The following is a 71,872-nucleotide window of genomic DNA, read 5'->3' on the forward strand; positions in this document are numbered from 1 at the left end:
TACTGGATGTCCACTTTTTTCATCAGTTTTTAGTGGCAGTCAGATAATTGATTATACTTAGGGGAAGTTTGGAGGGTACTGTGTTTGGCTGTTGGGTTTCCAGGCAGCTAGCGTCAGTCACTTTCAGTCACTTTCAGTCACTACAGTCACTAAACACGCATTTCATAAAAAGGTTTTCAGTTCCACTTTTTATGTGAAATGCTGCTAGACTGTGTCTCTTTCCACCCTGATAGGATTACCTCCTCAGCTCTGTGAAATTTCTGAACACTTGACTTGATTTTTGACTGAATTCAATGGATGCGAGGCTCATGATGCAATCCAAGGTAGAGAGATGTCAGTTCAGCTTTTTTGTCTCAGTTATTGCACCAACAGTGCACCTTTCTGGAACAGTTGTCCTGATGTTGAGAGTAATCTGGACTCACACCCATTACTTGTATCTAAAGATTTTGATTGGATAAAAAGAATCAGTCACATTTCCATAAGAAATGCGAAGAGGAAATGCTTGTAATTCAGGACGTTTTGTTTCCAAGAATGATATTTTTTCAGAATCAAGGGAAATTCTGGATGAGTGGCACCCCCACGTCTTCATGAGTTCACTAACATGTTCCTGTAAATGAGCACAGAAAGTACTGAGCTAATCTCATCAACCACATCACGCTTCTCACACGATTTCACGTTGGCACCTTGCTAGAACATAATAGAGAGAGTATAGATTTTCATAATTATTTTTCCATCAACAAATTTAACACTGTGAGAAATTCTGTGAAGTTCGCTTGCAAAAAAGTGAAAGCCAACACTTAAGTGTGACCCACGTCTAATTTAGCCCAACTCAGCGCTCGGCGGTTTGCTACTAATTGACTTCTTTTGATGAGGCAGAATCATCTGCAATCAGGAGATGGAGAAGACACGGAGAATTACTCAGCTTTTTCAGCATTTGAAGACTTCAGGACGTAGGAGCCCAAACCAATCAGAGTGCTGTGAAGTGGAGCGGGGGATGGCTGGAAGGAGGGAAGGGTGAGCAGTGAAGAGGCTTATGGCATGAGAGAGAAATGTCCCTGCTTCTCTGGCCAAACCTTATAATGGATACAGAGGCGTTCACGAGTCTTGAGTGTGCGTAGGCATGCAGGACACCAGATTCTGTAAGCAGCACATCATACACTAGTTTCTGTCCTGTGAAGCTGGAGATCAGTGACATTAAACTGTAAATCTTTTGCATGGCATGGACATGTACCTGATATTAAAGGGCCATTATGTCCGAAAACTAGCATTTAATCTAATGTGTCATTTCATGTTATATTCTTATATTCTGTAACCTCAGTAGTTTGACAGAATTCACAATTTTGTATCCTTTTTGTATTTTCATCCATTAATGTTCTCTCACTACAACACCCAGCATGCATCAGGCAAATACAACCAAAGGCAGTAGTAAGGCAGCCTGGTCGCTTCCTATTTCTCTCATTATACCAAAAGAGGCCACCCACGAACGAGTCCTCAGTGAATGATGGTAAATGAAGCTAAACTACTAAAAATAAAAAGTAAACATGTTTCTAGCCATTTATGCAGGGATCTCCTTAGATTTTGGATCGTAGAAAAATGTATTCCTTTCAAAATCTGAGAACATTTTACAGTATCTTTCTGTTTTTTTTACAGCAAACAGGCTTTGTGAAGTAGGATGCCAGCATTATGGCTACTGAGTGCTAATTGTTTAGCGAGTAAAGCAGTTTACACTCACTGACATCATAAGCGTTAATAAGACACAGTTAGAAAGTCCAAAAACTGATGTGCAGAAGCACTCGAAAATATCGCAGCAGTGATGAAATCTTTTATGCTGTTCTGTGAAAATGAGTGCATTTTTCTATATGAAAATAATTAAGCATTAAGTTTTTGCACAAAAGCTCCATAGGAACCCATTCATTTTGGACTCACTTGTGAGCGCCCTCTAGCGTCTGATATTATTGAGTGGCAATTCTCTTCACCGCACATTTTCTAATACGATCACCTTCACGTACCCTCCTCAAAGTGATTGTAGCTTTCCAAAAGTTCCTGCAATCTTCAAGATACATCATCCGAAGGGGGGTTTTCTAGTCTTAAAACCAAACAATCTTGGTCTGGAAACACCTGCGGCGCCGCTGTAGAAGGCAAGTAGACATGTTTACAACAGATATAGAGTTACATTTTTTTTCATTTTGGCTGGAGCCCCCCTTTAACAGTCAAATGTACATATGTACAATCTGTTTTTGGACGGCAAGAAATGGTAAGTTAATACTGTGAATGCAGCATGGCTTTATTAATGTTTGGCTTCAGCAAAAATGTCCACTTGATGTGACAGCGCAGAGCAGATTTATGTCATGACACACATGAGCATGTCATAAATCAAACTCTCTGAACAGTATCGCCACAATAACACTACTCTGCTATTACTTTTTTTCTTACGTTACGCCCCACCACCATCCCCGACACATACGCATGAAGAGCCGCTGTGATAAATAGAACTGTACTTTACCATTGATTTTAGACTGATTTTGATAAATAGGCCTCTGTGCACACTCCACTGCCCAAGCATGGCCATAATAACTCACTCTAATGCTTCCTCTTTATTTTGGCATAATGCAGCACAGAGGTAGAGTATGGACTTCTGAGGGCTGGTCTGCTTTGAAGTAATGCAAATGTGGGGACACTTTTTAATGGTCATGAGGTTGTTGTTGGAACAAAACTTTATTTCTCTAAAATGGTCACTTTACAGGAGAAGAGAGACAAATCTTAAAGCCAGTGTAATTCAGAAATCATAACACATTTTTCATCTGCATCATGATGTACAGTATTTAGAGTGAGCAGAGACATTAACTTCAGTTAAAAAGCTATTTTGATGCAAGTAAGTGTAACAAGGTTTAAATCAAAGAAATGCTGAATTTTATTGGTACATTCATTATAAAATTTTCACATAATGGAAAGAGCAGCTGGCATTTCCTTTGTCCAATAAGAGAAAAAAACGGACAAAAATGAAGATCCAAAGTTTAGTTTTAGCTCTGATGATATGTAGTTTACTGTAGGTTATTCTTTGTTAAATGAAGTTTGACTGAAAATAATCTATTTCTAAATCTGTTTTTAATTTATTTTAAAAGTTAGTATTTCTGAGACGTTTTTATTTTTTCAAATCTATGTTTTTTGTTAAGTGGATTGATATTTGATCACTACTTTTGAAATGAAAGCATTCTGGATATAAAAACATGCTTTACTTACATGGTTTTTAAATCAGTGGAACCAGACTTTTTTCCAAGTCATTTTAAATCAATCATCATGAAATTTACACATAATGTAAAGTGCAAGAGACATTTTCAATGTTATATATATATATATATATATACATTATATATATATATATTTATATATATGTGGGGAGATAAGAGCTTTTAACAATATTTATATATGTCATTATGTCAAAATATATGTAATATGTGTGTGTGTTAAATAAATATAGTATAAATAAAGGAAAATATGTCATTCCTAATGTCCCTTTTTAATATTTACCTATATATCAGTCATCTATGGAAGTATATTACAAACTTGGCACATATTTCTTTGCAAGTGCTTCACAGTTTTCTCATTTCTGTTATTAATGATCTACATCTCTGCATTTTACAATTTATTTTAATTATTTGAAAGCTGTTACGTTGCTACTGCACTAGCATAGTATAATAACTTTAAATTGTATCACTACCAAACTTTTGTACGTTGATGAACATTTGAACCTGAGGGTCTTAATCAGGTGCTGTGGGTGATGATCCTTTTTTGGATTCTTTCAGTCTCTGTTCACTGGAGGCCATGTGGCAGTAGATTTCTCTAACTGGCATGGAGGGAATGAATAGGCACTGGCAGCCCTATCGCTCCTTCAGGGAGGTGAGAGCTGCGTGATGTTGATAAGAATGTGACTCCAGGCTCAAATAAGCAGTGATGCCATCTGGGCAGAGAGAGAGTCAGACTGCTGTTAAGGAACCCACGTGTGGAAGCTCTGAAATGGCTCTGATCTGATAATTATCACATTCTAGGAGGTGAGCATTTGGATCTAAAACTGAATTCAGAGCTTTGAATGACTCTTGCTGACACTCTCTTTTTTGCTGTCTCGCACCCAGTTTATTAGCTACATCTACCATGTATTTACACTGACTGACCACTGATCAGGTACACTTACCATATAGGTGTACATTGTAACATACATCCAATTAGAGATGGTGTATTGGTATCAATGGGGGTTGGTGTCGGGCCAAGATCAGCAGAAAAAAGCAGAATGAATGTGATCCCAGTCCTGTAACAAATCAATCCTGAAATAGCATTCAGTTGTGTTGTTAGCTGTGTAGTTCTTTCTGTTGGGTAGTAAAGTGATTGAGTAGTTTATAAATGACAACTTTGAGATGCTCAGCTTAAATGAAAGCTTTGCAGTTTTCAAAGCGGTAACTGTAAAGCTTTCAGTTAATCTTGGCCAAAACTCAAGGTTTCAAAGTTGATATCGGTATCAGAAAAGATTAAGTGGTATCAAGCTAGGCTTGATGGTTTCCATCTATTGCGATGGTCAATCAAATTCGACAACATATATGTCCAAAAAGATGCTGTCTGCACCTTTACGATGCACAAAAGTACTTATATTTGTTTTCTTTTAACAAGTTTTCTCTTAATGTGTAACAAGTCCTGAATCAACCCTGATATACTGTCTGGCTTCAGAACATTCCATAGCAGCCCAAGGTAGATCTATTTTCCTTTGCTGAGCTGAACAGCTTACCATCCTGTGTGGTCTGATGCTGTTGCTTCATCTGCCCTGATAGGGTGCTCACTGCTCATCAGCCTTCTGGACCTGTTTGACCACCATGGAGCTTCCTGCTGTAGAACGCTGTGCAAACCTCAGCTGCACAACACTGACCCTCCTAATGATACTGCTACGTTTTAATCATAGACATTGCTTCTCCTGCTCTTCCCCTTTTCCGTATCTTATACTCATACAGATGGTCAAATCTTAGTCTCTGCTGTTATTGTTTGCCATCCGGTGTTGACCAGAGGAGGTTTTTGAGTCTTGGTTCCTCTCAAGGTTTCTTCCTCTTGTTCTTAGGGAGTTTTTTCTTGCCACTGTCGCCTTTGGCGATGCTCATGGGGGCTTGGACTCTGATTTTTTCTGTAAAGCTGCTTTGTTACAAAGCTTGTTGTAAAAAGCGCTATATAAATAAACTTTGGCTTGACTTCACTTCACTTATCCATTGTTGTGATAAAGCTGTGCTGCAACCCTCCACACAAGGAATGAGTTCTCTCACCAAACATGAATGAGGGTTTTACAGATTTTTATGTTGTGGTTACTCAGCTATGTAGTTATTTAAAAAAAAACAACATGATGTAAGTGCAGCATTAGTCTCTCAGGGTAAGGAGCAGCCTGCAGTCTGGATTCACAGCTCCTTTTTTCTGTGAGCACTGAAAATGTGAAATGCACTCAGAAGGTATGCTGTGGCATGGAAAAGCAGTATGTTTACCAGCCCTCCTCGCCCAGTCAATCAATAGAATACAACCACCAAATATTATTTGTGACTAGCATAATAGTGGCATATTATTGTGTGTTGTGGCAGTACATATGTACATCAGGAATAGTAGCGTTGTTGTTTTTCAACATGATGCAACTTGAATTTCTTCTAATGAATAAAACCTAAAGACTCTTTTTATACCGTAAAAGTAACTGTTTTCATCATAAAAGTTTTTTGATTATTAAATTATAAGTCCTAGAACCCACACCTACATTATTTGTCTTCCTGATGGATGTAATATAGCACCATTCTGAAGCATGGAAACAGCTCACAGTGAGAGCTAGCCAGGCTAAAGTAAAGGGCTAGTTGTAACATAGTGTTTAACAATACGGGAACTCATATCCCCCCATTTAAATTCAATGCAGTTATTATTGTTTATTTTTTGATGTGTTATGCAAAGATTCATCAAAGTCATTCTACAGATTCCATTTAAATCAAATTTACAGTGCTGATATTCGCTCTTTTACTTTGTGGTCGAAAATAAACATGTCAGTGTTTGACAGCCTCTTTTCACTAATCATCTTTATTTTTATTAAATATATTTTTAATGTATTTAGGTTGGACAGCTTGTCTAAAATTATATTGAATTAACTGTGTTTTCCAACTTTATCGATACAACTCTTTTTTCCTTTAGGCTGAATTGTTAATAAATGTGTGTGGAAGTTTATGTTTTTATTTGTAGCAGAGATATACAGGTTGATTGTATTAAAATATTATTAATCTTATTTAAATTATTATTAAGCAAAAACCAAAATGTGTCAGAGTGAACCCTGCTCTCTCCTACATCATTGGTCTTCTTGCCATCAGTGTCAGTGTCCACTGGAGAGTCTCGCCCAGGATTCTGCTGCCTATTCTGTACCGTCCAGGTGCAATCTAGAAGTTTCTTATCAGTCTGATTGTGTCTGGAGGATTAAATAAACCACACTGGTACACTGTGTCCTATCTGCCAGATCATTAGCTAATACACGCGGGTGCCAGGTACCTTTGTGTGTGTGGGCGTGTACATGTGTGGGTGTGTGTGCTTGGCCTCGCATGTGTGCATGCTGAATTCATACATGCATGAAGAGGGAAAAGGGTGATCAGGGAGTCATAAAAAAATCAAAAACAGCAGAGAGGGAAAGAGAGACTGGGGACAGAGGGAGAGTGTGTGTCCATCTGTCAGTGTTATCGTTGGTTATGAGTCAGATTGCTCTCTGGTAAACAGTCAGTATGCCAGTCTGTCTGCCTCCACCGCTCCTGAATGGGGAGATAAGAGCTGTTGGCCCAGCAGCTCAGGCATCCTGTTTACACTGTAATTATGTCATACGGCTCATTCTCTTCACATTATGGAGCTCTATGGAAGGTTATGATATTAGAGTTAAAGTGATGGCAGTACAGAATTGTATAGAATTTATTTGACCCTCATTGGCTTAATGATATTAGGGGTGTAATGATACACAAATGTAAAAAATTTAAGCCAAAATTGAATTAAGTTCAATTTAATCTTGTTGCTCCATTACTTTAAACTCAGATCTAAACTATATATGAAGGAGGAAGTTTTCAATTTCTAATTTGAGTTTAAAGTAATGGAGCAACAAGATTAAATATAACAATTTAATTTAGGTGTCTGGCACACGTACTCACTGACAGTGAGGAGGCTTAAGATTCTCCACAGAGTGTGGGAGGGGCTATTACCACTCAAACTGCAGCTTTTGTATGCATCACTGAAAGAGAGGAAAACCACAGCAGCAGGATCTCAGTAATGCATGTATGCCTGCAGTTACAAATTATGTGTATAGTAAGTTATTGGCCAAAGACATACTGAATGTACCCTAGGTAAGAACGCAGTTTTGTCAAGCTTTAGGTTTCATTATTTATGAACTTCAATAGAACTGTCACATATATGATATTCTTGAAAAATCTTATTAAAAAGAACATGATGTGCATTTTTTATGTCTGCACACATACACACACATATATATATATATATATATATATATATATATATATATATATAGTGTATATATATACACATATATACACATACATACATATATACACATACATACTTAGACACCTGTAGAAACCTTTGTCCTTGAACTTGAGTTTATACTTTTGAATAAGTAAACATTATTATAATAATTACACATGTCATGTTTTTTCTGACATGGTAAACCAAACTATTCTAATCATGGTTCAAGAATGATATTTATTCCAAAATTTGACAAAAGGGCTGCTGACCTTGGCATTACACCATGAAGGTCACTTGGGTTCTTCTTTATGATACAATACTCCGGCTCCTCTTTTGTAACAGCATTTCAAAATAAATGTTTTTAGTTTTTAGTTGTGCCTGACATTTGAGGAAGTAAGCACCCTCGGACAAAAGTTTTCAGTGAGTTGAACACTCACTGTAAAAAGTGTCTCGTCAGATCTACTGAAAAAAATTACTCCATGTGGTAACAAGTAAATTAAATACTTTGAATGAATGATTCTTTCAATCAAAGTAATTTTTTTGAGTTGAATAAAACTAGTTCAATTGCTTGCTACCATATGAAGTACTCTTTAAGTAGATCTCATGAGACACTTTTTACAGTGCTTTTAAAGTTGCCTTATTTTGCAACATAGTTTTTATTTACATACATACATCATCTAAACCGCTTATCCTTCTGGGTCATGGTGGGGTGCTGGAGCCTATCCCAGCTGTCATTGGGCGGAAGGCAGGATACACCCTGGACAGGTCGCCAGTCCATCGCAGGGCTAGTTTTTATTTAAAAAAAAAAATCATACCAAACCCTTTTCTTTAGAATTTTCTATAACTAAAGGACCTTTTTTTGATAGTTTACTTAATCCACATATTTGTTTGGATGGCTGTGCAACTTGACATTTTAAAACTTTTGGAGGCCCTAAATATTGTTTCACATAATTGAAGTATTATTCAACAATTTGATATATGTCATGCATTTATTAAATTATCTTTTGGGAAAATTAATGGACTTGGATGCATAAAATGCACATCATGTCAGCAACCCACGTAGTAAAGGAGTATAACTTAAATGTCGTACAAGCTTCAAATGTCTATGTTTAAATAAGTAGCATAAAATCCAGTATCGGAAAGTAAATAGAAACCACAGGCAGCTTAGCACTAACAGCACTGGAAATCCCATAGCAGTTTAGCATTTAGGCTACTTCTAAAGTAAAGTAATGAATTTCTGCATGACACATGACTGTTGCATGTTAGAATATTAACATGCTTATAGTGATACCCTCATTCAGAACTGTTACAACCCTATGTTTTGTCTAGGGTGCCATGGGATCAGTAACATGTGGCATTCAAACACTGAATGATGAGAATGGATTGGAAGCATGAGGAACAGACCAATATAGAGCTTTTGAAGCCATTTTTATTAAAACAAACCTCAATAAAATCAGTGCTGTGATACCTAATACCACACTTGAAGAATCAAACTGGACGGCACCAAAGAAAAGAACAAAACAAAACCTAACCACGCTTACTCAAACAAAAAGTATTTAGCTAACCTAAAAAAAGGAACAAAAGCCAACTACTTTAAACTTCTCTGGCCAGTAATTTAAAGTACATGTGGCGGTGCCCGCCCTCTGACCTAGGGAGCTAGACAGAGTAGACATCTACGTGGTGCAAATGTAAAGGCGCCCCTCTTACCTGTTTGAAACCCCGGGTGGTACAAACAATCTCTTGTAACACAAAGTTAAAAGTGTGCAGGTAAAACACCACCACTAAAGTACTTCCCCTAACATAAAAGACAAAGTCTTGCAAACTAAGCTAAAAGAAGCTCTGGTAAAATATCTAAAACAAAGCACACTCCCAACACAAGAGACTAAAAACACAAACTAAAACAGCACACATGATCAGTCCTCTCTCTTCAGCCATCTTAAAGGCCTCTTTTAAAACATAAGCCCCTCCCCCCAACTGCACCAGCCAGGCCTCTGATTGGTTCTCCTCACATGACTCTTTGCAGAGCAGGTACCGCTGAAGGAAGAGACCAAGAGAGAAAGAGACACAAACACAAAAAAATGTGTTTACACATAACAAGAACAAAAAACTTAAACTGAACATAACCTATACCCTCTTTCAGGAACATCTATCAAAGCTAGTTCCCCAGCCTTCTGATAACAGGCCTCTTTCTTCATACATACCTGAACTCACTGACTCTTTGTGACTGTTTTCCCAGTGTTGATTCTGTGCCTTTGCTTTTAATTTCAATTTTATGAACCTTCCCTGAGTAAAAGACTCTGAATTGTCTTTTTAGCTTTAATTTTGCATCCACTTTCCTCAGTCTGGTGTTATAATACGTGTTTGCCTGGGCGACAGCACCAGTTTAGAGTTGCTTTTGAGATGCCTTTTCTGAATGTAGCCTTCCCTCACCAATCCATCTCTTTCTGTAGACGTTTATAGGTAATTGAGCTTAATGGGTCATTTGCAGCACCATCCCAAGTGTGGCCATGCATCAGTGTGTGTTTTAACATTTAGGACCATTAGGAGCTACTCTGTTCTTTTCTTCATCAATCTCAATAAACAGTGATTACACAAACTCTCTCCGCTTCTACAGGGTAGACCACATAAATACTGGGGGAAGGACTGGAATACTGCAAACACTGGAAGAAAGAGTAGAGAGGGAGAGAGATAGAAGACTAGTGTAGCTATGCCCTCACACAAAGGTGTTTCATTTTAAAAGGAGAAATCAATATTGTGTAGCTTATTGCACACATTGCTGTCTCTCCAATAGCATTCCCTGTTGCATCATCTAACACAGTATGTCCTATTCCCATCAGATCGATGGCGCTTTTTCAAAATGGACACTTTCAATTACTCCCACGCTGCTATTTACCTAAGAGAGCTCAACACACGCAACACCAAATGAGTCGCTCTCTAACGGATAGATTGCTTCTTCACTTTCAATTTGCCGCAAAGGTTTCAGGCCTGCCAGTTTTCACTTTGTATTTGTAGGAGAGCAAGTTGAAGGCCGAGTTGGATACACACTGTTTGCTGACTCGCTCTCTCTCGCCCTGGAGACTCTACTTTGTTTCAACTGAACTCTCCAGAGTGTCTGCCTAATGTAAGTCCACACTTAGCAAGCGGCATATTATTTGGCGTAAACATAAGTGATACCAAGCGATTTAATATTGGCAATATACAATCTCCCCTTCCTCCACAAATGTCTTAAAATATACTTTGATATTCTGACAAAGAATGGTAAGAAGTATTAATTGTTTTGGGGACGAATTGAGCAGGGATGGGAGTAATCAACTAACGCTGTGTGATTTGAAGTAAATCTCTTGAATTATTTTTTAGGCAGGATGCTGCAAAATTCACAAACAAATGAAATGCCCAACAATAAAAACTGACTTTATTGAATGGGCTTTTTCTTTTTATGAAACAGTGCAGTCATCCTACCTATTCCAATGCTTCTGCTCTATGATGATACAAAGTAATAAGCAAGACTGTGTACGCATCATTGAGAAAGCTGGATTCACATAAACAGAGCCAACACTGCAACATACTTCACTACAAAGCATGCATCTACTCACCAAAGGTACAACTCCTGCTCAATAAACACAACATAATGGAGGGTATGAACATGTTTATGGATCATTTATGTCTTACCTTTGATGACTATAGAGTTTTTTTTGTCACTTTTGCTCAGCCCATTTTAACATTTGCAGATTAAGGGCATTGTAAATACCAAATTCAAACTCACTGACCACCAGTGACAACATTTTTAAATTTGTTTTTGGCTTTGGATGGGTAGAAAATGACATACTCCACTCTACCATGGACTGGATCTCACTTTACATGTCCCCTACATCTTTTGACTGAGGCTGGAGGTTCAAATATAAAAAACTGGCATGCTAATACGTAACTGAAGGCTTGAGGCAATGGAAGATAGCAAATGTTGCTAGGCAGTAAATAGAAGGCTGAGAAAATAAGACTGAACTTGGAATTGTTCAGTTGGACTGCTAAATAATCACTGCCAGTTGAGCTTTTAAATCGAATAATTGAGTTTAATTGAGAAATCGCAACAGCCCTAATACTAAGTTATACATATAACCAAAACCAAATGTTGTTTATCATAAATCTCCATACTTAAAACATGACCCATTCTTATGGATGCATGTTAAAGTTTAGTTTAGCCATGTTTTTGTGTTCCCTCAGGCTGTGGTGAGGTCCTATAAATAATATAAAAGAAACATTCAGATGAATAAACTTACCCAGGTGCCCTGCATCGTGTCTGCCAAGGCCACCCAGCACACTGACAGATGTTAAAACACTGTCACCACTGATGGCCTGATTCCTTGCAAGGCTGGAGAGCTGTCATTTTCGTGCAGGTATACTGTAATTGAAAATTTTATGCAGTGTTCTTTACCATAATTTGGTGCTTTGATTTAAAAAGGAAACAAACTAAACTTGAAAAAGAAAGTTTGATTACATAAAAAACAGTGCAGAATTTCAAAGCATCTGATTTCAGACAAACCAAATTGCTTTACAGATTAATGGTGCTCTTTGTGTGCTCCATCCATCTGTTTGCCTCTTTCTATCTCATTTTCTCAGCTGCATATTCTCACTTAGAGGCCACATTTCCATGTGCTTGTCGGGGAGGACGAAAATAATAAGTGGCCCCACAGACCAAAACCCACACAGTGCACACAGTGAGTCATTTTACTTCTCTACTTATTTAGACCTATGAGCCACGCTATTTCAAATCAATTTAGTCTCATTTCCACAAACATTTCCCTTTCTCTATTGCTCTCTTAAGCTCAAGCATTTGCATTTGTTTTCTATCTCAAGCTAATTTCAGGGTGCTTCATATAAAACCAAAATAATTTGCATCAGTACCAGTGTTTTGAGTAAAAAGCTCCATTGCCAGAAAATCTTGATATACTGTCACTCTGAATCTGATATTTCTTTGCATGCTGCCACATTGGTGTACTGCGTTCAAAGGCTGCTCTGTACAGTGCTCATTGGTCCCCAGCTGTGTGAGAAAATGGACAGCCATTTATGTATAATGTCATGCTTCAGAATGTATCTCCAAAAGTCTGCCGCTGTACTCACATAGACCTCATTACCGCAAATGTGCTACCCATCTTGTTTATACCCTCAGTGTCCCCAACACCCATAAGCAGATGATACTTCCCATGTGGAGCTACAAGAATGACGGAGTTAGCTGTACTGTAGAGGAGAGTGGGGCAAGATGACCTAGTGGGTAAGCTGAGCCACTTCCTGTAAATAGGGATCTGTGCACTGTTTGGCATGTGACCATATATTCAGGAAACACCCATTATTTCTGTCAGACTGTGGTAGATGAAAAGCACATGGTAAAAAAAAAAAGAAAAAAAAAACATTAAAAGGTTATAGCATGTATGTTGGTGATTTGCTATTGTATTAAAAAATGTAATTTAGCAAAAGATTTGCCACAAATTATTAACAAAATTGGAAACAATGCAGTTGTACAAAATGTCTTGGTCTGCTGAAACAGAGAGATTTCCCTTCACTGGAACTAAGGGTTCTAGGCCAACCCCTGAAAAACAACCCCATATCATTATCCCTCCTCCACCAAACTTTACAGCTGGCACAATGCAGTCAGGCAGGTAACGTTCTCCTGGCATTCACCAAACACAGACTCGTCCATCAGACTGACAGATAGAGAAGTGTGATTCATCACTCCACAGAATACGTTGCCACTGCTCCAGAGTCCAGTGGTGGCATACTGTAGACCACTCCACGCTTGGCCTTATGCTTGGTGATGTAAGACTTGCATGCAGCTGTTTAGCCATGCAAACTCATGTGATGAAGCTCCCGAGCACACAGTGTTTGTGCTGGTGTTAATGCCAGAGGAGGTTTGGAACTCTGCAGTTATTGATCAGCAGAACATTGGCGACTTATATGCACTATGCGCACTCGGTGACCTGCTCTGTAACTTTATGTGGTCTGACACTTTGTGGATGAGTTGCTGTGGCTCCTAAACACTTCCACTTTTCAATAATACCACTCGCAGTTGATTGTGGAATATCGAAGAAGGGAAGAAATTTCATGAACTGACTTGTTGCAACAATGGCATCCTATTACAGCACCACACTCAAATTCAGATCAGTTCAGTTCTTTGGAACGACCCATTTTTTCACAAATGTTAGTAAAGGCAGACTTCATGGCTAGGTGCTTGATTTTATACACTTGTTGCAATGGGCTGAATAAAACACCTGACTCAATAATTAAGAGGTGTGTCCCATTACTTTTGTCCATATAGTGTGGATTAGAATACAAAATACTTTGTCAACAAAGTAAAAAAAGTAAAAAAAAAAAAAAGAGAGAGATTATAAAGTAAGCATTAGTTCCCTCATTTTTTTCTATACTGATTTTCTTAACAAAACAATTATCGAACTTTAAGACAAATAAATAATAATAATTTAAATAATTAGGTCTCTCTGAGTCACATGATATTACCAGTGCTAGGAGGGTGAACATGAAAATGTGCTTCCTCTGAGTCATACTTTTCAAACTGCCACTAGTACAACGTCACTGGACAGCTCAACAAGTGGATAAGAACACTAACTGCCTATTATGTTAAGTTAACCAACAGACACCCACACTGGCTAGCATCGCACTGATGGGAGGAGAGGGAGCACCATCCTACCCACCCAGAGAGAGAGAGGCCAGTCGTCAATGAGTGAGGCTAAAGGATGGCTGTGGCATCACAGGGGGTCAAATTTATCTACCGATGACAGGGGCAACGCTTAGACATTTGCAGCACTCAGGAGCCCCAAAACTTAAGCTAATCTTTAAAAATGAATGTTTACTTTTCTAAGAATAGATATTTTTGTTATAAAATATGTTATTCCACTGAAAATCAGCAGAGGAGTATGATTGTGAGGTTTTACACTATTGGAAAGCTGTTTTTATGTTTCAAATTTAGTAGTTTTTAATTAATTTATTAATTTATTTTAATTGCTATTCAGGCTTTTACTGGAAAACGTCAGTGGATACAGTTACCCATAAACTAAGATAAACTTGTTTTATTTTTTTAAGAAAACATATTTTCACAGTCCTTTGCTCTGTCACTCCAGTTGATGGGATGTCTTAAAATAGGGATGAATGTAGTAATTTAAAGCATTTAGTAGCTAATTAATTAATCATTTGCTGACGGTCATCTGCCCTTTGAATATTGTGCATCTGTGATTGGTTGTTTTTCATGTCAGTTAAACCACCCCTTCCTGCCAAATTATGAAACCTACCAGACTCTCCCTGACGGCAGTCAGAAGTAAGGCTTGCAAGACTAAATGAAATATGATGCCAGACACCTGTGAAAGCTGTAGGCTGCAGTGCGTTTGACATGTCCAGACAGGTTTGAACTCTTTCACTTGCACCAACCCCATCAGCCTGGGGCTGTGCATGACATTAGCAGAAAAAGAGTCTGGTACCAGCTCTGAGTGTCTGACAGCAGTCTCAGTCTAACAAAATAACAAAATAGGAGCATAATTTTTGGCCCCCTTGCCCTCCCCACTGCTCCACTTAGAGGAGAGAGTACACGGTGGGACAGACTGAGGTGACCTTGTGGATTTTCCATTTTTGGATTCCATTGTAGGTCATTAAAAAGCACTTAGAGATTATAAGTCATACTTGTTTACAGCTCCTCTCTGCCTCTTTCTCACCTCATTGTAAACAGTTAAGATTTTACATGTGTCACCTAGATGTCCTCTATCAGTCAATCATGACCATTTTAGCTACCTGTGCAGACAATTCTACACGGCTCCCTCTCCCAGACTTGTCTGGGTGTGTGTTTAGCATTATGGCAGCAGATGTGTTTAGCGTTGTCCTTCCAGCTGTAACCTTGATTCAAGGATAGGTCCATCACTTTGCTCATTGGTCCAAGTAAGAACACTGATCTAAAACCAGGTTTCAGCAGTTCATGTAATTCTATTCAGTGTTATATAACAGATCTAAGCTGACCCCAGACCTGATTTCCTACTGTGAGAAGTTTGATAAATATCGTCCATTGTTTCCGCTCCCACAGATTGCTGGAGGACGAGATGATTCCTGTGCTCAAGGCCATTATCTGGGCTTCACAATGCTGTTCTTGTCAGGAGCCATCAGTGAGATTTCTCTCCCCGAACACAGATAAGAAAAGGCTCTTTCACAGCTAGCTCTTTTCCACACTTTAGCTGAGGACAGACTTGCTGATAGTGTCCTGAAGAAAAGGGATGAAGCGAACAAGCTGCACACAGTTTGCCCAAGAAGTCGACAAGCTGCTCATTCAAGGCTGTTCTGATATTGTAGAGAGGAAATTCTTATTTGTAAGCGCCTGTGGTTGCACAAAAGGCGTATTTCAATTGCTTTGTTCCTGTCAAGGTGGAAACTAGAGGTGGGCAATACAGCTAGAATATAAGAACTCAATATGTGTCATTGAAATTTGTTGTTTTTCTAATGTTTGATAAATTGCACCAATGCAGAAATGCACAGTATTTTAAAAATGTTTTCAAACTTTGAGTACCAACCTGGTTTTTCATATTACATGTGGTAACAAGTGATTTCGCTGTTTTTATTTCAATGAAAACATGGAATAAAGGAATGAGAATAAAGGAATGCATTAGATGAACAACAATATTTTACATCAATTCAAACCTAGAAACACTTACAATTGATGTCTGCCCTGTTCCACTCTTTACAGCGCACTGTGCTTTTTATTCAGTGTTTAATATGTTGAAAATAACTTCATTTCTTTAGCAGGGCAAGTTAAGCTCTAATGGAGCCCTGGCATCAATGAGATTTGAACATGTGACCAGTTGTGTAACTAGGATCTTATAAGCCCAAGTGCAAAAAATATTAATGTGCTCTTCATACAAGCAACCTCAGATTGCTGACTAGCATTAACCTACTTGTCAATCAAATGTATTAACCCACCCCTTAAAAATGTATCCTGCTTCTTTTTTGGCATATCTTCATAAAGTCACCTTGAAATGCACTTGCATAAAACATTATACCCATATGTCTCATATCAAAATGCTCCATTAACTTCATGACTGCTATCCAAAAACACAAAAAATCCGCAACTTCAATAGCTGTAAACTCTTTACACGCCATTTCACATGTGTCTCCGATGTGAACTGAATGAAGAATGAAGGGTTTCTGACATGATGGGTCAGTCTGTAGTGATTTTCTCAGTGTCCTTTGGTCAGTTTCACACAAAATGTAGATGGATACACAAATCCACCTAATACACATGGTGAGAGGCAGATGACAGGTATGCCAACCCCTCTTCATAGGCTTATAACTCCGGATATGAGTCATGTGTGATGGAATGGAAAGGGTGACTCTACAGATTCACCCTTGAGAACGTGTTAGCTAGCAAGCAACTCAGAAAGATTTATTAGAAAAAACTCATGTCTGGCTGGATAAACATTTGTTTCCCCACAGAAGTGCCTGGATTCATAAAGAATGATTAGTGTGGTGGTTACATTTTCAAATATTTTATTGTTGACTTTATCAAAAATTCTCGAATATTTGTAGCATCCCTTCTAGGGAGCCTATTCTAAATCTCTATGTAATGAAACATGCAGCTGCTGAGTTCTTTATGTTCTGACGATATCAACAATATGCTCAGAAAAGTTTATCATGATGTAATTTATAGTGACAATCACATCATCATTTTGCCCAGCCCTATTGAAACCATACAAAATGTGGCAGACATACGTTTTAAAGCTGCCTTTTTAGGTCTGTATCTCCTTATGACTGGAGAAAGACAGGATCCCGGTTCTGGTGCATTAGCTCTGTGGAGGCACACTAGTGTGAGATGTTCATGCTTAGCTAATTCTGGCAGTGTTCTCAGTCATGTTGCCATTTATGCTAATCGAGTGAGAGCCCATCGGCCACGTCTTTGGCGCGGAGAGTGGAACACCTCTCTCTCTCTCTGCTGCTCTCTCTTTGTATGATTATTTTTACTCTTCTGTGCCATGGCTGGGGTAATGGTGAGGTGGTAATTGGTTACGGCAGATCAGATTAATCTGGAGCGCTCAGAGCAATGGAAGAATGACACCCCAGGGCCACACTCGCAGAGGTGCCTTACACTCTGCGCACTTCACCATGCACATGCACACACATCCCTCCCCAGTCGTCTCACACTTCCACACCTGTCTGAGGCTGTGACCAATTAACCATGTCAAAGCCATATTTATCATTAACAGGTTTACACCAATGCTGATGTGACGATTGGGAAGCATCGCCTTTATGCAAATTGACTAGATCCAATTTATTTCACTTTCATAACCTATATTACCCTTCAAGCCTTTCACTCGGGCACCTAATCTAGGCCGCATTGTTCTAGGAGTCAGCTCTGTGTCAGAACTGGCCAGATATTGGCATTCATTAGTCTGGCCTCCCCTGAGTTTGGTTGTTACATTGCCCAGATATTCAGATGTGTCAGACGTTCTGGAGGTAGACGCGCAAGCTCAGGGGCCCTGATTTAATGAGGCTCTGTACATTCAGGTCAATGAAATAGTAGCAGTGGCCATCAAACTGAACTGGGTTGCTACTTGGGAGAGCTTAGGTGTTTAATATTGTCTTCTGCTTTTATTTATGTATTGTAAGCAGGAATGGAAGGTAATGAATCACAACTACTCTCATAACAGTACTTTGTACATTCCTCCCTGTAATGATACTTATCTGAGTGCACTTAAATCGTGGTACTTTTACTTGAGATTATTTCTAATTAAGTATTTTGCTTTGCTACATTATATGAATGGGAAATCATAACATCCCGACCCTCACCTATGGTCATGAGCTGTGGGTAATGACCGAAAGAATGAGGTCGCAAATACAAGCAACAGAAATGAGCTTTTTTTCGCAGGGTGGCGGGCTACACTCTATTTGATAGGGTGAGGAGCTCGGTCATCCGGGAGGAGCTCGGAGTAGAGGCGCTACTCCTCCGCATTGAGAGGAGCCAGGTGGTTCGGGCATCTGATCCGGAATAAGACCCCAGGGTCGTCCTAGGACCCGCTGGAGGGATTATATCTCCAAGTTGGCCTGGGAGCAGCTTGGGGTCCCCAGGAATGAGCTGGGGGAAGTTACGGGGGACAGGGTCATCTGGGATTCTCTGCTCTCCACGACCCTATCTGGACTAAGCGGTTAACGATGATGATGATGATGATCATGATGAAATCATAACACACATTCCTATCATACTGTGACATATTTCTGAGTGAAACACAGCATCAGTGAGGGTCTGTGAGCTAGCTGAGTGTTTTTATAGTTGGGGTGAGGTAAGTGGAGGTAATACTATTGATAAATATTATTTTTGCCGGCTGTCACATGATGACATATTAAAAAAATAAGATGTTGTAGAAGCAGGCAAAAGTCACTACACTATATGACCAAAAGTATGTGGACACCTGACCATCACACCTATACGAGCTTTTGGACATCTTCCAAATGGGCATTAATACGGAGTTGGCCACCTACTAGAAAAGCGTTCCACCAAATTTTGGAATGTGTTTGTGGGAATTTGTGCCCATTCAGTCAAAAGACCATTTGTGAGGTCAGGCACTGATGTTGGACAAGAAGGCCTGGCTGGCAATTGCCATTCCAAATCACCCTAAGGGGGTTAACTGGGGTTGAGGTCAGGGCTCTGTGTTCCTCTACAACAAACTTGTCAGACCTTGTGTTTGTGGACCTCACACAGTCATGGTGGAACAGGACAAGTTAGACTGGACTTCTAACAGAACTGTAAGAACTGTTGCCACAAAGTTGGAAGCATATTGTGGTGGCTGCCATGGGGTGCACTGCCTCTCATTAGCATAGTAGCTCTACTTTGCATATTTCCATTTGAAGAGGCTGATGGGATGCGTGCACTCCCACTGAAAATGGACTGTTGTTGTTGTGTGTTTAGGTCAAGACGTATTTGTTTGGTTTTGTTTTGTGCTGGGCTTGGGGTCAGTTAGAGTGGGTCTGTGCTTGGTAACCATTAAGAGAAAGAGGAGAGCTAGGAGTGACCTGCCTCTATTTTCAGTTGCTTTGCAAGTGGATTTTCTCTCTTGTTCGTTAATAATGAGCCTTATTTAGCAGATGTTATAGCTTTACCGGGCTCTTCGTCTGGACGTTCCCACAGTATAACTGTCTAAAATTCCTGTATGCTGTAGCATTAACATTACACTGTGGCATTCTGGTAGTTAGTATCCCCCTGGCATCCACCAATCCCAGATTCACACACCAGACTGCCAGTGAAATGGGATTCTTCACTCCAGAGAACGTTTCCACTGCTCCCATGGCCACTCCAGCTGATGCTTGGCATTGTGCCTAGTGATCTTGGGTTTGTGTGCAGCTGCTGTCCAATGGAAACCCATTTCATGAAGCTCCTGACACTCAGTTCTTGTGCTGATGTTGCTTGCAGAAGCAGTTTGGAACTCTGTATTGAGTGATGCAACATAGGACAGGCATTTTATATGGTTGATCGTCTTTGCTATGTTACAGGCAAATAAGGCTGAATGATATTTAAAGTTGTTAGTTCAGAGTGCCATTATCAGGAGAAACCGGTACTCGTAGAATGGATCTCAGCCAATCATACTGCAAGGCTGGAGTGAACTGTGGTATAATTATCAGTAATGGGAACAAGACACTGGTATATTACTGACCAAAACTCGTCATGACAGCTCATGACCGCATACGACATCTGACATGACATGTTTATCATGACTGTCAGTGTTCTGCAGTAGAGTGTTGCTGATTGTGTTACCGATTTCTCTCATTATATCAATCAACACGTACCACATTGACTGTCCACTTAACATCAACTGATTTGGGAATTATAAGTGTGAAAAGCAGGGCATTATTTTTAATCCACTATTAAACGGGAAGATGTGTCGTGTCCTTCCACGTCTTTAAATATTCAAACACGGCAATTTTGTTATTATTGTATGAGCGGCATTTTTAGCGATGTTGATGCAGTCTGACATTTTTCCTGACACCACTGTCACTCTGTGTCCTCACAGCTTCATCATCCTGTCCCCAACACACACCTACATCCACAGTGTCATCTCACACTGACAACTCTGTTTGAGTCACATATTTACATGCTGAAGCTCTGTAGGTGCAGCAGTAGCTACATGCCTTCTCACCTCTTTATTTTATTTTAGGTCCATTTTATTCAACTCACATGTTCTTTTTTTAGTTCAGGAACAAAAATGCCAGATGCAGGTCTCTTCGAGCAGTTGATGAAAATCCCATTCAAGTTCAGTCTTTGAATTTCTGAGTTGACATTTGTCTTAATCTTCCAATATTGTTATACTAATGCAGGGTTTTAAGCATTTCGCTTTTGTAAGCTTCATTAGCATCTTTCCCCTGTCAAGAGCTGGCGTAAGGTCATGCACAGGCTCTCTAAATTATCTGGTTTCTCTTGGAGATATTCATTTTGATTCGAAGACGTTTTGAGTGGAATCACATGGTTTTTTTTTTGGGTTTTTTTTTAATGAAAGCAGCCAGTGGAATCCTAATTGAAATTTAATGGTAGCCACAAGTCAGAAGAGTCAGCCTGTGTCAGCTTGCAGGTCATATAAAAACATGTCATTAGCATGCTTGGATGGATTCTTAGCTTTTTATCACCCGGTACATCTGATGCCATGCCTTCCCAGATGAAGCCTAAATGTGTGAAATGCAACCTTTTTAATTAGCCTGCAGTCTTTACACACATTTCTATGTGCATGAGCACAAGCCAAACTTGAAAACTTACACATTTAGTCAGGTTACAAAAATGGAAAGCTGACATCTGAGGTTGGATGAGTAACCTCGAAATGTGAAGCACGCCAGAGAAAACAGGCTGCAAATGTATACTACTTTGTTTTCAGATGCCATTTGAAATCTGTAATCTGACCATTTCAGTAAATTGTCTTCCATTAATTTATCACCCCACACTGATACAACTTGGAGGACGTGAGGGTTGAGTTTCACCCTTGCACTGTATGCAATATAGCATTATACATCAATGTCACAATAAGATAAGTGCTATTCTAAATTTTATTTCCACTATCATAAACACCCTTAAAATATTACCATTAAAAATCCTCCAACTTCTTTGAAGATGTATAAAACTGTTATAAACAATTATTAACAAATTAGTACCATATACTTGTATACACAATTTTGAACGCTTCTGGAAAGATTGCTTGTTTTCGATGTAAAAATAAGTTTAGACATCATCTACAAGGAGCAAATTTAAATATGGCATTTTCCTTCAAATTTTGCATTTCAAATTTCTTTCTGTTTGCTGAGTTTAACCCCATAGCCATGGGTTTGCTGGTGGGACCAACGTTTTATTACACACTTCTACAACCTAAGAAAAGCTCTATTAGTTTGTACTGAAGTCCCTGTAGTTACTGAATAATAAGCCTTAGTATGTAATAAGCCTGGAATGTTAAGGGGTTACAGCTGGGATAGGCTCCAGCACCCCACCGCGACACAGAAGGATAAGCGGTTTAGATGATGTGTGTGTGTGTGTGTGTGTGTGTTAAGGGGTTAACATATTTAAAAAAAATAAAAGATGAATTATAAAACAGGCCATAATTTTGCACAGACCGCATTAATAAGGCATTATAAACATTTCTATAAATATTTATAAAAATGCATTACACATTATAGCCATGCTTATTATGCATTATGAATTGTTTAACAAAAGTACTGTTCATAACGAATTATAACAGCTCATAAGTCGTATTTGTCCGCTCTAAGTAAAGTGAAGCCTACTGTACTAAAGCCTCCTCCAGTGTTATAAATGAGGCTTCAAGTTGAAGTATTTACTGAAGGATTTACTGAAACACTAAAACATAAACAATAAAGCACATTACAGGCTTCAAATGTCAGAGTTTAAACTAGTGCTGCCATCAGTGTTTTACCCAATGTGGGAAAGTCAATGTACACCACCGTTAGCTTGGTATTTGTCTTTACTTTATGCTCTCCAAGCTGGGACTGACTTCTTTGGCACTGACAGTATAACATGTTATCAACACTACTTATAATGCATTATATTAACAATTCATAATGTATAATAAACATGGCTATAAAGTGTAATCCAGTGTAATTCATTTTTATAAATATTTATGATCATGTTTATAATGCTGTATGAAGGCATTATAACATGTTATAAATGTGTTTATAGTTGCTTACAAACATGACATTCATAGAAAGTGTTACCACTCATTTTTATCAACAAAACATGTAATTTGAGCAGGGGAGCCCAAACATTTGCATACAACTATACAAATATGAATTTTGGCCAATTTAAAGTGAATTTTAAAGTGAAAAAAAAGGATGATGGAAACCATGTTCATCAGCCCCGCTGAAAAAAAATCATAGCCACCATTAAAAGGTTCTGCTGGTTCCTTTTGAAGTCCAATAGTGAGTAATGGTAATTTGTGTTTTCCTGATGGGTTGATATCACAGTGTAAATGACTCTAATGGTTTAACAGGTGTTCTGGGACTAATTTCAGATGCATTTGATGGTTTTCTAATGGGATCTGAAGGTGTCCTGGAGAAACTAGTGGGTACTAAAGGTAATCATTAAGCCAATTCCCATTACAAAGCTAAAACATCAGGTATAATGGTTAAAATGGTCTTTTTTCAGCAGGGATGGAAACCACTGGAAACTTTTAGCCACTGATCGTTAAAGAGGCAGGTTTTCATGTCTAATAAGGAGGATTTAGCTACTCCTTCTGTTGAGCTAACACTGGAGCTGGTCATCTTATACACTCAGAAATAAAGGTACAAAACTGTCACTGAGGCAGTCCCCCCCGTAAGGGGTACATCTCAGTACCTTTAGTCAGGGAACATTATTGTACCATAATCCATAAAATTATATTTTCTAAGTTGTATTGACTCCACACACCCCGTCTCACAACTGGACTTTAAAACCACTGTTGTACCTTTGAGGGAACATTTACATTGTTTGTACCTTGAAGAAGTAAAAATGTTCCTGCACAGAACCTTTATTTCTAACAGTGTACACAAGGCCTTTTAGCAATCTTTAATGAAACGATACAAAGAATGGTAAAAAGAGTGTAGAAGTGCATTAATATTTATCTTTACACACAATGTTTGAATCACAAACATGAGCACAGTACAGTCCTGTTTAGTTTAGTTAGCTAATCTCAAAGGGTGAATATCATACATTTTTGAGGAGTTATTTTTTCCCCAGAGGTCCACTTATGATGTTTGTGTGGGTTTATGTGGTTTTTGTGTTTCTTATATGACCATTTTCCAACCTTTCGGTGTCTCTCATAAATAAACAGGCTGTTTATGTTACTGCACCATCAAAACTGATGGATGTGAATGAGCTCTGTTCTGATTGGCTGTCCTGTATTGCACCTCATTCAAAAAGCAGTCCATACTGACACACTCTTTATAACTTCAGTGTGGATGGGCGGAGCTAAAATGCTGTTGGCTACGTAGGTGGATATAATTAAATGTTTTGATTTTTGTGAAAAACATATGACAAATGACAGAAACAGTGAATTTACTATGTGCCGTTTCGCCAGCTTAGTTTCCATATATGGGCAGAATGGATTGGGAGGGTAAACAGTACTTCTTGGAACTTTAACAATGTATTAGTTTTACATTATAAGCAAGGGAAATTTGGTTTTGCACTGTATGGGCCCTTTAACATTTTTCTGTAATATCATTTATTGTTAAACATCACAGTAAAATATTTTTTAGCAAATACAGTAACCCAGATAAAATAGCTTACCTTATAGCCTGAGCTGTGAGTGTGGTCTTCACATAGTTTAATACATATTTTAACATAATTTGCATAATTTAAACTTTTTCAGCTTTAGGAATTAAATAAAAACAGCTCCATCTTCCAGATGATCAGGATAGCATGCCCCAGGCACTATAGTGTAGCGGTGTGGGAGGTAGCAGATGTCACCAAATAATTATACAACCACCAGTGAAAAACATACACAATAAATACAGCCAATAAAAAAGTCTCTGTCTCAAAGGGTCCAATGGGAACAATCTCACCGGCTTTTTGGAGTCTAGAGAATCCAGTGTAGATGGTATGATGAGATTCCCCCTTAGTCCATGTGCAATTCAGCATAATCCTTATTAAGAATAATCTGGTTCACCAACAGTTTGTTCTTCAAACTACCCAAATAAGTGTAGTAGTAGCAGAAGCAGCAGAAGTACAAGCCCTTTTCTACAACAGAATAAATTCATCTCAGTAAGACTACAAACCACAAAGCGTCTTCTTGAAACAACCCATAACTTCAACATAAACAAAAGTTACACACATGAATCATTTTATTTACACACTATATATGTACACTGCAGGGTCAGCGTAGCATAAGACACTGCACTCCAAGCAAATGGTCTTTTATTGAGCAGCAGGGGTGAACTGCCGCTCAGGGTTTCTGAATGGCCGGGAAAGCAGGGCAGGTCATCAACAAGTCCAGTCCATGGTGACACACAGACCCACTCCAACTGTCCCACAGCCTAACATAACAAGTTTCCAACAACCCACACACATTATCATGCTAACAACAACAACTTATTTACACATTAAGTCTATCCCTTTCAGGAGTGTTGCGCCTCCAGAGAGCCTCCGCATGAGAGGGAGAACACGGTTACAATTCATTCCTCCTTAACACCTTGTCACCATTTCTTACTCGAATAATTCTGATTTACTGCCATCACCGTTCTCACTGCAGGTTTGGCTTGAGTTCTGTTGCGCTGTCTTGACAGACAAAGTACTTTGTCTGTCAAGACAACTCAACAGAACTCAAACCAAACCTGCAGTGAGAACGGCAATGGCAGTAAGACATGATTGGGTGAGAGGTGTGTCAATCATTATTTTGCAATCAGTCAATTGATGCTGCCCAGTGGGTGATTGAAACGTGCTGGGTGCAGCCTTGAAAATTGTGTACATATCACTACTAAGCACCTCCACATTTTCAGTTGTAATTCTTTTCTAGGACCACCTGCTGGGCAAAAATGATCTTTAAATTATGGTTTAATGGACATTTTTACTTACCAATCTTTAATCTTTACCAGCATTTGTGTGTGTGCATATATTTGTGATTCCTGATGTCTTGTCTGCAAAATCTACTTGATTCCAACATGAATATTTCCCACAGATGTTCCACATTTTAACAGTGAGAGACTGCAGTATTTTGAGATCGGCTTACTTTTTGCTACTTACTAAATACATCGCAGGAATCCGGCAGATGAGCAGGCTGGCTGAGGTTGTGTGGGAGCTTTTGAAGTGCAATCATCCCCAGTGGCAGTTAAGAGAAACCTCCTCTGCTCTCTCTGCTGCTTGCTGTTACAGCCATGACAGCATGATTGGAGCCCAATTGTCTACAATCTGGACTCATAACAGCTAGTGTGAAACAGTGTGTGTGTGTGTGTGTGTGTGTGTGAGGTAGTGAGAGATACAGAGAGTAGTGTGCAGAATGCACATTGTACAGAACATAAATGCCCAATAATCTTTAAAGTGAGATAAGAACATCATTACCAAGTGCTTTTGTTTTTCAGTGCCAACTGTAAAATAAGTTAATTTTCTAACATCATGAACAGGATCTTAAAGAGTCACTTTAAAAAAGAAATGCACCCATCACTACATCTGTTGTAAACATGCCTAATTAGCTCCTACGGCATGGCCACAGTATTCTGGAAAGTGAGGTATTTCAGTTTAAAGACTAGGAAATCCCCCTTCTGATGATGTATCTTGAAGGTGGGAGGAAGTGTTTTGGGGTAGACACAATAACATGGGTTTTGGGTATAACAAATAACATATTAAATGCTAGTTTTAGACCAGAATGCTCCTTTAACCTCTTAAAATCCCAGGCTTATTACATACTAAGGCTTATTATTCAGTGACTACAGGGACTTTAGTCCAAACTGGCTGAGCTATTTGCGGGTTCTAGAAGTCTGTAATAAAACTGTGGGCTTGTTGGTGGGTCCTGGCCTTTTAAGGAGTAAAGTTTCCTGAGGTAATGATAAACGATTGAGAGCAAATTAAATGTCACTTACATATTCATTTTGCAATATGAATATAATATTTATAATAAAGTAGGCACTTAAGATTACATTATATGCAATAGTTCTATGCCTTCAGTAAACTTTTCTTCAATGAACAGTATACATATTTAACTGCTTCGGTGAAGGGTGTTAAGTAAGCTTGTAGTTTAAAGCTTTTGACTAGGAATATTTGTTTTCACAGGCTGGGCTGGAGGTTAGGGAATCAGCCCTGTGACCAGAAGGTCATCGGTTTGTTCCCGAGCCGACAGTACGTGACTGAAATGCCCATGAGCATGGCACCCAACCCCCAACTGCTCCCTGGGCGCCATTGATAGGGCTGCCCACCGCTCCAGGCAGGTGTGCTCACTGCTCCCTAGTGTGTGTGCATTCACTTGTGTGTATGTGGGTGTTTTCACTGCACGGATGGGTTAAAATGCAGAAGTGAAATTTCCCAGTTGTGGGACTAATAAGGGTCACTTGAAACTTGAAATGTTCCTATTCTTTATATGAACCCCAGTGAGTGTGGAAAGCTTGAGAAAGATAATGTTTCCTTTTATCTATAAACATCTAGACAAAGAGAGTACTCACGCTCATTGACTTTCTATAGATTTTTCTTTAACGGTTAACAAAATCCTACCACATAGTTGAAGAGTAACTATCTGACTAAATGATAAGCTTTTAGCTGTGTAGCTTCCAGACTTCCTTTGGAACAGCCTGGAATTAGTACATTAGTGAAGTCCCAGCTATTAGCAGCCCTACTCAAAGGCCCAATCCCATTTCTTATTTTTACCCCTACCCCTTGTTTTTAAGTGTCAACTTGCCCCTTGGAACTGAGTTGAACTGAGTTGAGTGGTTGAAATCTTCCCCTATAAAACGCTACAACCCTCAAATAAAAAAGAGCATTACTTCATTAACAGGCTACTAGCGGTGCTCTGTAGGTGACCTTGCCAGTCTGCAGTGATAGCAGAGGAGCGTAAAGTTCAGCAACATCGCTGCTGGGCTTTAGTTCAATTTAGGGAATTATATGCTTTCAAAGAGGGGGACAATTATTTATTATCGCCCAGCCCTAATTCTTCAGTGATATGAAGCTGAAATCAGCTATTTGCCAGCATCTTTTTCGAATTTTCCTGTTCCACCTTAAATGGTGCAGCAGTTACATTCTGGCGCTTCAGGCGTCAGAACTGCTGGACTATTTAAGAACAAAAAAATTCCCTGCCACGACGTTAGTATACTATTACTGATTTTTTAATGCTTGTTATTAAGGACCATAATAAATTGAAACGACATTAATCTAAGACTAAACATTGTTTATTGTAATTTTTAAGCATGGACACCCTACCCCTAGACGTGAACGCTCAAAATGCAGGGCTAAGGGCTAAGTGGTAGGGGCAAGGGGTGAAATGGGATTGGGCCAAAGTCTCACACTTTATTCATTGTTTCGTAATTTTAGTTGTGTTAGAGAATGGGTTTAGTCTTTTGTTTTGAGGCTAAAGCAAATATCTGTGCTTGTCCTGCGTCTAATCTCTAATGAACAACTAAAAAATTCGTTAACACTTTACTGTAGGGTACTGTTCATAAAGCTACATGACACCTACATAAGCTTGTCATGACAACTGACACAACCCTACATAAATGTTTAGAAATGCTTATTCCAATATTCGTCATCTGTCATAAAGGTGATTTTAGCCAACTTTGATCAAAATTGGCAAATGTAATTTTAAACCCAATCACGCCTACTGGAATAAGCATTCATAAACATTTGTGTAAGATTATGTCAGTTGTCATGACAAGCTTATGCAGGTGTCATGTAGCCTTATGAACAGTACCCTACAGTAAAGTGTTACCAAGAATTCATCATGGTCTGGTTGCATAAAGCAATCAGGAGACCTCTCTGCAAAGCACTGACATGTTTTCTTGGATATGTCAAAGTACAAGTATGGAATTTCAATATTAGTCAAGGATTAATAAAGGATAAATTAGAGATGCACTGAAATTTTGGCCACTGAAAAGAGAAAAAAATGGCTGAACATTTTAACAGAAAATGACTATGATTAAATAGGCCGACTACACAGTGTCAAAATCTAAGATGTAACAAGAAAATTTAAGGGTAACAAAAATCTGATCGTGCAGCACAGTGAAAAAGTCAGCCGTATGGAACTATTTTATGGTTTCTACATTAAAACATTAGACAAGTGAACTACAGCAGAAGCAGAAATGAAAGTCATTGTTAGCACTTTAATGCCATCTGTAGCCACAGGTTGTTGAAATGGCAAAATCACAAACAACAGCGAAAGTATAAAGTATAACTAAAAAATAATGGAAGTTTAATGACCAACTGTTCTGTACTGTTGCCTTCATGCTGTAATGATTTTATGAGTTTCTCAACACAACCCATAACTTCATCAGTGTAATGAGTTTACGTAAACTGTTTTTATTCATTGTCAGCTTTATTGGTTTTCAATTTCTGTTTTTGGCCTTGTGTGTCCCAGATTTTCTGCGCAGTATCAGCCAAGGATTGTCATTTTGGTGCATCATTAGTAAAAATCTTCCAAAATAATACTTAAATACAACAATCAAGTACAATTACTCAAGTTTTTCCATCCCTGATTAAGTAGGAGACATATGTAGGATTATATACCTAGGATTACACCTAGACATGACTAGGTGGAGTTATTAAGATATCTTATGGAAGCAATATTAAGGAAGGCTGATGTTTTACCATATGTTTAGGTTCAGTACAGTTCAAAGAAACTGTCCAGAAAGGAATGAGATGGAGAGATGGAGAAACAGGAAACATAAGAGTAAACATTACTGTGGCTTTTTATCTCTGGAGAAGCCAGAAGTGACAGATTTGAAGGGCTTGATGTCTGAGGCCAAGCTAGCTTTGATTCTGCTTGACCAGCAGTTATTTTGCTTGGTATGTTCTGGTGTGGGAATGTTAGCTGTCCTATGCACTACTAGCTGGACAATGAACAACAGATGTCCGTCAGCTTTTGATCTCACAAAGCAGTTACTTATTTTCATAACTATTTTATTATAAAAAAAAATCTAACTTTTTAGTACTTATTTTGACAAATTACCAAATTTGCTCAAAATTACAAAGCAAATACATCAAAGGGAGTGTTGTTTCACTGTGGTATTCAGAATTCATTTTTTTTTTACAACAAATGATGTATAGTTGATATGTAGTTTTAGTGACAGTCACTTCAGTGTTTCCCAACTTGGTCTTCAGGGCCTCACAGTTGTGCTCCGACATAACTCACGGCACATAAGGATGAAGGACCCTGTGGACCAAGTTGGGAAACATTGGTATAGTATGTTATGTGGTTTTGGATGCAGACAAAGTCACTGAGGGAAAAAAAACAGGTTGCTGTCATGTTGCTCCATCTCCAGATCTGCATCACCTGCAATAAAATACAAACTGCTAATAATTTAGCTACATCAATCATGCAGAAATCTAAATCCATCAACACACAAGGTGTCACATTCTACATATGTAGACACTGAAGTAGACAAAAGTGATGTTGCATTATGAGCAGTGACAACAAATCAATTTCATACAATCTAACATTCAGAAATGGCACATTCATGTTTCTGTAGGTTGCAGACGCTGCTTAGTGGTGCCATTTTTCATAGAAACTGCAACAATCATGTGTGATGTCCCTGTGAGGTGTTATACTCTTCTACGAAGGATGTACTTCAAAAGCATTCTCCACTCCTCTCTGTCACATGCACTCTCCTATTTTGCATGACTCTCACCAGGTCCAGCTCCGCCCAGCCTCTGGCTACTCACCTGCTGCCAGTTCTGGGTTCATTAACTGTATAATTGTTCTGGGCTTATTAACTGTTTAATTGTATGTATACCTCTTGCTTTCTGTTTGCAGCTTGCAAAATCTTTTCAATATGTCTTTGGATTTCTGAACCATTGTCCTCATTTTTTGTCTTCCAGTATGTCCAGACTTTTGACCTCTTGTATTTCTCTGGTTGTTCGATTATAGATGACCCCGGTGTTTACTTGCCAGCCTGTGCTTTGGCCCTTGCCTGTTACGACACTGGAAGCCCCCACATAAAGCTTCTTGGTGGGTTTCCTGCCCACTCCTGTCTGTTTTGCTCTTGTTTGGTATCGGGACAGGACTCTTTTAGATGCAAAGCACCTCATGGACCTGGCTTGTCACTCACACTCACTCACATTTAACAGGCTGAAGATTCTCCACCACAGGGCACTATTAGCACTTTTGGTGCTTTTCATCAATGACACAGTAGCTGCGTCCCAATTCAGGGGCTGCATCCTTCGGAGGCTGCATTTGAAGGATGATTGTGTCACAGCAGCATGACTGTCCCATTTCGAAGGCTCTTTTGTATGCAGCCGTGCAATGTGTCCTTCTTTTCCATGGCAACGAAGGATCCAACAGGTGGATCCTTTGCCAGCCAACATAGCCTGAGGTTTTTTGCATGCTGGCAACGATTTGAGAACATAGGTAAGTACTGGGTTTGAACTGAGTCGAATAGCTAATGATACAAATATTAAAAAAAAAAAACCCGATGTGTTTTGTTTAGGGAGCAAGGAGCAGACAGAGAAAAGCATTTCCAGCTCTAATAAATGAAAAAAACTAAAAAACTTTTGGCTCTATCTTTAAAGAACTATAAAACATTTAATCTGCAGACCGTCTCATTTCAGTTCAGCCTTCGCGAGTCCATGCAGCCTTCGAAGGACACAGCCCCTCAATTAGGACACAGCTTATATGTCCTTGTTTCTGAGTATAATATTTATGGGTTAAGAGGAAAGGAGGACACAAACAGACGAATGGATATATTGTTGTTTTGGTGCTAAACAACATTCTGACAAGTCATCACAAAGAACTGTGGGATGAGCTGGGGTGATCATTTTCGAAGTGATGGCATGGCTACCCAGTGGCACGGCTCCTCAGTGCTAGCTTTACCACTCCAAGTTGATTAATTGAATGCTTTAAGGCATCCCGGAACATGGAGCTGCAAAATCCATAGATCATCGGGTCCAGTACACTATTCAGGTAGGTGAATCCAAGGGACAAAACAAATAACTGACCATTTAGCTTGAAGGCTTCACAATACTCCTTCCCCAGCGTCTTCAAATAGAGTGCAGTTAGTCCAGTAACAACACCAGGGCAGAAGCATATCATGAAAATCCCAACAATTACCAGAATAATCCTAATAGCCCGACGCATTACCGGCATGTTGGTCGTCTGGCTGCGATGTAAGGTCCAGCAGATTCTGAGGGAGCAGAACAGCAGGACCATCAGAGAGAAGAAAAACTCAGATATGTACACTATGTAGTGAAGCTTGATCCCCAGTTTTGGATCCTTATAAGGGTTGAAGCTCCGACAGAAAGATGCATTGGGCTCCTTAATCAGGAGGTCATTAGTCAGCAGAGGGAGCCGCAGTGAGATCACCACAGCCCAGATGAAGCAAGCAATCCCTGTAGCTTGCCGTGAGCTGATAAAGTTCACTGTATGGTGTAGATGGACTACTTTAAAGTATCGATTCACAGCCACAGCAGTCATAAAGGCAATGCTTGCTGATCGATTGGCTGCAAGCATGAAGAGGTTAATCCGACACCAAGCATCACCAAACAGCCAGTGTTCCTTATGCAGAAGGTTGTTAATTCGGAAAGGTAAGCTCACCAGCAGCAGAAAATCAGCCAGAGTGAGGTTGAAGAGAAACACAACATTGGGCTTCCAGGACTGAAGATGGCGGCAGAAGACCCAGAGTGCCATCAGGTTCCCTGGCAGGCCCAGCAGGAGCTCGATGATAAGCACAGGAGGGAGGATGGAGGCCACCAGGGTTTGAGGTGACAGGCCACAGTGAGTTTCAGTTTCATTGGATGGCATGACACAAAAAAATATTTCTGGTTGTCTGTTAGAACAAAATAAAATGTATAAAGCATTAATACTTGAACCTGACTGGAGCACAAAAACATATTTGAGAAATGATGTCTGAACCCTGGTAAACCTGAGGGGAATTGTCAGGTCTCATCAGGTTCAGACAAATATTTAGCCCCCAATCCTTGGCCACCAATCCTTGCCCTAGAGGTACCTAACTGGAGAGTGTAGTTTTCAATACAATCTGCCACACCTTCTTCAGCAAATTCACTTCTTCAGCAGCTCTGGATTGGCTGGATCAGATGCATTAGGCTGGGCTTACACTACACAACTTTTAGAATCTTAACAGATTTCTAAAACGGAGAGCATCACAAACTTAACATCTGTTTGTCACAGAATTTCTGGTCTTTTTGTCACTCACACCAGATTACAAGGCAAAGAGAGAGTATAACACACATAACGAGCCTCGACTGTGAATAAGAACTCAAAATCTCAGGTCTCTTCCGAAATCACATGACAAAGAAAGCTAAACTTAGTGGACCTGACCTGTTTGTGCTTTTATGCACAGCGAAAGTGCAAACTGGGGATTAATATGTGGTGAGAAGCATTGATATCACACTGAGCTGGAGAAATATTTCACTATAAACTGGCAGCTGAGCTGAAATTATAAAGAAAGTGCTTTGACATCTGCATCCAAACGTTATAAACATGATATCTTATCTGCCTGTGTTTTACATGCAGCTCCTCTGTCTCCACGCTCCATTGTTCAGGTAGTGTGCATGAGCGTCTCTTCACTTTTTTGTCTACTCTTCTAGCTCTCTGATTGGCTGTTGTTTGATTCACTCGTTGACCTTCTCACACCGCAGGACTCATGAACATTTTGAGTCATAAACATCAAACATGTTTGATAATATCAGAGGGTCTCCGATCACGTCAGAGTTCAATCAGAGGGCTAAAGATTCACTCGTTTCCAGATCTACCAGATCATCTGCGCCATCACTCGCTTACGATCGAGCTCCCGACCTGGAAAATCCCTTCAGTTTGGGAAAATTTGTTGAAAGGGGCAAATCGGGCAAAAAATCATGTAGTGTAGGCCCAGCTTTAGTGTTAGGAGAAAGGTGGTGGGACTAAACTCTGCAGGATCTCCAAGGGTTGGTGGCCACAGTTCTAGTCTATGGTTCATATTGCAATTAGTAGTATTCTGAGAACATCACAATTGCGGTGACACCATTTTGGTAGGCAGCTTTATTCAGCAGTGTTATGGCTGTTTTTAATGAGATAACAAAGCCATAACAGACCCAGCAAAGAGGGTAAAACATGTCCCTTTTAAAACACTTTTTAAATGTTTAAAGCATATAAATCAATGCATTTGAGTGCACTGACTTGTTGCTGTAATGATCACAAACCAAAGCTAAAATCTAAACAGCTGAAATGTCCTGCTGCATTATTAGTTTCGCATCCCAAACCACATACTTGCACACTAAACAGTATGCAAAAAACAGAGCATACACCATTAGAAGTGCACTCATTAATGTGGTAGGTGAAGTAGCGTTAGCTCTGCTGTGCTGCTCATTAGCTAGTTCATCTCTAAATGAAAGTTTGAGGTATTTATTGATTAAGGATGCATTTATTGAGGTAAATTGATGTATTTATTGAGGAAAGCTGATGTTGGCTTCATGTTCACCAACTTTTGTCATTCATTCTATGTTTAAGGCACCTTCTATGTTTAAGGCAGTGTAATTGCAACACCACTTAAGGTGGAACAGAAAATTCAAATGAGAAGCTGGTGATTGACAAGCTGACTTGAGCTTCATATAAAGCTATGTATGAGTTTATTATTTAAGAACTTTGGCTCTTAAGTAGTTTTAAGAGCCTGCTAAAGAGTTTTAGCAGCCACTTTTATCAGTTTTTATAAAATGTCATGCACCGGAATGTAAAGAACTTTGGAGAAATACAGACCATACGGATCCAGTCCACCAGTCTAGCTAAGCTGACACTACCAGATCATACACCATTAGAAGTGCACTCATTAGTGTAGTAGGTGCATCTAAAGTGTCCACATATCTTTTAATCTTTTTTTGTGGTCATTCTGGTCTATTTTGCTTGGTTCTTATCCACCTGCAGGGTTAGTTGCTGTAACAGTGATGAGTCAAGCTCTCTAGAGTTACAGCTTGCCTGCCAACATGGCGACATGGTCTTCTTAATAATGTAATCAGATACTTTGAACAGGTAGGCCTCTAGTTAACTCGTTACAGTTGTTATAGTAGATTGTTGAAAGCAAGTTAATGAATTATATTTTTTTTACATTTTTAAAATGTCGTTTTATTATGGCAATGATGGGGTTTCATTTTCAAATGAATTAGATTAAATGAAATGCAACAATGGTGGTTGTCATCCTAACTACACTAATGTCTTTGAGACATAATGCTTGTTAGCTGCCTCCCCCAGACAACCAGCACCTTCTGAAATGGAATTCTAGCTTTGCCAAAGCCTGCTGCCTTTATTATTAAAAGCACTCTGCCCAGGAATGTTCTTCGTACACATCTGATTTTTGTCATCAACTTGCCCAGGCATGTCCTAGTACTCTGGTTTGTACCCATTTTAGACATGCTTTAATTCAACACAGAAACATAATGCAAAGTGTAATTTTACATGTATTCATTTGTTTTTTCCATATTAATAACCTATACAAAAACTCTGAAGACCAAACAGGCATGCATGATGTGATTGTAGGTGTACAACCAAACAATGTAAATCATTCTTAAATGTGCCAAACCTAGAGAGTGAACTTAGAAGTCCTGACGGAAACTCAAATCCAGACTCTTTTCCATCCTGTCCTAAAATAATATCAAGCTTGATTGCAATTAAGATAATCAGCCTAATTGGTCACATTTTTCTTTAATTGTTTCCTACAGTGTAATCTGCCAATGCTCAAACTGGTAACTACTTATCTGAAGGAACTCAGTTGATTATTAGGGTTAGACCAGGATTAGGTTTAAGTTTACAGTTGATGTTAAGCTCAGCTTTAAGGTTAGAGAAACGTTCAGGCTAATTTCAGAGATATTTAAGTGAAGTCAGACAGTAAGTCAGTTAAAGACAAAGTGAGCGTCTATAAAGCATCGGCAGCAGGCCATCAAAATAGTGCACTGCTTAATTTACTGATCTGAGATCAGCTACCTAATACATGGTCTTGAACCTTAACATAGTTAAATCAACAGAGCATTATCTGATTACAGAGTGCAGCACAGGTACATTTTCCTTCACCAAGGTACAAACCTGAAAATGTACTCTCAAAGATCTAAGTGTATACCTTAAATGGGTTTTAAAAGTACACTTTTTTGCTATCCCAGAGGAAAGATACATATTTTGTACTTTTCATTAGCAAATGATTTAAAATAGAAAGCTTATATAAAAAGCCTGGAGTCAAAGCAACTTAAAAAAAAATAATTGCAGTGGAATGCGGTGCAGTTATGTTCCCAAACTAAAGGCACTGTAGACATACCCTAAAGGGGACCACACTGGTGACAATTTAGTACCTCTGTCCCTTACCATCCACTGAAAAGCTGACATCCCCACAAGATATTAGCAAATAATAATCATTATTGAAAGGTTCTGCATTCAAAGAGTAAAATACCTTCTCATGGGAAAGTTTTGTAACACTTACCAGACACGAGCGGTTGTTAGGAGTTAAGGTTTTGCAGAGTCAGTGTAGGTTAAAATACGTCTCCTTAGCCCGAGAGCCATCAACACTTTCTGAGGGAATCATAGCAGTGAGATAACCCTTAAAAACTGTGCTCCTGTCTTATGACCTGATATCACAGCGGAGCATGAAGACTTAGCCAGTTCAGTGGGTCACTATCAAGAATGACTTCAAGAATGAAAGAAAGACCTGTAGCTAAGACTACACTGTCTTTCTCTCTCTCTCTCTCTCTCTCTCTCTCTCTCTCTCTCTCTCTCTCTCTCTCTCTCACTTTCTTTCTTTCTCTGATTCCCATTGTAATGTCAGTTAAAACTAAGAAAACCGTAAAATACATGAAATTGCAGTAACGTGAAACACTACCTCCCTTCCAGAATCTCATGTTTTTGAACTTTTTTCTATAACCAATTCACAGAACAAAAAGTTTACGTAACTCAAAACCAGCATGACTGCATTTCTGACTCATACGCAGCTTCACTTATGAGTTTCTCTGTTCTGTGTCTGACAACATTTTTTTTCTCTGACCTGTAACCTGTACTCAAAAATGTGGAACAGAAATGATTGAAATAACACTGACTATTGGATTATACTGTATATATGACATGTGAATGGAAAGGATACAGCGTCTAAAAAGTTCATTTCAAAAAGTGACAGAACAAGACAAGAATTAGAGCATGAAGTCCTATATTATGTAACAGTCATTTCTGATGGCACAATCTGGTTTAAAAGCATTACATGACATAGAACAGCACAGTTTTTCACAATAACTGTATCGTTCTGTTGAGACCCTGGTGGTTAAGTTACGACTCACTTTACGCTGTGGTGAAGTGTTTTCTTCTTAAGAACATATAAAATAGAAAACTGACACATTAGATAACTTCAGTGTGATAATATAGCACCGGACTTCCCTTGGTTTTTGCCTGTGAGCAAATAATAGCTGTGATGCAACACCACGAATCTTGCCCGTGCTGCCACTGAACACTCAGCCATCAATTCAGTCTTTAAAAGAGTGGAGTAACTTCAACTTTATTATCGTTCATCTTCATTCAACAGAAAACAACATAATACAAATATCATATACATTCATATGAACTCATACATAAGCTAGCAAAGCTGCATTTATTTCTTCCAGAGAGAAAATGCAGAAGAGAATAGCATGGCAGCTAGTTTTCATAACTCTCCATCAAACTACAGTACTGCAAATTATGTTGTAAAAGTAAAATGCAAAAGGATTAGGGACTGATACTGTAAAGAGTTTACAAGGAAAACATATATTCTCATCTGAACTTAACAGAACTATTGATAAAAGAACTGCTAATCATAAGGATGGGATTAGTCTTTAGATACCCTGGAGTCAAATGAAGGAGCACATTGGGTCAAATGGTTTACTGTGTGTAAAATAGTGCCAGGCCTTTTTAATGGCTACGCCTAGTATAGCAAACTAACCAACAAGTCTAAATTAGCCATATTAGACAAGCCTTTTTAGTAGCTATGTCTAGTACAGTAAACTACCAAGCAGATAGACCAACAAGACTAAAGTAGTCAAATTAGCTAAGCCCCTTTAGGAGCTACACCTAGTACAGTTAACTACCAAATGGATGGACCAACAAGGCTAAATTAGCCAAATTAGCCAAGCCCTTTTTGTAGCCACGCCTAGTACAGTTAACTACCAAACAGAAGGACCAACAAGGCTAAATTAGCCAAATTATCCAAGCCTCTTTAGTAGCTAAGCCTGGCACAGTTAACTGCCAAACAGATAGAGCAACAAGGCAAAATCAGCCAAATTAGCCAAGCCCTTTTAGTAGATATGCCTGGTACAGTTATCAAACAGAAGGACCAACAAGACTAAACTAGTCAAATTAGCACAAGCCCTTTTAATGGCTATGCCTAGTACAGTTACCAAACAGAAGGACCAACAAGGCTAAATTAGCCATGCCCAGTACAGTAAGCAATGAAAAATACATACATTGGACTGTGAATGAAAAATCAGCTATGAAAAGTGGAATTTTGTCTAATACTCTGCTTTAAAACCAGTTGGCTGCCCAGAAAATGCTAAGAAAAAAGAGCCAGTGGACCACCAGCTTTGCCCTCAGCGAGCCAACAGTGGCCCACTATCCTCTTGCCATCTAGGTCAGTATATATATATATATATATATATATATATATATATATATACATACATATATATATATATACATATATATATATATATACATATATATATATATACATATATATATATATATATATATATTTACATATAGTTCAACTGTGAGTCTACTTTTCGGGTAGGTCTGTGAAATTATGTGCTTTTATTTAAATAATTTTTTGCATCATCCAGGGAATATCGTTGAATATAATGTTTCTTCAAGAATCAAACCTTCTTAAAGAGTTCACTGACAGGACAAACACAAACACTCTAATGTTTGCAGTTGTACATAAAATGTTCTGGAAAGAATACAAGTGAAATGAACTTGAGCGAATGGGCAGAGAATATCCTAGAGTCTTTCTACAGCCAAACACGAAGCAAAGCAAACATTTCTGTTTGTTTGTGTTTGTCCCATCAGTGTCCTCTTGCCTTTAGCCTTTATCTCCATTCGCTGTGTTGCCACGGTGACTGAGCATTAGTTCCACCACTCCAAACCGATTGATCATTTTCTTCACAGCATCCCGGAACATAGAGCTGCAGAATCCATAGATTACCGGGTCCAGCACGCTATTCAGGTATGTGAACCCAATGGCCATTACAAACAACTCACCACTTTGTTTGAAGATATAACAGTGCTCCTCCCCCAGTTTCTTCATATAGAGTGCAGTCAGCCCAGTAGCAACACCAGGGCAGAAGCATATGATAAAGACCACATTGATTACCGAAACAATCCTTACAGCCTGACGCACATTTTTCTTTTTGTCTATATGACGGCGATGTAAGATACAGCAGATTCTGAAGGAGCAGAAAAGCAGGACCATCAGAGAGAGAAAGAACTCGGCTAAGTACACTGTATAGTGGAGCATGATCCCCGGTTTTGGATCCTTATAGGGGTTGAAGCTCCGACAGTACGAGCGATTGTCATGCTTCATCAGGAGGTCGTCAGTCAGCAGAAGAGGGAGCCGCAGTGAAAACACCACAGCCCAGATGAAGCAAGCAATCCCTGCAGCTTGCTGTGAACTGATGAAGTTCACTGTATGGTGAGGATGGACTACTTTAAAGTATCGATCCACAGCCACAGCAGTCATGAAGCCGATACTTGCTGACCGGTTGGCAGCAAGCATGAAGAGGTTAATCCGACACCAAGCATCACCAAACACCCAGTCTTCCCCTTTCTGAAGGTAGTTAATTCGGAAAGGTAAGCTCACCAGGAGCAGAAAGTCAGCCAAGACCAAGTTCAAGAGAAACACAACATTAGGTGTCCAGGACTGAAGGTGGCGGCAGAAGACACAGAATGCTAGCAGGTTCCATGGCAGGCCCAGCAGGAGCTCGACGATGAGCACAGGAGGCAGGATAGAGGACACCAGGCTTTGAGGTGACAGGCCACAGTGAGTGTTATTATAACTGGATGACATTTTCACAACTATAAGCAGTTCAACAACATGTATTCCTCTTCCTTTTTTCTGTTGAAACATAAAACATGTACTTAAATTGAGTAAAGCAGAGTACTGAAGACATCTAGACTTTGTGAAAAAACTGAATTAATCAGTAATCCAGAAATTAAAGCAAAAATTTCTCATTTCTTGAATGGAAAGTGGTTCAACTGACTGTGTATCTTCACCACTCTCTGCAGTCAGCTCATGTTAGGCACGTTATCCCTACCACGAAAAAGATATGATACCATCAAAAGCTGCATCACCATGTTCTGCATGTCTACATGTGGAATCTGATCTTTCTGCCTGCCATCATACCAAACAGAAAACAGTGTACGCAGTACCCCCACCTCCTGTCCTAGTCATTCTAATTCTAAGTCTCCTCAGGTATGTTCTGCTATTCTGATTTACAAACAAACTATATTTTTAATTCAGCATAGAAACATAATGTAACATGTGAGGTTCCTGTGTATTCATTTTTTTTCGTGGTAATAACAAATAAAAAAGCCACTTGTTATGAAATTGTAGATAGCCATAACTTACGAGAGATGAACAGTTACTGGAACCCAAAGCTTTTTCAGAGTTGCTGTAGGGTGAATTAAGTCTCCTTAGCTTGCATATCATCAGCACCTCTGCGGGAACCGCAGCAGAGAGATCACTCTTAAACTGTTTTCCTGTTCTCTGATGACTTGATGACGACAGTAGAGCGGAAAGCCTTTGCAGTCTAACAAAACCAATGACTAACCTCAAGCCAAAACTCTGTTCCTCTGTTTTTCTTTCTAAATGCCTCTGTTGTAATATCAGCTACATTTAAGAAGCAGTTAACTAAACAAAACCCCACACACAGTTCAAACCATATATTCTTGACTTTAATTAATTCATTGAATTTTGGGACAGTAGAGAAAAACATATTCAGATTTTAGTGATGTATCTTACAATGGAATGAAAGATTAATCTGTCCTTTAACGTAATCAGGCAAGTTTTATATGATTTGTTGAAATGATGACATGAAGAACAGAAACAAAATTAAAAACCTGGACTGCACTTAAATGGGCCTCTAGTACCTGTTAAGCCCATTTGTGTTTCTAACAAGCCTATTTGTTGTTTTATTTAATAAAATATATTAATTTTAATAATTAATAAGCCCACAAACAGGAAATACTTTTTTCAGAACAACTAACACATTTCAACTACAAAGTTTATTTCATTGTTTATGTATTCACTTGTTTGTTTATTTTTACAAAGATGTGGATATTTCTGTAAATTGACATTTTGGCCAAATAGCAACTGAGTCATTTATGTGCACAGATTACTGAAGAGCAAAGTAGATGCAACATGACAAAAACAACAATTACATAGAGGCACAACACAATTCAAAATTTTGCACAAAGATAATCTAATGAGGTGGAAATTAAAATCTACAAACAGTGTTTTATTAGAAGTACAACTAAATTATAGCAGGCTGTAATTAAAATGTGAAAAACACTCAAAAACCATAGAAAGTGAATCAAATGTCATTTCCTGTCATGCTTTAAATTGAAGTTGAACAGCAAAGTGGAGTAAATTGTACTCAACACTTGTTTTCACGTAACCCGTGTTGCTGATACACATTAGGCTTCCTTCGAACAGTTAATGACAAATGCATTAAAAATGAGTCAGTGAGCTTATTATGGCTCACAGTGTAAAGTAGGAATGTCAGCATTGTCTGTAGTAACAGACAAAAAAATGAATCAATGAATGAATTCAGACGTGTTGTTTGTTGTCTATATTAGAAACAAAATCAACCATTTCATTTTTCCTGGAGTAGATGTAGTATGTTCAGCCATGACGCTGTACCATTTAAACACATTTTGTAAATAATTGCTAATATTTAAAAAAACAAACAAACAAAAATTATAGTTTGTATATGATCATTTCTTAAGAACACAACTGGAATGCTGTGTGTTTAGACCACTATGATGAGTTTTTGTGTGTTTCTTTTTAAATAATAGCCCAAACTGTCCCAACTGCTATAAGCCATGTGACTTTGGATTTTAGCCACTAGCTTATGCAAGCTATCTCTTAAAATGAGAAGTAGCATACATATCTGAACCTTGAGCAACAATGTCATATACAGTACTGTGCAAAAGGCAGAGAACACATTTAATGTATTTCATGTTCAGGCACAGTGCCCATAAAGCAGAAGTTATTCATTTTTTCAGTGTCAGGAAAAAAGCAGAAAACATATTAACAGGAAATTACACAGAAGCGTCAACAACTAACTTTAAACATTGTCAGTATTCGATGTGTCCACCTTCTACAGCGTCCATTCTCTTCAGGATACTTGCTGTCAGCTTTTCAAAGAAAACTATAGGGATACTTTCCACACCTCCAAAGTTCAGTCTTAGAAGTTGGTTGCTTTTTCTGCTTCTCACAATCCAGACAATCCCAAAGACATTCAATGAAGTTGAGCTCTGGACTCTGGGGTGGACAGTGCATTGTTCTTAGAAAACCAGCAACTTCTTTGTTTATTTTCTTTAATTTAATTATTTGTTTTGTTTTGTTTATTTCCTTTTCTCAGTAATGGTTTCTTGACAACGCAAGATTCCCATTTTCTCTGTATCTTTTAATCATTTTATGAACTCCAGTTTTGAAAAGTCCTGTTTTTACTTGTTTTCCTTCGACTTTCCCCTTCCTGATGCAAGTGGTTTATCTCATATCTAATCTAATCACACATATATCCTGAAAAATGACTAACTTGTTTTTAATGTCCGTCTGACTGGAAATTAAAGCCAAAGATGATCTATATACACAGATAAGCATGGAGCCAATTACATTGCCTGTACTGTAGCTGAACATATTTAAAATCCATTCAAACAGGATGCAAGGAATTCTAGAGCCAATCCTCGAGCCAAATGTGAATGAGGAGCATGATGGGCTAAAACAGTGTAACTTAAGTAGAACAATACCGTGCCTATTTAGCACTTATGCCAAGGCACTTATGGCTAGACTTCAAAGTTTTTACTTTATTTTATTGACTTGCCAAAGAAAACACAACTTCAGTTCTTTTCAATTTCATTTTTAAATGTGGGAAAAATACCACATATTAAACTTTAATTCATGTTACTTCAACTAAGAGTTGGTTGATTTTTTTAAAGTTGAGTTTTAAAATATAATGGAAATATTTATATACATGTCATGTAGTTTCTTGATCGAAAGTTAAAGGATTTTTGCCAAACAATTTATTATTATTTGCCAGCACTTCCTTTAAAATGTTTAGCTCTGTTTCCAAGACTTTTGCTCTTCTTTGTCTCTTCATTTTTTGTTCCTTTCTTTCATATTCATTTTGGCAGGCAACCAGAGCTCCACCCGGTGGGTCTTTATAATGCTTGACCTCATTTGCATGTGGAATTTGATTGGCTCTTGCCGAGGACACTGGTGAAAATACCAAAGTTTTAACCCCTTTCCAAGCCATGGGCCCATCGGCAGGCCTAAAGTTTTATTATACACTTCTATGACCTTAGAAAAACTCCATTAGTTTGCATTGAAGTCCCTGTAGTTAATGAATAATAAGTATATGTACTAAGCCTGAAACATTAAGGGGTTGAAAAGACACCAGTACTCTAATCAACACCATGGTGACTTTATGAATAGCTCTTTTATAGCGTGATGGGCATTTTGTGTGGTGTAACATAAATGAATGAATTATGAATCTGGCCCAAAGTGTTAGAATTAAAAAATAAAGCATATATCTAGGGGCAATTCTGATGGCACTGTCTTTCTGGAGAATTCACCTCCTCGTGCCATGGTGACTGAGCTGTAGTTCCACCAGTCCAAACCAATTGATGGCTCTCTTTACCTCATCCCTAAACATGGAGCTAGAGAAGCAGTAGATGAGAGGATCCAGGGCACTGTTCAGGTATGTGAACCCGATGGACAGGCCGAACAATTCACTACATAGTCTGTAAGCACGGCAGTATTCATTCCCCAGTTTCTTTAGACAGAGTGTAGTTAGTCCTGTGGCAATGCTAGGAAAGAAGCAGGTGAGGAAAACCCCAACAATTACCAGGACAGTGCGAGTAGCCCGTCTCACTTTTTTCTTGTCCATCTGTCGACGACGTAGAGTGCAGGCGATTCGAACAGAGCAAAAAACTAAAAGCGCTAAAGGGAGGAAAAACTCACCAATATACACCATGTAGTGGAGCCAAATGCCCAATGGTGGCTCCTTGTAGGAGCTGAAGCTCCGACAGATAGAGACGTTGTTGTTCTCGGTTAGGAGATCGCTAGTCAGCAGAAGAGGGAGCCGCAGTGAAAACACCACAGCCCAGATGAAACAAGCAATCCCTGTAGCCTGCAATGAACCGATGAAGTTCACTTTATGGTGTGGATGGACTACTTTAAAGTATCGATCCACAGCCACAGCAGTCATGAAGCCGATACTCGCTGACCGGTTGACTGCAACCATGAAGAGTTTAATCCGACACCAAGCATCACCAAACACCCAGTCTTCCCCTTTCTGAAGGTAGATAATTCGGAAAGGTAAGCTCACCAGGAGCAGAAAGTCAGCCAAGACCAAGTTCAAGAGAAACACAACATTGGGTGTCCACGACTGAAGGTGGCGGCAGAAGACCCACAGTGCCATCAGGTTCCCTGGCAGGCCCAGCAGGAGCTCGACGATGAGCACAGGAGGCAGGATAGAGGACACCAGGCTTTGAGGTGACAGGCCACAGTGAGAGTTATTATAATCGGATGACATTTCCACAACTATAAGTAGTTCAACAGCATGTATTTCTTTTTCTTCTTTTCTGTTGAAACATAAAACATGCACTAAAATGAATAAAGCAAAATACTGAAGACATCTAGACTTTGTGAAACATTTAATTTATCATTAATCCAGAAATTAAAGCAAAGATTTTCTCATTCTTTGAACTGAAAGTGGTTCAACTGACTGTGTATCTTCACCACTCTCTGCAGTCAGCTCATGTTAGGCACGTTATCTCTACTACGAAAAAGCTATGATACCTTCAAAAGCTGACCATGCAAATCTATATGTGGAGTCTGATCTTTCTGCCTGCCCCTATTGCACCTAACAGAAAACAGCATACACAGTACCCCCACCTCCTGTCCTAGTCATCTAATTCAGTCTCCTCAGGCACGTTCTCCTATTCAAAATAAATTTGACAGCAAATCTTAATTCAACATAGAAACATAATGTATTATGTGAGGTTTATTCATAAATATTCATATGTTTGTTCATGTTAATAACATATAAAAAAGCCACTTGTTATGAGATTGTAGATAGCCATAACTTACGAGAGATGAACAGTTATTGGAACCCAAAGCTTTTTCAGAGTTGCTGTAGGGTGAATTAAGTCTCCTTAGCTTGCATATCATCAGCACCTCTGTGGGAACTGCAGCAGAGAGATCAGTCTTAAACTGTTTTCCTCTTCTCTGATGGCCTGATAACGACAGTAGAGCAAAAAGCCTTTGCCAGCTCTTTGGCACTAACAAAACTAAGAACCGACCTCAAGCCAAAACTCTGTTCCTCTGTTTTTCTCTCTAAATGCCTCTGTTGTAATATCAGCTACATTTAAGAAGCAGTTAACTAAACAAAACCCCACACACAGTTCAAACCATATATTCTTGACTTTAATTAATTCACTGAATTTTGGGACAGCAGGGAAAACATATTCAGATTTTAGTGATGTATCTTACAATGGAATGAAAGATTAATCTGTCCTTTAACGTAATCAGGCAAGTTTTATATGATTTGTTGAAATGATGACATGAAGAACAGAAACAAAATAAAAAACCTGGACTGCACTTAAATGGGCCTCTAGTACCTGTTAAGCCCATTTGTGTTTCTAACAAGCCTATTTGTTGTTTTATTTAATAAAATATATTAATTTTAATAATTAATAAGCCCACAAACAGGAAACACTTTTTTTCAGAACAACTAACACATTTCAACTACAAAGTTTATTTCGTTGTTTATGTATTCACTTGTTTGTTTATTTTTACAAAGATGTGGATATTTCTGTAAATTGACATTTTGGCCAAATAGCAACTGAATCATTTATGTGCACAGATTACTGAAGAGCAAAGTAGATGCAACATGAAAAACAACATGAACATCAAAATTTGCAAAAATAATGCCAATGAGGTGGAATTTAAAATCTGCAATCAGTCTTTTATTTGAAGTACAACTTCAGATATTGAGTTTATGATATAAATTATAGCGTGATTAAAATGTGAAAAACACACAAAAACCATACAAAGTGAATCAAATGTCATTTCCTGTCATGCTTTAAATTGAAGTTGAACAGCAAAGTGGAGTAAATTGTACTCAACACTTGTTTTCACGTAACCCGTGTTGCTGATACACATTAGGCTTCCTTCGAACATTTAATGACAAATGCATTAAAAATGAGTCAGTGAGCTTATTATGGCTCACAGTGTAAAGTAGGAATGTCAGCATTGTCTGTAGTAACAGACAAAAAAATGAATCAATGAATGAATTCAGACGTGTTGTTTGTTGTCTATATTTGAAACAAAATTAACCATTTCATTTTTCCTGGAGTAGATGTAGTATGTTCAGCCATGACGCTGTACCATTTAAACACATTTTGTAAATAATTGCTAATATTAAAACAAACAAACAAACAAACAAAAAACAACAATTATGGTTTGTATATGATAATTTCTTAAGAACACAACTGGAATGCTGTGTGTTTAGACCACTATGATGAGTTTTTGTGTGTTTCTTTTTAAATAATAGCCCAAACTGTCCCAACTGCTATAAGCCATGTGACTTCGGATTTTAGCCACTAGCTTATGGAAGCTATCTCTTAAAATGAGAAGTAGCATACATATCTGAACCTTGAGCAACAATGTCATATACAGTACTGTGCAAAAGGCAGAGAACACATTTAATGTATTTCATGTTCAGGCACAGTGCCCATAAAGCAGAAGTTATTCATTTTTTCAGTGTCAGGAAAAAAGCAGAAAACATATTAACAGGAAATTACACAGAAGCGTCAACAACTAACTTTAAACATCGTCAGTATTCGATGTGTCCACCTTCTACAGCGTCCATTCTCTTCAGGATACTTGCTGTCAACTTTTCAAAGAAATCTGCAGGGATATTTTCCACACCTCCAAAGTTCGTCTTAGAAGTTGGTTGCATTTTCTGCTTCTCACGATCCGAGTAATCCCAAACACTTTCAGTGATGTTGAGCTCTGGACTCTGGGGTGGACAGTCCATTGTTCTCAGCACCAGCAACTTCTTTGTTTATTTTTATTTTTTTTATTTATTTATTTGTTTTGTTCCCATTTTCTTTGTATCTTTTAATCATTCTATGAACTCCAGCTTTAAACATTCTTGTTTTCGTTTATTTTCCTTCGACTTTCCCCTTCCTGATGCAAGTGGTTTATCTTATATCTAATCTAGTCACACATATATCCTGAAAAATTACTAGCTTGTTTTTAATGTCAGTCTGACTGGAAATTAAAGTCAAAAATAATCTATCTACACAGATAAGCATGGAGCCAATTACACTGTGTGTACTGTAGCTTAACACATTTAAAATCTGTTCAAACAGGAGGGAAGGAATTCAATCCTCGAGCCAAACGTGAAAGAGGAGCATGATGGGTTAAAACTAATTTAATTTAAACCTAATTTAAGTAGGACCTATTTAGCACTTATGCCAAGGCACTTACGCCTAGATTTAAAAGCGTGCATTAGCCATTTGTTGTTTCGGGACAGCTGCAAAACAGCACTACTGTGTTTTATTTACCACTTTACAAACATCAGAATGCTATAACCAAGATATTTATGTACAGTCCATTTATTTGGCTGCTTTCATGGTAAGAAAACAAAAATGTGGAAAAAATACCACATATTAAACTTTAATTCATGTTAGTTCAACTAAGAGTTAGTGGATTTTTTAAAAGTTGAGTTTTAAAATGTTATGGAAATGTTTATATATATCTCATTTTTTCTATTATCAACAATATTTTCTTGATTCAACTTCAAGTTACTGCCAAGTTTTATGGAGTGAAGTTGTAATTGAACATTAAAGCAAATATCTGAGGCCAGTTCTGATGGCACTGTAGTCTTCTTTCTGGAGAATTCACCTCCTCAGCTATCACGTGTGCTCACTGTTGTGCCATGGTGACTGAGCTGTAGCTCCACCAGTCCAAACCAATTGATGGCTCTCTTTACCTCATTCCTAAACATGGAGCTAGAGAAGCAGTAGATGAGAGGATCCAGGGCACTGTTCAGATATGTGAACCCGATGGACAGGCCGAACAGTTCACTACATAGTCTGTAAGCACGGCAGTATTCATTCCCCAGTTTCTTTAGATAGAGTACAGTTAGTCCTGTGGCAATGCTAGGAAAGAAGCAGGTGAGGAAAACCCCAGCAATTACCAGGACAGTGCATATAGCCCGCTTCACCTTCTTCTTGTTCATCTGTCGATGGCGTAGGCTGCAGATGATTCGAACAGAGCAAAAAACTAAGACCACCAGTAGAAGGAAGAACTCACCAATATACACCATGAAGTGGAGCCAAATGCCCAATGGTGGCTGCTTGTAGGACCTGAAACTCCGACAGATAGAGACATTGTTTTTCTTGCTTAGGAGACTGTTTGTCAGCAGCAGAGGGAACCGCAGTGAGACCACCACAGCCCAGATGAAGCATGCAATCCCTGCAGCCTGCTGTGAACTGATGAAGTTCACTGTATGGTGTGGATGGACTACTTTAAAGTATCGATCCACAGCCACAGCAGTCATGAAGCCGATACTCGCTGACCGATTGACCGCAAGCATGAAGAGGTTAATCCGACACCAAGCATCACCAAACACCCAGTCTTCCCCTTTCTGAAGGTAGATAATTCGGAAAGGTAAGCTCACCAGAAGCAGAAAGTCAGCCAAGACCAAGTTCAAGAGAAACACAACATTGGGTGTCCAGGACTGAAGGTGGCGGCAGAAGACCCACAGTGCCATGAGGTTCCCTGGCAGGCCCAGCAGGAGCTCGACGATGAGCACAGGATGCAGGATGGAGGCCACCAGAATTTGAGGTGACAGGCCACAGTGAGTATTGTTATTACTGGATGACATTTCCACAATTATAAGTGGCTCAACAGAATGTATTCCTCTTCCTCTTTTCTGTTGAAATTCTTTGAACTGAAAGTGGCTCAACTGACTGTGTATCATCGTCTCTGCAGTTGGCTCATGTTATGCATGTTATCTGTACCACGAAAAAGCTATGATACCATCAATAGCTGCACAACCATGTTCTGCATATCTGTATGTGGAATCTGATCTTTCTGCCTGCCATCATACCACACCTCCTGTCCTAGTTATCTAATTCAGTTTCCTCAGGCACGTTCTGCTATTCAAACTATATTTGACTGCGAGTCTTAATTCAACATAGAAACATAATGTAACATGTGAGGTTTATTCCTGTTTATCCGTTTGTTTGTTCATGTTAATAACCTAAAGAAAAGAAAAACTCAGACAACCAAAACAAGCCACTTGTTATGAGATAAACAGCCGTAACTTATGAGCGATGAACAGTTGAATTAGTGAATTAAGTCTCCCTAGCTTGCATATCATCAGCACCTCTGGGGGAACCGCAGCAGAGAGATCACTCTTAAACTGTTTTCCTCTTCTCTGATGGCTTGATGACGACAGCAGAGCAGAAAGCCTTTGCCAGCTCTTTGGCATTCTAATGAAACCAAGAACAGACCTCAAGCCAAAACTCTGTTCCTCTGTTTCTCTGTCTGAAAGCCTCTGTTGGACTATCAGCTACATTTAGCATGCAGTTAACAAAACAAAACAAAACCCTACAAACATCTCATACCATATATTCTTGACTTTAATTAATTAATTGAATTAATAAAAAAGTAACTGTGTGTTTAGGGACAGGTCTTCTGGTTTTGTTTGTAAATAGAAGACAAAGAACAGTATATTATGGGTTTCTCTGTTTTGCGCGCATTGATCTCAGTTGAGAATGCGGTTTTGAGAGGAAACACGGAAGTAATCCTGGAGTAATAGTTTATACTAAAAATACATTTTAGGCCAATACTTTCTAACAAAATTAGCACAAAACCACGTCTCAGATATCAAGCAATGCATTCATAACCATTTTGTTTAATAACTTAACGGGATGAAGCTTTTAGAGCCATTAAATGCTTCGGACGTCTGGTTCCTAGTACTATAATGCTGAACAATTCTGAGCAATTCTCTAGAAAGGTGCATCACACCGAACGACTCTGAATGATTAAGTAATTTAGCAAAAGCGGTGGAGTTCCCCTTTTAGGTGTTTTACTGAATGTATCATTTATATGCACAGATTACTGAAGAGCAACGTAGATGCAACCCTCTACATGGATGCAAGCAGTGTTTTATTTGAAGTACAGCTTCAAATACGATGTATATGATGCTAAATTACAGCAGGCTGTGCCTAAAAAGTGAAAAAAAAAAGTTCAAAACCATATAAATTGAATCAAATGTCATTTCCTGCCATGTTTTAAATTGAAATTTAACAGCAAATTAGTGCAGATTGTCCACGTAACCCGTGTTACTTGTACATTAAGCTTCCTTCGAACATATAATGACAAATTCCTTAGAAATGGGTCAGTGAGCTTATTATGGCACACAGTGTAAAGTTGGAACGTCAGCTTTATCTTTAATTATAAAAAAAAGAACCAATAAATTCTTAAATTTTACTGACTGTCTATATTTGAAAGAAAATGAACCATTTTTTTTTCCTGGAGTAGATGTAGCATGTTCAGCCATGACACTGTGCCATTGAAACTCTTCTTGTAAACAATTACTAACGTTAAAAAAAAACAAAAAACAGAAATCGCAGTTTGTATATGATAATTCATTAACAAGACAACTGAAATGCTGTGCATTTAAACCACTATCTTGGGTGTTTGAGTGTTTAATTTTAAGTAATAGCCCAAACTGTCCAGACTGCTACAGGTCATGTTACTTCTGATTTTAGCCGCTACCTCAGAGAAGCTTTCTCTTTAAAAGAGAAGTAGCATATCTGAATATTGAGCAACAATGTCATACACAGTGACATATATCCTGAAAAATGAATAAATTGTACTTAATGTCCGTCTGACTGGAAATGAAAGTCAAAATGATCTGTCTACACAGATAAGCATGGAACAAGTTGCACTGTGTTTATTGTAGCTGAACACTTTTAAAATCCATTCAAACAGGATGCAAGGAATTCTAGAGCCAGTCCTCAAGCCAAATGTGAATGAGGGGCATGATGGGCTAAAACAATGTAATTTAAGTAGGACAATACCAAACCCATTTAGCACTTATGCCAAGGCACTTACCCCTATATTAAAAAGATTGCATTAGCCATTTGTCAGTTGTTTGGGACAGCTGAAAGACAGCACTGCTTTCTTTATTTACAATTTTACAAATGTCAGAATGCCATAAACAAGATACTTACATACTGTCTTTATTTGACTGCTTTAATGGCAAGAAAACAATTGCAACTCTTTGGAAATCTGGCATACTTTCATTGTTTTTATGGTAACACTTTCTATGAATGTCGCATTTGTAAGCATCTATAAACACATTTATAACATGTTATAATGTATTCATAAGGCATTATAAACATGGTTATAAGTATTTATAAAAAAAGAATTACACTGAATTACACTTTATAGCCATGTTTATTATACATTATGAATTGTTTATATAATGCATTATAAGTAGTGCTAATAACATGTTATAATGTCAGTGCCAAAGAAGTCAGTCCCAGCTTGGAGAGCATAAAGTAAAGACAAATACCAAGCTAACGGTGGTGTACATTACCTTTCCCACATTGGGTAAAACACTGATGGCAGCACTAGTTTAAACTCTGACATTTGAAGCCTGTAATGAGCTTTATTGTTTATGTTTTAGTGTTTCAGTAAATCCTTCAGTAAATACTTCAACTTGAAGCCTCACTCTTAACACTGGAGGAGGCTTTAGTACAGTAGGCTTCACTTTACTTAGAGCGGACAAATATGACTTATGAGCTGTTATAATTTGTTATGATCAGTACTTATAATGTATTATGTTATTATTATGTTATTATTATGTTATTATGTTAATTATTATGTTAACAATTCATAATGCATAATAAACATGGCTATAACGTATAATGCATTTTTATAAATATGTATAGCTATGTTTATAATGTCTTATAAATGCATTATAACATGTTGTGAATGTGTTTATAGATGCTTACAAAGGTGACATTCATAGAAAGTGTTACCGTTTTTATTAACTGTAACATTTCTTAAGCAGAAGTTTTATGAATTGTAAGTTTTATGAAATGTAAGTTATAATGTTGCACACGATGGGCCAGATTCATAAAATGCAGTGCCAGTTTACCATGACGTTAAGAGCAAATAGCGTAACACCTTTACTTATTTGTAATTGAGGATTACTGGTGTGTTTTACCACTGGTGTGATGTAAGGTGTGGCCAAGTGTTTCCTTAATTTAAATATAGCAGTACCAATTCAGAACACTACACAATCCAACAATAAATAGCAACTGAACCACTCTGGTGGTATTTTTCCCTGGTATTTTTTTCTTTGAGGAGGAAGACAGGCTCGAGCAGGTTTTCAGATTGTTAAGGTTTAACTGGATCTGTACTTAACAGCCTCTTCTTCCTGGGCCCAACTGTTTGGTGAATCTCCTTCCTGTGTATGGAAAGTAGCTTTAACTTCAAAACTGAGTAAACTCTCATGTTGAGATTCTAATGAAATGTTCAAATTGATTTCCATGCAGTTTTAGCTTTTAATCCAATTTTTCAATTTACAATGGATTTTACAAAGGAATTCAATTTACACGTGTCAAAATGATATTTGTACAACTGAATCTTTCTAGTTAAAACCAAAATGTAATACTGTAATATGTAATATGTAATAATTACATTCCTACTATCAAGAATTAAAAATTTCTTAGCTGAACTTTAAATTTCACATGTGAAAATCGAATTTCTGAGATCAAGAAAAATATGAAATGAACGATAATACAATTTGGATTGTGGAAGTAATTATAATTCCAGTATTTCAGTTTCATTTTTAACTGTGTGGGGAAAAAAATTCCACAATAAACTTTAATTCATGCTAGTTCAACTAAAATTTGCAGAGTTTTTTAAAAATTCAATTTTAAAATGTAATGAAAATGTTTATACATATTATTTTTTTCTAGTATCAACAGTATTAAAAGTTAAAGAATTTATGCCAACAATTTACTATCATTGGCCAGCATTTCGTCCTTTAAAATTTGTAGCTCTGTTTATGAAAATTTAGTTTTTCTATGTTTCTTTGTTTTTGTTTCTTTCATTATACCCATTTTGGCAGCGAACTGGAGCTTCACTTGGTCTTTAATATGCTTGACCCCTTGACCTGTGGAGTTTGAATGGCTCTTGCCTAGGACACTGGTGAAAATACCACTGCGTTAAAAACACACCATTGTGCTTATCACCACCACTGTGACTTCATGAATAGCTCTTAATTACTGTGCCACACGTTGTATGTGGCATAGCGCTGTTACCACTTAGTTTTATGAATCAGGCCAAAGCATTTTAAATGCATTATAATTGAAAAATAAAGCATGTGAAATATCAGTTCTGATGGCACTGTAGTCTTCTTTCTGGAGAATTCACCTCCTCAGCCATCACGTGTGCTCCTGTTGTGCCATGGTGACTGAGCTGTAGCTCCACCAGTCCCAAACCAATTGATGGCTCTCTTTACCTCATTCCTAAACATGGAGCTAGAGAAGCAGTAGATGAGAGGATCCAGGGCACTGTTCAGGTATGTGAACCCAATGGAAAGGCTAAACAGTTCACTAAATAGTCTGTAAGCACGGCAGTATTCATTCCCCAGATTCTTTAGACAGAGTGCAGTTAGTCCTGTGGCAATGCTAGGAAAGAAGCAGGTGATGAAAACCCCAACAATTACCAGGACAGTGCGAGTAGCCCGTCTCACTTTCTTCTTGTCTATGTGGTGACGGCGTAGAGTGCAGGGGATTCGAATGGAGCAAAAAATGAACAGCACTAGTGGGAGAAAGAACTCGCCAATATACATCGTGTAGTGGATCCAGATGCCTGTTGATGGGTTCTCGTAGTTGTTAAAGCTCCGACAGAGAGAGACATCGTTGTTCTCCTTCCACAGGAGATCGCTAGACAGCAGGAGAGGGATCCGCAGTGAGATCACCACAGCCCAGATGAAGCAAGCAATCCCTGCAGATTGCTGTGAACCGATGAAGTTCACTTTACAGTGTGGATGGACTACTTTAAAGTATCGATCCACAGCCACAGCAGTCATGAAGCCAATACTCGCTGACCGATTGACTGCAAGCATGAAGAGGTTAATCCGACACCAAGCATCACCAAACATCCAGTTTTCATCTCGGACAAAGTAGTCAATGCGGAAAGGTAAGCTCACCAGGAGCAAGAAATCAGCCAGGACCAGATTTAAGAGAAACACAGTGTGCAGCCTCCAGTACTGAAGGTGGCGGATGAAGATCCACACTGCCATCACATTTCCTGGCAGGCCCAGCAGGAGCTCGACGATGAGCACAGGAGGAAGGACAGAGGCCACCAGGTGTTGAATAGATTGGCCACAATGATGAGTGTTATTGGTTTGCATGGTATTGTGGTGTTTCAAAAGCTGAAGCTGATGCCTTCAGAAAGACTGCATTTGGTGGTAAACATGAACCTGTATCTGGCTTCTTCTTTTACAGCACAGATTCAATTGAGCTGTCAAAACACAAAAGGCAAAAGTTGTTTGAGAAAGAGAACTGTGACAGACAGTATTGTGGTCCTCTCTGCACTATGGCATTATGCATGCACAAAAGTGCCACAATAGAAAGAACTGAAGTAACTAAAGTTGTCTAACTCAGTGGTTCTCAAGCCAATTTTAAAGGCCCCTTTAAAATACAGCTAAAGTTATAATTGAAAACATGTAAGAATATTCTGTGGTGTTCCACTATTGGTTCGTTAAGCCATGCATATTTGGTGTCAGAATTGGGATTGCGACCCCAGTGGACTACAGAGAAGACAACAGCACCCTGACAAAGACCGGCAGTACTCATGGTTTGGTCATGGACATGCAGAGTCTCCAGGGAAACCACCACAAGCGCAGTGAGAGAGACTTCACTCTACAGATAGTTGTGACTGTGTAGACATTATGTGGGCAGCAGGGTTGGTCATGTCATTCTGTGCAGGGTGCTTGGTTAGTTGGCAGTGTTAGTGCCTACCATGTACTGGAGATGTGTGGCTGTTGCTGACCTGCCTGCTTCTTGCCCGCTTCCGCTAGCACTGGGTGGAGGTGCTTTAAAGCTGCTTGTTCAATAAAAGAGCCTTTCCTGAAAGCACTATGTTTCCTGTGTCTCCTTCTTTGCCAGACATCATAAATGTATGTTGTATAATAAATTGTTAAATATTTTTGTATTATTGTTATACCTTAGAAACCATAAAAATGGTATAGGAGAATCTCTAAACTCAACCACTCATTAAGAAAGTGAAGATCTGTGGATATGCATAATTATGCAAATTGTAAACACCGCTGACTTCCTCGTTTCTAAACCCCGCCCCTTCCTTCCACTCCACTGCACACTAATATGTCGGCATTGAAAATATTGTCATTCTAGCTTAGAGAGACAGTAGACTAGCTTGAGAACCAGTGGGTTAGATAGCATTAGTTATTATCTCATGTGGATCTAAAGTGATTACACTTATAACCAAGTTATACTGATAAGGTTGAACAATACTGCTGCAATAAAGTGACCAAACATTTCATATATGGCTAATGCAGACTAATCAAAAGAAAAAAAAAATGAATATAAATCACCTCTAAATATTTTTCAATGTTTTAAATCAAACTCATGAAATGAATGCTTTGTTTGATATTAATAAAAGAAGCCGTCTATCATGAAGGGAATATATTCATTACTGACATCAGTTAAACAACCTTTTCAGCATGATGATAAAACAACAAAACCATTTGCTCAGTCACACTTCATATGCTAAAGATGCACGTCCTACTTCCTTATGCTGTTATCTCAAACATTTTTAATAGTAGTCATGAATTAATAAGGTAATTTATGTGGAAAAAGAAAACTTATCATATTTGGACACACAGAAAAAGCACAAACATGTTGACAGTATGCAGATTAAGTTCAAGAACATGTTCCAAACCTAGATAAAATTTTCACATACAGCCAAGCAGACTTATCTATCATGTATCATGAGTTTTTCTTCTCATTTCTTTAACTTACCGGAGTAGAATGCTTGTTATTTACCTGAATTGTCCAGAGTTTGTGTAGTCTGACACTAGTTTCCTCAAACAGAGTGAAGATCTCTGTGGGGTGGGGAGGGGTGTAGAGTGATTAGGCAAATTTCCTCTCCTTTTACATCATGACAGAGCCAGTTTAAGGGGAGCCTGACCACTTCTTATTTCTCTCACTATATCAAAAATGACTGCAAAATGCTAAAAGGCACCGGTGAGTGGTTTCCTTAATGAATGCGGGTGAATGGAGCTAAACGGCTAAAAACAAAACTTTAAACATGTTTCTAAAAATAAGTGTGAGATCTTCCTGTGACTTTGGAAAGTAGAATGATGTATTCCATAGAAAACTAATAAAACTTAGCAGTATCTTTCCATGTTGTCTGCAGCAATCAGGTTTTGGGTTCTAGTATTACTGCTACTGAGTGCTGATTGGCGAGCTGATCAGCTCATTGGCTGAGTAAAGCCAGCCTGGTTATTTCTCACTGACATCATGAACGTACACGAGGAACGTTTGAAAGTCGTATAACATGAGCTCGAAGGCTCCAGCAGTAAATATATCAGCAGTGTTAAAACATTCTAGGCTGTTCTGTGCATTTTTCTACATAAAATTCTTAAGCATTTACAAACATTTGCACAAAAGCTCCTTAAAAGCCCTGTCATTTTGCACTCACTCAAAAGTGCCCCTCTAGTGTTTCACGAACCCAGCAGACATTATTGAGTGGCAGTTCCCTTCACTACACATTCTCTGATCATGATAACATCACAGGGAGCAGAGGGGTCATTACAGGTCATGTCTAATTAAAGGACTCAAACAAAACTGTAACAAACCTCAAGCAACGATGGAGCATAGCATTCTCTTCTTCCTAAACTTTTTTGCTCAAGTCTCAGGTTCATGGATTTTCTATCTCTTATTTTCTCTCTCATTTGTCACTATTTAATGTGACTAAGTATAAAGTATTATACACAAATAACAAAAGTGGTGTCTTCAGTTTGATGCATCTCATCCTAGACTGAAAGTTGGCAAAAGCCAACAGATGTTTTCAGAAATGTTCACTTGCAGTCACATTTCATTCATGATAGTCCAGATTATTTCCTTTTAGGCTATGATAGCAAATGAACTAAAACAGCAGCTTACATCATTTTCATTTTGAAATACTGACAATTTTACAATATTTTAGTGGCAGCCGAGTTCATTTGGTGCTTTCTCTTATGATTTTACACATGCAGCATTTTCTTAACCCCTTAAATGGCCAGGACCCGCTGGCAGGCCCAAAGTATTATTACACACTAATATAATCTAAGAATAGCTCAGCCAGTTTGCACTGAAGTCCCTGTAATTATTAAATAATAAGCCTTAGTATGTAGCAAGTCTGGAATTTTAAGAGGTTAAATAAATGGAACAAAATAGAAAAGCCCAGCCCACAAACATTTCTGACTGGACAAGTGGAATGACTTGTCAACAAGGAATCTTGTTAAATGAAACTAACCAATTTTCACATGTGTGACGTACCATTAGAATCACATTCTCAGATAAGATCAAATGACACACTTTTCACTTCACACTTCACTTCACACTTTTTTATCCAGCATGACAAATGAGCAAAAGAAAGGTTTCAGTTGATGTGTCAAAACACAACAGGCAAAACTTGTTTGCAGAAGAAAATTCTGACACGCAGTGTTGTAGTCCTCTGTGCACTGCAGCATTATGCATGCACGAAAGTCTCACAATAGACAGAACTGAAGTAACTAAAGTTGTCTAACCCAGTGGCTCTCAAATCAGTTTTCAAGGCCCCTTTAAAGTACAACTAAAGTTATACTTTAAAACATGAAAAAATAATCTGTGGTAATCTATTGGTTTGTTAAGCCATGCATATTTGGTGTCAGAAGTGGGATCACGCCCCCAGTGGACTGGAGGGAAATGACGATACTTTGAACTCAAAGCTTACAAGGATGAGCCCAGCAAAAGATTGCAGAGGAATGTGCAGAGAAGACAACAGCAGCGTGACGAAAACTGGCAGCGAAACCCGGCAGAGGATGTTGAAAGAGGCGGCAGTGAGGGCTTCTAGATGAGGGCCAGCAAAGATATCTGGAGAAGCACTACGTTATCCCACATTTCCTTCTTTGCCAGACATCACAAATCTTTGTTGAATAATAAATTGTTAAATATTTATTGTTATACCCAAGAAACTATTAAAATGGCATAGGATCATCCCAAAACCTAAACACTCGTTAAGAAAGTGAAGATCTGTGAATATGCATAATTATGCAAATTGTAAACACCGCTGACATCCTCACCATTACAATATTTTAGTGGCAGCCAAGTTCATTTGGTGCTTTCCTTCCTGATTTTACACATGCAGCATTTTCTTAACCCCTTAAATGGCCTTTAAAAAAGAAGTCCCTGTAGTTACTCAATAATAAGCCTTAGTATGTAACAAGCCTGGAATTTTAAGAGGTTAAATAAATCAAACAAAATAGAAAAGCCCAGCCCACAAATGTTTCTGACTGGACAAGTGGACAGTCCAGTAGTTCTTGTTTAATGAAACTAACCACTTTTCAACAATTTCAAGTGGAAAAATACATCAACCACCACCTCCACCAATAAACATGAAATATGGCACCGGATGTGTTATAGCTGGGACATGTGTGACACACCATTGCAACCGCATTCTCAGATAAGATTTCATGAGAATTCATTTCACACTTTGTTATGCAGCATAATAAATGAGCAAAAAAGAAAAAAAAAAAAGCAGATTTTAATCTCCAAAATATATGAAACTCTAATTCTACACAGATTAAAGAGACACGAGTCTGCAAGCCTGAAGATGGAAGCTAAAGATGAACCGGCCAAACAGAACATAATCAACGAGATACTTATCTGTCTCCGGAAGTTTGCCAACAGTTCTCTTTTGCTCACTGCATACAAGGGCTATCAACAAGCGATCAAGAGGCAAAATACGTCTTCTTTCTTGTGAAAAACAACACCAAAAAAACTTTTATATTAAAGCTCAGTCTGAACTTCAGAGCTAAAAAAAAGCACCTATGTCCTGTTTGTCCAGTGTCCAATTAAAGAGATCAAAACAATAATCTCCTTTGTTTTGTTTTGTGCATTGACTTTTCAAATTTAGGTTGCTGGGGAGTAACATAGATCACTCCAAGTACTTTCTGTCCATCCTTCCACTGTGAGAAGACAACTCAATGCTATGTGTAGCTGTGAAAAAGCCATTACTGAGAAGATAATATAGACTAAATAAATAATTAAATAAATCAATCAATAAATAAACATTGCACTAAAACAATGAAACTGGACATCTGTCACCGTTGGGAGGCACCTATGGAGGGCCAGTGCCACATCAGCACCCCCACCACCACCACCACCACCACCAAGACACACCACTGACTAAGCCTGTTTAGTAAACATGCTGTAGTATGATCGAAAAGTTAATGATGCTCAATAGCGTCCTTCTCCAACTTGTTTACTCAAGTGGATCAGCAGCCTTTCTCAGTTTAAATCGTTCCGTTAACATTAATTAAATTCATTAACTGCTGCAGAAAATTGTTAACTATAAATACAAAAGTTGCTGTATGTAAGTTTCTTCTGTTCTTGAGCAATACGGTTAGCTAGTTTACTCTGTCTATAATTAAGCACTCATGAGAAAAGAATGCATAACACTGAGCATAATTCATTAGAAAGAAGAGGAAGTCACTGCTGACAGTGGTGAGGAAGTCAGTTCTGCAAATTGAGAAAGACGAGCTCCTCAAAATATATGTGTGAGGATTTACACACAGAATTGTTCACAGCTTCACTCATGTTACCATACAGTTCTTCACACAACACACACACACACACACACACATTATTTAAGTCACTTATCCTCCTGGGTGGGGGCAGGGGGGGTCTGCAAGAGCCCAGCGGTTATTGGATGGAAGGCAGGAAACACCCTGGACAGGTCGGCAGTTCATCACAGGGCAGACGCATAGACATACACATTCACACACACATTCACACCTAGGGGCACTTAGCATCCATACAGTTTTTTGTGTTAAGTCAATTATGGAATGAATTTTATTTAAGAGGCAATTTCAAAAAAAAAGTGACAGATTTCTTCCAGGTTTTATGTACTATTTCAGATTTTCATTGTGTCAACAGTTTACATACACTTTGCTAGTATTTTATAGCATTGCCTTTTAATTTCCTAAGTTGAACCAAACACTTGGGGTAGCCTTCCATGAGTAATCACATACTCGATTTATTGCCCTGGAGTGGTGTAACTCAGTCAGGTTTGTGGGCCTCCTTGTTTGGACATGCTTTTTCAGTTCAGTCCACAATTTTATATTGGATTCAAGCCAGTCCTGTGTGATGGCCAGGATAACTGACCTGTTGGAAGACCCAGCTGTGACCAAGTTTTAACCTTTAACCTATCAACGCTGTTGACGGATTTTGTGTCACAAATCACACCTTGTCTTCTCAGCTTTATAACTCAGGAATGCTTTAATGCAGCAGTTCACTACGCATATCCTTAGAAACTGTGGAGTCTACCATTTCTAAAAATAGCGGTGCCATCGCGGTCCGATGAAGCATCTTCAAAGTTTATGTTTTATTCTTCTAGTAAACCTCAATCTCTGTGCTCATAAACTCTGCATTTTGCTTTATTTCCAGTACTATTATTTACTATAGGGCTTCTAAAATATGTATATAGTGTTTCAAATCAAATATTTGCATTTCTCATTGCGCTCTGCTAAAAACCGCTTTCTCACGCTCTGCTCACCAGCACGTACACGTGTGCGTGCGCATCTTGCTTTATTTCCACTACTATTATTTACTTCTAGGGCTTCTAAGACATTTGTATGGTGTTTCAAATCAAATATTTGATTAGATCAGTCAGTATTATCCACCGAAAACGCCTCTCAGTGCCTCCGCCGCTTAGCCAGCTCTGAAGCTGCGCGCGCATCTCGTCAGTTTTCCTGCTGTGTTAGTGCACGTGTGACACGCATTTAGCACTGAAGAGATGCGCGTGCACCTTCAGAGTCATTGCCGTTCGTCCAACACCGCTGGACTGATATAGATTTCAAGTTTATATTATGGTACAGACTTCTTTATTGTGTGTTTTCTAAATAAGCCAGTATTTATCTAATCATTTCTGGAAGGATTCTTTATTATAAGAGTAATTGTTATTATAAGCAGCTGATAGTAAACACCCAGTGCACTAAAACATGTTTTATTAGCTGGAATATTAGCCACATTGGCCCTGAACAAAAACTCAAAGTGAAAATATCAAGAGAAATAAGTCCGTCTGATGCTACTCATATACTGTGTCACAGTAATAAGCCATGTAATGAACAATTATCAAAATTCTTATATTTTCAACTCATAGACACTTTATTCTAAAACTTTCTGGTTGACATCTAAGCTGTGAATTGATGTTTTGAATAGATACAGTCGAAAATATGTAAAACATGTAAAACATGTGATCAAACATTTGATCAAAACATGTCCAGTTTCATAAAAATATCAAAATTCTGTGGGCATTTTCAAAACCACATGTATTCTGGAAATGAAACAACATGTAACATGTGGCTGTCTCATATAATTACTAGAGTTACAACAACTGAAAGAGAAACTGACAAAAAACACACCTAATAGTGCGGGGCCCAACAGACTGATGTTATGAGGTGTTGCTCTAGTATTCAAATATAATCCTCCTTCCTCATGATGCCATCCATTTTCTGAAGTGCACCAGCCTCTTTTTTGGCAAACACCCCACCACATGATGCTGCCACCCCCATGCTTCACAGTTTGGATAATGTTCTTTGGATTAAAGGCCTTGCCATTTTTCCTCCATACACAGCACTGATCACTCTTTCAAAGGTAAAATCCTGGTCCTGATCACCTGCACACTTCAAAAGTCTGGCTTTTTAAGCTGGTCTAGGAGTAGAGGCTTCTTCCTTGTGCAACAGCTTTTCATGCTATAGAGATGTAGGATTCTCTTAATGATTGACGTAGATACTTTGGTATCTGATGCCTCTAACTCCTTCAGAAGTTCCATTGTTGTTTTCTTGGAGGTCAGTTTAACATTTCTGACCAACATTTGCTCAGCCCTGGGAGATCATTTGTGTAGCATAAACCCTAATTGACTTGACAAAAGAAATGTATGTTAACATGAAAGGTAAGGGGTTTGAACGTTTTTAGCCTATATGCATGTTAATGTTTGGCCTCAGCTGTATGTATGTGCAGAGTAAGTGCACTGGACTCTGATCCCCAATGAAGATTTATTGCACTTCTTTATTACAGTGCATAGAAGAGTAAACAGAGGAGGTCTAATAATGGCGCCATAACAGGTTTCCCCTTATCAAAAGTAGCCATTATACTTTTTACTGTACATGATACTGTTTACGTTTTGCATAAGATGTCCATGTGTCATCTGTATGTTGTGAAGTATATTTGTGTCATTTTTCATATGTCGTTGGATTTAGGTCTGGGTTTTCTCCAGATGTTATTGTTTCTCCAGATCCTTCATTTACTTAGGTTAGATGAAGTTTCTTAGCTATTAACTCTTTTAACCATAGCTCTAGACCGGAAGGCATAAGAGAAAGCAGATCTATAGAACAATGCTATAGTAAGATGTAGTAACTGTGCAAGTCTTAGACTGTTGGAACACTAAAGCATTACAGATTACAGGTTACATGTATTTATCAAAGGCATAAATGTAGCTTTCTGTGGGTCAAATGGAGTTTTTTTATTCTTTAGACGTCTGTTTTATACTTAGACGTCTGTGATATAACAGTGTCATGTTACCATTATCGATTATAGTCATGACAGACGTCTGAATGTTTCATAGCACGGCAGCTAAGTGGTACAAATGAGCCTTAAACATCAAACATTATGGCATCTGTCATAACAATCACACAACATGACACTGTTATATCACTGAACCAAATCAGTCATTACAACAATGGCATGGTTATGTCAGTGTTATGTAGTTTGAGTAAACTGTTACCCACATATACATATATACAGTGTAAGGGCAGTAAGTTTTGGGCCATCATTTATCTTTATATCCACCTTAAGGCAACCCCTAGACTGAAGAAGGGCTGTCATTAGTATGCTCTGGCTTAATGTTTAGCTTAGGCAAACTAAGGCCATCTAACTGGCCAACAGGGAAATGGTATAAAACCTAAGAGTTGTTGCACAAGGATCAGCTGGACTAGCAAAAGAGATGGAGCTCAGACCACGGCTTGTGAGTAGGGGGGACACAAAGAGTCACAGTGAGTATTAGATTGTCTGTGTGCATTTTTTTTCCTCCAAGGAAGACTAGTCTTCAGACAGATTTAGCTGTCATATGCATGAATGACCATTCTTTTGATAATAGGACTCTTTCTTTTGGACCATTTGGCTCTCTGTATGTGTCTGTTCACTAAATGTGCTACACTAATCATTGTAAATTTGTGATAAAAACTATTCAAAATCTTCCCATTTCAGACATTTATGATAAAGTTAAACATCATCAAGCCTCATGTTATGCCTAGGTGGCTCTATTATACTTTCTCTAAACAGTAAAACATAGACGTGATTGTGTGCCATGCACTAAATACACCAAAGAATGGTTGAAATTACCTAACATGTCATATCAGGGTATAACATCAAAGTTTGGCAGGGTTGCATGCATCATGATTACCAGAATTACCCAGCAGCCTTGCAAAGTGTGACTCATTCGAGGTTCTGGGTTAGAGATACCACAGAAGACTTTACATCACAACAAGAAAACAAACAACATTTGCCTGAGCACCTTCTAGGCCAGGGGTGTCAAACTCAACAAGTAATATTAGAAAATCTCAACAAATCTGTGGGCCAGAGAAATAAATGTTATTTCATGTGTGATTAATGTTGTGCTTTAACCTGAACTGGCCCTTGTTTTTTTTTAAATATGCAAAAACTTCAGTACATCAGTAAAATACAGGCATTTGTAGTAGACCTTGAAATATTACATGAATACTTGAAATATTCAAAATGTAAATGTCCCCAGGAGCTCACTCTTTTAAACCTACCTATCTGCTTGAATTAGGCATCCTTTCTTCACTGCAAGTTCATTAAAACGTGAACCTAATTTCTGAGCTGCTGAGCTGATATTAAGTGTTCATATTAGTAGAAGTATAGCTGAAATGCAGCTAGTGTGTTTGGTGATATGACTGGTGTGGAATTGCTTAGAATTGTGTAGACTTGATGTGTAACCTGGGTGGAAGAGTTGGAGCACACGTTACGTTGCAGTGCATGCTGGGGGACTGTAGTGCAGCAAATTGTGAAATGGGCTAATATTAATAGAAAATTTAAATCTTTTGCAGGCTAGATAGGATTGTGTTTTACACATGTGTTCTAGGTCATGGATAAAGAAGAAATACACTATATGGACAAAAGTATTGGGATGCCTACACATTACACCTACGTGAGCTTTTATGGATCCCATTCTAAATCCATAGGCATATGGATTTAGTCCCTCCTTCCAGCTGTAACAGCTTCCACTCTTCTGGGAAGCTTTCTACGAGATTTTGGAGTATGCCTGGGAATTTCTGCCCATTCCTCCAGAAGAGCATTTGTGAGGTCAGTCACTGATGTTAGACGATGTTCTAGTTATCCCAAAGGTGTTCGATGGGGTTGAGGTCAGGGTTCTGTGTGGGCCACTCAAGTTTGTTCACACCAAACTCACCCAGCCAGGCCTTTATGGACCTTGCTTTGTGCACTGGGGCTCAGTCATGCTGGGCCTTCCCCAAACTGTTCTTACAAAGTTGGAGGCTACAATTGTCCAGAATGTCTTGTTATGCTAAAGCATTAAAATTCCCCTTGACTGGAACTAAGGGGCCTCGGCCAACCCCTGAAAAACAACCCCACAGCATTATCCCTCCTCCACCAAACAGAGCGCTGGCGACTTTTATGCACTATGCTCCTCAGCGCTCGGCGACCCCACTCTGTACCTTTACATGGTCTGACATTTCGTGGCTGAGTTATTATGATTCCTAAACGCTTCCTCTTTTCAATAATTCAACTCATAGTTGATCATGGAATATGAGGGAGGGAAGAAATGTTGCTGACTTGTTGCAACGGTGGCATCCTATTACGGTACCACACTCAAATTCAGTGAGCTCTTTAGAACGACCCATTCTTTCACAAATGTTTGTAAAGGCAGACTGCATGGCTAAGTACTTGATTTTATAGACCTGTGGCAAAGGGACTGAATGAAACACTTGAATTCAGTGATTAAGAGGTCTGTCCCAATACTTTTGTCCATATAGTTTATGTCACTTGCATTAGTCAATGTGCAGAAATACTGACGGGTAGTTAATTGATTCCACCTCTAGCCCATGCACCAAAACGCTCTTTCATAGCATCGCTATTCACTTGTTGAGTTTACAGAAGGGACAAGGTGTGTGAAAACAATAACTAATGAGAAGCAGCACCAGAAATAGATCAAAATATCACCCTTACTTCCAGAAGTTACTGAACAGCTCAACAATTCATTTTAACTTTGGCGTTATCTGGAGAATTTCATAAATAACAATGTGCTTTTAATTTTTTTGAGCCTCAAAATATGAATCTTCCTCTACTTTTGTAGCTCTCATGCGTAGCTATGGCTTGAGCAGAAAGAAAGAGACAACTGGCTGAATCACTCAGACTCAAAGATAAGACTGGTCTACAAGAGAAATGAGTGGCCCTGAACTGGAAAGTGTCTACGTATACATTGTGGTTGTGGAGGAGGGGAATAAATGTGGTCTTTGTTTTCTCAAATGCAGCAGTTTTCTGAGTTTTCTGTGCAGCTGGTCTGAAAGCCATACTGACAACATGCCAATGGGGTCCAAAAATGGAGAGGTTACCATCTCAGCTCATCAAAACAGCTCTTCATTTATCTTTGCTCTCATGGGAATAAAAACCCTATATGCATTGGTGTGGCTTCTTCACAACCCACTCATGGGCCACAACAAACTGCTTAAAAACCACTATTCAAGTGTTAGAGTAAGCAAATGAGTATGATCATTGGAGAGAGGCATTGTGGGAACTAATAGGGCTTGTCCTCTGGCCTTTTCTACTGCTTTTCATTTGCCTGCCTTTCCGTCCTTTTTATTATAATTGGCATCCAATGGGGTTCCAGTGTAAAACATTATATACAAAATTAATATTTTATGTTTCTCCCTATCATCTTTGTAATGCAGGACACTTGACTCCTTACCAATGGTCAACCATATCTTTAATTTATCTGTCCATCCACAGATCTTTAGGTAGTTTTAATTTTATTGTTTTCCCAAACTGCTTCTGGCAGCTGAGACTTGCCTCCTCGGTCAGAATTCTAGCTACTGTTCCAGCTCTTCTTTCAGCTGGCTGAAATGTGGATCTGTATTTTAGTGCTGCTATTTAAATTAGCCAGTCTTTATGTGACATCATTTAAACAGCACGTCATAGAGTGCAGCCATCTACGCTCACAAAATTTTAGTGCACTGCTTACTAAATCTGGACATTTATGTCTAGTTTTTCCCCGCTTTGCTGCAGCAACAGCCTCTACTCTTCTGGGAAGGCTTTACTTAGATATTGGAACAGTGCTGTGAGGATTTAATTGCATTCAGCCACAAAAGCATTAGTGAGGTCAGGTACTGATGTTGGATGATCAGTTCTGGATCACTCCAACTCATCCCAAAGGTATTGAATGGAGCTCTATCACTCCAGAGAACACAGTTCCACAGCTTTACAGCCCAAGCCGGGGGTGCTTTATACCCCTTTAGCCAACACTTGGCATTGAGCGTCATGACCTTAGGCTCATAGGCGGCTGCTCCAGAGCATCTAGTTCTCTTGGTCAGTGCTTTTATGTGGAGATTACACAAGCTGTGTGTGTGCAATTTAGCTTCTGTGTCAGCAGTGGGTGCGCCTTAAAGTAGAATTAAATAATTAGAAGAGGTGTCTGAATATTTTTGAAAACGTTGTTTGCATTTCTGTGTAGCACATAAGGAAACTTCCAACTTACATAATTTATCTGCTTACATAATCAGCACACCCACAAAATTGATTTCTTCCTATTTGCAAAGTAGGACCCTCAATGTATCCCACACAGGATAACCATTAATCATACAAAGAACAGGACAATTATTCCATTACTTTCAGTGAACGTTTCTTCATTACTGTAAATGAGATGTGTGAGTGTGAAGAGCATTTTTAATGTGTAAAGAATATAAGTTTCTGTACCAATTAAAAGTTTCCCTAGAACCACACAACCAGGCCGAGAACCATTCAGGAACTGTTATTTTTAAAGGGGCACTCCATCAGAAATACAAAAAAAACGTGTGATGTTTAATTTTCCTTGAGTTGATGAACTTTGAAGGTGGAGGAACTTTTAACTAAAAAAACTAAAAAATACAAGCACCATCCATCCATCATCTAAACCGCTTATCCTTCTGGGTCGCGGTGGGGTGCTGGAGCCTATCCCAGCTGTCATTGGGCGGAAGGCAAAATACAAGCACCAAGTCCTGTTATTTACCTAGAAGCCTAAACATGATGTCAGTCCAGAGTTAACACCAGACTTTTACTTGCATTTTTATGTTTGTGTGTGAATGTTTTCACACCCCCATATGTCTCTCACTCCTCAGCTACAGACTCTGATGTCCTGGAGATTGAGGTGTTTCCTTTGACCCCCAAAACCTCTGCCACACATCCAGACAGTGTGTGGTGCTGATGGAAGGCAGGATGGTGGGGTGTGTGTGTAGGGGTGTGTGGGGCTGTGAATACATGAGGCAGGCTCTTTGATATGCTTTTTGCTTTTGTTTGCTGGCTAATAGAGAAGGAAGCGAGATTGCCGCTCTTATTGCTTGAAAGCCAAACAACACGTCTGTTTTTATTAGCCTCTAAATTAGTGGATATCTTTATTACCATGGGGGTTTCCCAATGGCTGTATGTCTTATTTTGTGCTACACATGCTGGGTATTGTGGTGAGAGAAAAGAGGCTGAGGCATGCAATGCAGTGCTACAGAATACTGCATAACATATGAAATAACATGCTAGCTTAGGCTGGAATGCCTCTTTAACTGTACATTTGTCCAGTAGTTAATCAGGAACAGTATAATCAATAAAGAATGTTTCTAAAGATAAGTAGGTATGTGCTAACAGTGTGGCTCTCTTTCCTTCTCGAAACAGATCCTGGGTTTGAAACAAATGCACCTGCTGATGTTTATGATCAGGCCACCCCCTCGTCCCTCTCTCCACTCGCCCGTCTCTATATCTACGCCCTGCATGGGTGTGCATGTGAAGTGGCGTTCACTGCTGCCTGGAACTGGTACTACACTCGTGACCAACGGCTACCAGGCTACACCAGTCTGTGGGCACTCCTCATCTACAGCTCTGCCATCTTCCTCATGGAGTTCATGAGTGCAAGGCTGCATCAGAGACACTGCCCCCTACTGCTCCGAGTGATTGTTTACACTTTGTTCATATACCTGTGGGAGTTTAGCTGGGGGTTCGTGCTGAGATTGTTGGAGGCATGTCCCTGGGACTACTCAGATTTCAAATATAATCTAATAGGACTGGTGACACTGGAGTACGCTGTGCCTTGGGCCCTAGCTGCTCTTGTAGCAGAGAAACATGTTATTAGGAACACCCTGAAGATACGACTAAATGGGGAATCCGTACTCTCTAGGTGATGAGGCATGTTCCCCATGCGCTCTAATTAGAGATCCAGTGCAGGCTTGGTATTTACTTTACTGTTAGAAGTATCACAGTGATGATTTCTGTACTTTTTACATGAGTGGCAGCTGCAGACTAGATAGTGTCAATCAACACTGAAGTTGGACTAATACTATGACAATAGATACCTCACTTGAGAGACAAATGTCAAAATGTCTGACATGCACAGTTTTGTCAAAGTTACTGAGGTGCACGTTGACTTTCAAATATAGCCATAACTTCCTCTGGTAAACTTTGATTTATATTTGTTTCAAATGGGTACATTAAAAGGGGTTTCTACAGATTTTTCACAAATTCTGCACAATTAAATGAGATGTAAGCAAAGTTATTAGAGTGTTTTAATGGGAAACTGTTCACAGTAGAGAAACTTACCAACTTCTTTACAGTGGTGGTGACAGGAACCAGGGGTCACAATGTCTATAACGCAAATATAGTCATTCAACTTGCTGTCTAAAAGAGTGGTTCTCAACCTTTTCCACCCCAAGGCCCACCTGTTCATACATACAAAGCGAAGAAAATCACTTTTTAAATAAACCTCTATAAGGGCCCTGCCTGCGTTGCCAGCCACCAGCAGAGGGCGACAGTGGCGAGGCACCACAAGTTCAGGGAACTCCAATTCCCAGAAGCCCTTGGGCTGATTAGACCCAACCTGGCACACCTGTGGACTCCTCTACTAAAGGCTGTGGCAAACAGCAGTTTTTTTTTGGAAGTAGGCCAACATGTGTTTTTGCTGGTCAACGATTCAGCTGTTTGTTGCCGACCCGAATATGGGTGGAATATTTATACATATGAAAATGGAGTGAACTAAAGAAAACGTGATGGGTCATCACCAAACAAGGTAGGCGAAAGAACCCTGATGAGCTTCTCTGGCACATGTCTGCGTCCAGTACGAACTCCTGCCTCCCCCTGAGCACAGGCCTGCAGATCACCTGAGTGTGCTTCATGGCCCACTGGTTGAGAAACCCTGGTCTAAAATGACTACTGAACCTACATGTGTCTTCACAGCTATTTTATGTAATGTTGACAGTAATAAAACAGCAGTAAATCCAAATGATATTTTCTTTGAGGAACATTGTCTTACAGCTCCTTGCTTACACCTCTTCGCCATGAATTCATGGAAAAAAAAAGTTTTTGGCTGAAATTTTATTTCAAAACTGTCACACAATAGGCAACATATTCGCAATCATTCAGAGTAATTCTGGCTTGGTAAGATTTTCTAGAATTCACATTTCACATCACCACTCTCAGTGACTGATTACATCTCAGCAATTACATTATTCAGAAATTAAATAAAAAGGAATTCCCCCTTGAAAACTAGAACAGACAGACACCGAGACATGAGTGATTTCATGTAATAGGAGATCCATTAAGATAAGATCTGCATGTTGACTGAAGGAGAGCAGAAAGGGGATCTTCAGATTGATCTGTTTAAGAACTGAGAAAAGGGCTGTTTATTTAGCTATAGACAGTGTAATCTATACACATTCATTGCTATCTCAGGTTGTTTTACAAAAAATACAGTTTTATGCAAAAGTTTGAACACCCTTGGTCGAAGTATACGTTTTGATGATTTAAGTGAAAATAAGTTAACACATCCTCTACAGAGAACACACTTAAAAAAACACAGACAATAAAACTCTTGAATCTCGAATCTTGAAATGTGGCATTTGGTGCTCAGTTTCTATTTGAAGAGTTTCGCTCCAAAACACTGTATATCCATTTGCAACAATTTTGGATGTAATCAGTTTTTGAAAAGAATAACAGCTGACATTTAACAGAAAACACATTTTTTTTTCTCTAATAAAGGTGGTATTCATCATCGTATGTATAAAGCCCACTCCCAAAAATAAAAAAGTAATGCATTTTGGACCAAAGCTCTTCATCAATTTGCTGAGTTTAACAAACAATGAAGAAAACATAAAACATAATACAAAATGTGCCATAACTTTTGCACAAGCCACATTGTTTTATTTATTTTTTCCAATATGTTAAATTCATCTAATAAAGTGTCAGTGTATTAACATGTGCAGGAGAGTTCTCTGTAGAGGATGTGTAGACTTTCACTTAGATCAACAAAACATGTCATTTGACCAGGGGCACCCAAACATTTGCACATGACTGTATATACAGTTTTTTCTTCACCTGCTTAAATGACATTAATATTAGTACATTTGATTTTCTGCTTCTTTGAGTGCTAATGTTAGAATAAGCTCTCTTGATCCATACAGTAACCTGAAGTTGATCCAGCATTGATCTCCAATTCTCCTACAACACTGTCTTACAAGGACTAAAGCAGTTGGTTCAAACAAATTGCTGACACACACCTTCAGGAATACAGCCACTTTCAAATAAAACACATTTTTCTTCCACTGTAATTAAAGTCCACGCTATTTATAGGGAATGTAGTCAGAGAGATTTAAAGCTGAGGGAGATCATTAGTGAAAGTTCTCCTGCCACTATTTAGTAAGGCCTCTTCCTCTCTGGATTCTGAGCAACATATAAAGCAACACAATCCTTTGGCCTCTTCCAGCGATACCTAAGGAACACACACACATACACACTTGTGTTATATAAACTTCCTGCAGCACAGAATTGACGTCTTTCAAAAAGCGTCATTGCTAACCACACTTTACAACACCCACTTACTCAGTCTGTCCAAGTATTAGAAGACAGTCTCCCACTGAGAGATTGTACTCTTGGCCATTCATAGTGACACTCGAGGACCCCTCCTACAGTGAAGGGCAGAGGAGGAAATAAAATGTTAAAGCACTGTCCAAACAAAAATAAAACTTCAACACTGAACCTAAAAAATACACAGAGGTGTCATGGAGGGATGCAGAGTGAGTTTCAGAAAGATACCAGCTGCCAGATCCAGCCATCAGTGGTTCTTTTGGAAGGCTCGGTCTCTCCTGGACCATAGAGAATAGTCTGAAACAGAATGATGGATGATTTTATTGTTTATATTGTAATGTTTTCTAAAACGAAGGTCATCAGTTCTGGTCCTGGAGGGCTGATGTCCTGCACAGTTTGGATATTTCTCTGCCTTAACATACCTGAGTTAACAGTTAATTATGAGGTTTAGTAGGTGTTGGTCCTCCAGGACTGGAATTGATGACCCCTTGTTCTAAGAATGTCAAACCTCCTTCTCATCCAATTTATAA

At 38.7% G+C, this 71,872-nt stretch overlaps 7 protein-coding genes across 8 annotated transcripts in view; 1 reads left to right on the plus strand and 6 right to left on the minus strand.

The window, feature by feature from the left end:
* Window positions 1–28,910: 28,910 nt before the first annotated feature.
* LOC118810211 (hydroxycarboxylic acid receptor 2-like) lies at window positions 28,911–36,485 on the minus strand. Its single transcript, XM_036573806.1, has 2 exons — window positions 36,085–36,485; window positions 28,911–32,454 (listed from the first exon to the last, which is right to left on the minus strand). The coding sequence occupies exon 2, from the start codon at window positions 32,427–32,429 to the stop codon at window positions 31,467–31,469; it is 963 nt and encodes a 320-aa protein (XP_036429699.1). The 5' UTR covers window positions 32,430–32,454; window positions 36,085–36,485; the 3' UTR covers window positions 28,911–31,466.
* Window positions 36,486–38,398: 1,913 nt separating this feature from the next.
* On the minus strand, window positions 38,399–40,519 carry LOC118809896 (hydroxycarboxylic acid receptor 2-like). The gene is made up of 2 exons (XM_036573407.1): window positions 40,243–40,519; window positions 38,399–39,729 (listed from the first exon to the last, which is right to left on the minus strand). The coding sequence occupies exons 1-2, from the start codon at window positions 40,321–40,323 to the stop codon at window positions 38,698–38,700; spliced, it is 1,113 nt and encodes a 370-aa protein (XP_036429300.1). The 5' UTR covers window positions 40,324–40,519; the 3' UTR covers window positions 38,399–38,697.
* Window positions 40,520–43,468: 2,949 nt separating this feature from the next.
* On the minus strand, window positions 43,469–45,197 carry LOC118810030 (hydroxycarboxylic acid receptor 3-like). The gene has a single exon (XM_036573548.1). The coding sequence runs from the start codon at window positions 44,432–44,434 to the stop codon at window positions 43,469–43,471; it is 966 nt and encodes a 321-aa protein (XP_036429441.1). The 5' UTR covers window positions 44,435–45,197.
* Window positions 45,198–47,750: 2,553 nt separating this feature from the next.
* On the minus strand, window positions 47,751–48,827 carry LOC118809897 (hydroxycarboxylic acid receptor 3-like). Its single transcript, XM_036573408.1, has one exon. The coding sequence runs from the start codon at window positions 48,797–48,799 to the stop codon at window positions 47,819–47,821; it is 981 nt and encodes a 326-aa protein (XP_036429301.1). The 5' UTR covers window positions 48,800–48,827; the 3' UTR covers window positions 47,751–47,818.
* A 4,050-nt stretch (window positions 48,828–52,877) lies between these two features.
* LOC118809898 (hydroxycarboxylic acid receptor 3-like) lies at window positions 52,878–56,052 on the minus strand. 2 transcript variants are annotated; one of them, XM_036573411.1, is made up of 2 exons: window positions 55,989–56,052; window positions 52,878–54,468 (listed from the first exon to the last, which is right to left on the minus strand). In XM_036573411.1, exon 2 carries the CDS (start codon window positions 54,356–54,358, stop codon window positions 53,378–53,380), a length of 981 nt encoding a protein of 326 aa, XP_036429304.1. In that variant the 5' UTR covers window positions 54,359–54,468; window positions 55,989–56,052; the 3' UTR covers window positions 52,878–53,377. The 2 variants fall into 2 exon arrangements, with proteins under 2 accessions (XP_036429304.1, XP_036429305.1); XM_036573412.1 differs by having other exon boundaries at window positions 56,013–56,034.
* Window positions 56,053–63,171: 7,119 nt separating this feature from the next.
* Window positions 63,172–69,830, plus strand: LOC118810213 (transmembrane protein 229B-like). Its single transcript, XM_036573808.1, has 2 exons — window positions 63,172–63,265; window positions 68,166–69,830. The coding sequence occupies exons 1-2, from the start codon at window positions 63,217–63,219 to the stop codon at window positions 68,666–68,668; spliced, it is 552 nt and encodes a 183-aa protein (XP_036429701.1). The 5' UTR covers window positions 63,172–63,216; the 3' UTR covers window positions 68,669–69,830.
* A 304-nt stretch (window positions 69,831–70,134) lies between these two features.
* The window catches only part of haao (3-hydroxyanthranilate 3,4-dioxygenase), a 16,802-nt gene continuing 15,064 nt past the window's right edge, over window positions 70,135–71,872 (minus strand). The window contains exons 8-10 of the mRNA XM_036573807.1: window positions 71,571–71,639; window positions 71,358–71,440; window positions 70,135–71,247 (exon numbers count right to left, since the gene is read on the minus strand). Coding sequence (XP_036429700.1) covers window positions 71,172–71,247; window positions 71,358–71,440; window positions 71,571–71,639 — 228 coding nt within the window. The 3' untranslated portion in view covers window positions 70,135–71,171. The remainder of the gene's footprint in view (window positions 71,248–71,357; window positions 71,441–71,570; window positions 71,640–71,872) is intronic.

The sequence above is a fragment of the Colossoma macropomum genome, unplaced genomic scaffold (assembly GCF_904425465.1).
Source record: "Colossoma macropomum unplaced genomic scaffold, Colossoma_macropomum, whole genome shotgun sequence".
In the NCBI taxonomy this organism is placed as follows: domain Eukaryota; kingdom Metazoa; phylum Chordata; class Actinopteri; order Characiformes; family Serrasalmidae; genus Colossoma; species Colossoma macropomum.

What these genes read in the sequence shown, in the direction of transcription:
- LOC118809898 (XM_036573411.1), bottom strand. Translation starts at nt 54,358, where the DNA reads ATGCAAACCAATAACACTCATCATTGTGGCCAATCTATTCAACACCTG.
- LOC118809896 (XM_036573407.1), bottom strand. Translation starts at nt 40,323, where the DNA reads ATGATATGCAAGCTAAGGAGACTTAATTCACCCTACAGCAACTCTGAA. An exon ending in CCAGTAACTGTTCATCTCTC is followed by an intron (nt 39,730 to 40,242) that starts GTAAGTTATGGC and finishes ATGTTTCAACAG; the next exon opens with AAAAAAGGAAGAGGAATACA.
- LOC118810030 (XM_036573548.1), bottom strand. Translation starts at nt 44,434, where the DNA reads ATGTCATCCGATTATAATAACTCTCACTGTGGCCTGTCACCTCAAAGC.
- LOC118809897 (XM_036573408.1), bottom strand. Translation starts at nt 48,799, where the DNA reads ATGTCATCCAGTAATAACAATACTCACTGTGGCCTGTCACCTCAAATT.
- LOC118810213 (XM_036573808.1), top strand. Translation starts at nt 63,217, where the DNA reads ATGGAGCTCAGACCACGGCTTGTGAGTAGGGGGGACACAAAGAGTCAC. An exon ending in GGGGGACACAAAGAGTCACA is followed by an intron (nt 63,266 to 68,165) that starts GTGAGTATTAGA and finishes TTCTCGAAACAG; the next exon opens with ATCCTGGGTTTGAAACAAAT.
- LOC118810211 (XM_036573806.1), bottom strand. Translation starts at nt 32,429, where the DNA reads ATGCCATCCAATGAAACTGAAACTCACTGTGGCCTGTCACCTCAAACC.